The sequence below is a fragment of the Hevea brasiliensis genome, chromosome 2, assembly GCF_030052815.1.
Source record: "Hevea brasiliensis isolate MT/VB/25A 57/8 chromosome 2, ASM3005281v1, whole genome shotgun sequence".
NCBI classification, from domain to species: domain Eukaryota; kingdom Viridiplantae; phylum Streptophyta; class Magnoliopsida; order Malpighiales; family Euphorbiaceae; genus Hevea; species Hevea brasiliensis.
This window is the reverse complement of record NC_079494.1, coordinates 115,618,652-115,689,719: the sequence shown is the minus strand read 5'-3', so window position 1 is coordinate 115,689,719 and position 71,068 is coordinate 115,618,652. Positions and strand designations below refer to the sequence as shown.

Genomic DNA, 71,068 nt, shown 5'->3' with positions numbered 1-71,068 from the left:
TAAAAATTAATATTTCGATAGCTTAGGCGCCAGGGTCCATTGATCCCAAAACAGCCCAACTATTGCGCAGCGGAGGTAACGACGGGCGCTAGCAGCGGAGGTTGTCCTGGTTCTACTTCGGAACTGAAATCGACGAAACCGGAGGTAGCAGAGCTCAAAACTATTATTTGAAGCTCAATCATTGTTCTGTGCAACTGAGAATTTTTCAGTAGGTAATTTTTAATGTTCATTTTGTGTTAATCTTGAAATTTTTTTTTTTTCCATTTCATTTTGATGCAAATCTGCTTGGAACTTTAACGAGTTCTAACAAATTGAACTTTCGGATTGAGCATTTTGGATAATTTCGCTCGATAGTCCGTATTTCAGAGAAAATTAGGGAATGGTTGAATTGGTTCTGTTGGCTTTGTCTTTTATCGTTGTTAGCAACTTGAGAATAGAGGGAGAGGGGGAGGGAGAGAGAGAAAGCAGAGACAGGGAGAGCTACGAAGGGATATTTGTTTATATAAGTCTTTGTTTTTGTTTACTGATAGATTCTGCAATCTGTACAGCTTTTTTTCTTCTGATTTTGTGTGTTTTCTTTAATGGTTTTTTGTGTTGAAGTGGTATGAAGGATTTTAGCTATGATGATTGATTTTCTTTTTTTAATTAATTGGCAAATTATTTTATCAGTCAATGCTTATTCAGGATAGTAGCCCTCCAGGATCTTGCTTCTCTTTCATACTCATTACTCAGGTTCAATGCGTATTTCTACAATATGTGGCTATCGTCAAATTCAGTATTGGTAGTTTTTCTTTGAATTCGTTTAATTGCATATTCACACGTGACCCAGGTCTCAATTGACGGAGGGCTTCCACAGAATCACAATCTCTCTGCTATTTTCAACAAGGGAATCCATTCTCTTTGGGGGTGGAACGACCCAAGATTGTAATTTGCATGACTTAAACTCACAGAAAACGTTAATCACTTGCTAACAATACCGTATCAATATAATGCTTGGGATCTCTTATGGAGAACTCTTCCTCTTGCTCGGAGCCACTGCTGCACTTATTGGTTACCTCTCAATCTCTTCCTCTTGGTTATGAGGTCATAGTAGATGTTAGTTAATTCAGGGTTTTGATATTGGTTTAATGCGTTGTAATTAGGACCCAAGGATCTACCAGTAATAGCAAGAACAGCTGGGAGATTAGCTGGTCGAGCCATTGGCTATGTCCAGTTGGCTCGGGGTCAATTCGAGAACGTCATGCAGCAATCTCAAGCCCGCCAAGTTATTTTTCCAGCCTTCTTTTAAAGTAGATTTTTTTAAATGCAGTGTCTTGAGTAGAAAATGTATAATGGTTTCTTTGTGAATTATATTTTATCCTGATATGTATTGAGATAATATGCATATTTTGCAAGCTGTCTTTCATTTGGTTAATGGCTAATGAGTAGAGAGATGTAGTGGAAGAAAGGCAATGGAATATCTAGCTCCAAAACTAAAATGAGGAAATACAAGCTCTATACAATTATTTGGATAAATAAGATTAGAAGACTTTTATTTTTATTTTTATTTTTTTTGGTCTCCAGAGCAGAAAACAATGATGAGAGCATCTGACTTTCTTTGAAGTTATAAGGGTAGTTAATGGTGTTAACCCAAATTGTTTAGAGTGGAGAAAACGAATCCATATAGCCGACCTCAAATTTTAATTTTTGGGATAAAGGCTTAGTTGAGTTGAGTTGAGTTTATGAATGTGGATTTATGGTGTTATTGGCTTATCGCAAAGAAGTGTTTCTTGAGATACATGGTTTTTGTTTTAGGTCCACAAGGAACTTCAAGACACAATGGCTCAACTTGAAGCCATACGTCATGAAATTCGAAGCATATCTATCTTGAATCCAGGTCCATTAACTCGGAGGCTAGTAGATAACATTGATCCTTCATCTGGCTCTAATGGTATTGTCAACCTTGTTTTATATTTTCCAAGTTATGATTCTTTCTGCAGTATTGGAGGTTCTAACTGTTTTTAGCTTTTCTTTTTTGGTATTTAGCCAGTAGCGTTCCTGAAAATCTAGATGCAGAGAATACACTGAAAGCTACTGTTTCCAAGCCTCATATTGAGCAAACAAATGGAGGGAGTATACCAACAGCTACCATTTCCAAGGTTTTTATTGAGCAAATTTACATCTCTTGCTCCATTTTTTCTGTGGAATAGTGGTATGTGAATTATCACTAATTTTGCGCTTTTTTTCCTTTTTTTAATTTTTGTTTTGCTGCTGGGTTTTTGTTCAAAGGCATCGGGTTTATGTATTATGCACAGCCAAGCAACTGCATATGCAAGATTGGCTGAATCCTCTGCCTCAAAGCTTGGCTTAGTTCAAAGTAATGCAGATGCTGGAGATCTTGTTGATGGTGTGGGTCTTCTGAACGTTCTTCCTGTATCTGCTGAAAGTACTGGGATGTTACCAAATCGCCCAGGTATTAATGTTTACAAAGGAGCCATTACTATCTTATATTTACTTCTATGCCTTGCAGTAATCCAGTGTTTGCATTATTGTTCCTGATACTACTTTAGTAGGACTTTTTGAAGTGAAATAAGGACTGCTCCTCTTGAGTGTGTGTCTGTGTTTTGGCAGTTGTTGTATCCTCATGACCTTCTAACATTTGTTGTTTCTGTCTCATGCTCCCCTTCATTGTGCCTATGCCCACATTCTCTCCTCAGCATGCATACAAGCGAAAAATGGGATTTTTGTTAACTTATCAATTGATGACAAGTGATGAACTGTTCATATAATAAAAGACAATAACATTAGTGTATTCTAATGTTTTATTCTTCTGTTATACAATAATGGGGTGCTCGTGTCCAAATTCCCGGTTTCATGTGGATCATCTGAATTCATCTGCATTAGACAATGTTGTAGGCTTTAACTGGAGTACATATACCATATCTCAAATGACAATGGCACCCCCTCCCATGGAACTGAAGTTAAAACTCTCAACTGATTTATATTTAAGAATTTACTTACCACCTCAACCAAACGCCCCCCTTCCTCTTCCTCTTCCCTTCTCCTTTTGCTTGCGTGTGTGTCTATATGTAAACCAAAGAAGAAAAAGACACTTGTTGCATTTTTGTTTCCTTTCTCCCCAGCAGCTTCAATTCTCTGTAGAATAATAAGAAGCCAAAAGAAAAACTGATGCAGTTTTTCCTTCAAGTTAACTCCCATAAATCCAATTGCTATCTACTATCTATTGGCCAATTTCTCATTTGGTTTACAAGTGTGTGGATGTTTTACGTTGTGGCAGAGGCAAAATTGCCAATCTTGGATGGGGGAAGAAAAAGGAGAAAAAAAAAAAAAACTGTGAATTCTCTTCTTCAAGGTCTTAGAGTAGTCAATGTTTGATGTTTTAAGTACCGTGTTTAAATTTACAAATATTATGGTCAATGCTTTGAGTGATCAATGAAAATGTGAAAACTAAAACTATCTTTGTTTATGTTTGGAATGCTGAAATTGCAATCAGATTAAATCAAAACCTATTGATTTTCTTATTGTGTTCTTCCTAATTAACTATGAACTTATTTAATCATGTAGGTTCCTGATATACAGCAGAATATTGTGGCTTGAAATATAAATGAATAATACATGACATTTTTTTTATTCACAAGTTAAATTATGGATCTAGTTAAATCAAGTCCGTAGCTGTTTTTGATCTTCAAGTGCTGTCTGGCTTATGTTGTTGTCTTCCTTTTGTAGATAGTGGTGTATTATCACTGGCATTTTAATGTTGCATGTGCCTCCAATTCATACTTATATTCACAGCATTTTCATTAAAAGTTTTCGTTGGTTGCATTTAATTGATATGTGTAATAGAATTATTAGTCATGTCTTGTTCATAAAGTATTGTTGCCCTGGTGTCTGTTATTTAATGTTTAAATAAGTAAATTGATGTGTTGACAGATGATGTGAGAGGATCTGACATTGTGCTGGAAGCTGTATTGGAGGCTGAGGTGGCTCACAATGCCAAAGATTTTTTTGCACAACCCCAAAATCAAATAAAATGTGAATGAGTTAGTATTTTGTTCTTCAAAAAGGTATGCATTTGTAATCTTCTCTGTATCGTTCCAAATTTTTTTATTAGATGTCCCAACATCATTCTAAAAATTGAAATTTAGGATGAAACATTTTGATGGTAGCCTTGGGTAACAACGCCTATAGTTCCAGCATGCTCAACTAGATATGGTGATTTTGAATTTATTTAAATAGAAAAAAGGTCAATAACAAGTCATATGATATGCTTTTTTCATTTCTGCAGATTTTGCTGTTAAAGATGTATCTGTAGAAAGTGCTGCTCATGAGAATTTTGGCACTAGAAGTAAAACTAGCTTTCCTCTTTACATTGGTGTGGCTGTAAATAAATTCATTATCTTAATTCAATGATAATTCTAGCTGATCACTAGAATTGTTGGATGAGCTCTAATTGTAGCCTTCTACCAACATGTTAATGTGATTAATAGAATTGCGTCTGTTAACTACATGATCACCATAATTGTGAACTATCCGAGCTTTATTGGCCATTATTGTCAGTTTCTCAACAGGGCCTTATTGATGAATTTATAAAATGTAGTGTGTGTGTGTGTGTTTTCTCTGATTATGTCTATATGATGTAGGGTTTCCTCTTCTTCCATACGATTGAAATTGCAAACTACAGGTTTCTAAAAAACGAGTGAAGAAATCTACAATATTCTGATTGAGTATAATTACTATTTGGTCTTTCTGACACACAGAGAATATCCACTGTGCCGAAGGTATGATACCCAAATCCATAGAAACCCTTTATCAAATTATCCTTTGAAATATGTACGAACTAAATGTAGATAGACCTATAAATTTATTATATACTTTTTTATTACAAGTTTGTTCTATTCGTTCTTTTATATTATTATTATTATTATTAGTAGTGGAGTTAAGATTTGATTTTAGTTTTAGAATTATGATTATTTTATTAATTGATAGAATTAATTGAAAAATTTTAAATAAATTGTGTATAAGGGTTTGTAAATTTAATTATCACCCATAGTCGCTTTTATATATATATATATATATATATATATATATATATATATATATATATATATATATATGTTAAAGATAGATTTATAAATTACAATATAATGTTACAAATTAATTAAAGAAAGAATATGTTCACGGAGAAAATTGAATTGTTTTAATTAATGATATTACTATCTTTTTATAAGGTTTAGAATTATTATGAAATTTGATTTTTATATTATATATATATAATTTCTTAACTTTATAAATAATGATTAAAAGTAAAATTATAAAAATTACATTTTTGAGTTTCAATCCAAATTGAAATTGGTCATCATGGTCAGTTTTAGGATTTTGTTAGGAAGCATAAATTTGAGATATTTGTTTTTTTAGAAAATATGAATTTGTGAACTTAATTAATTCTTTTTTATAAGATTTTATTTTGAATTACAATAGAAGATTAGTTAAGTAGAAATATAAATATAGTAAAAATTTTAAATTTATAAAATTTTAAAATTTAATTTAAATAATAGAATGATATATCATCTTTTTAAATTTAAAAATGTTTGTAGAAGTATAATTTTATAATTTTCTTTTATAAATATTCATCTTAGAGATATATTTTTTAATCAAATTATAATTTTACCTTCTCATATATACTTTTCTATATACTACAAATAAATTATTAAAAATAATAATTAAATATCAAATTACAATTTCATTTGCTATTGTTATTATTTGAATTGATTCTTGCTCTCGTCTTCGTTTTTCATTCATATATATATATATATATATATATTCCAATGCCAATAGCAAATGAAAAATCATTTATAGTGATTTCCTTTTCTATTCTAAATTAAATACTGACCTTTTTTTTTCTTTTCTACTTTAATTTGATGAAGCCCTTTTTAATCTAATTTCCTTTTTAAATTTCAATTATTTATTAAAAGTTTGTGAGAAATTATGGATTCTCATGTTTTAAAAAAAAAGTTAAAATCATTAGAATTCGATTTTCTTAATTAAGGAAAAAGGTTATTTTGAAAAATAAATAAATTCATGTTTAAAGTGATATGATTTTGCAAGAATTTAATTTATTTGATGAAGTTATCTATCAAAGTATATATTAAGTTATATTTAAGTTATATTTATTTAAGTTATATTTAATTTATTTGATGAAGTTTCCTTATTTAAGTTATATTTATTTTTTATAAATAAGAATAAAAATATGAAAATAAATATATTAATTTCATTTATTAATTATTTTAAATAGTAGAATTCTATTCCCGCCATTTTGCAAATATAAGTTTACTTTCCTTTTCCATTTGTCTTAAAATATAAGTCACTCACTTTTTTGCAATAGTAGTTTATTTATTACTCTTTTGTCTTTTTGTATTTTTTCTTTAAGGTTTTACGAAATAATTAAGAAAGTAATTAAATTATTTTAAAATTTTATTTATTTGATAAAAAATAATTTATACATGAAAAATATTTTTAAAAAAATATTTTTTAAAAAATAAAAAAAATATTTTCTATTATTTGATTGTAATATTAAACTAATAATATATATATATATATATTTATATTATGTATGTATAAATTATTTAATATTTTAATAAAATAATCAAAGTTTAGCGTCACAACCCAACCTATGGGCTGGACCGGCACTAGGACTTGGGCCAGCTTAAAGCTCCTGAGGCCCGTAGTAAGCCTAACTATTCCTTAACCCATAACTAAGCACACAATTTAGGCCCAATATGCATAGAAAAATACTTTAAATTAAAATGTTATAATTTTATTTTGGGCCAACTTAGCCCAGAAATTTTCAGAAAGTAAAATTAGGGGAGCCCAGCTCAACCATGTTACCTCATTTACAAACTGTTTAAATACCATACAAATTTTCATTTATTAATCTCAAAAATTTAAATTAACACAATTTTTAACAAGGTCCACACTATTACTAACACATGCGGAGTTCTAGATTTCAAATTTAGAAAAGATAGTAAAACAATTAAATAATCAACGTTAAACCTGCAAGGAAGAAAACAGGTTGCTTTGTAAAATAACTCTTCCTGTAGCCTGGAAAAATAGGTAAACAAGAGTGAACGTTCGATTCAGAGAGTAAAATATCAATTTTAACCATAATCTTTATAACTATCTAAAGCTAGTGCACCCTGTAGAGTGAAATGCAATATCAACAATATTTTCACATCATAACAGCAAAAAGGTAATTTGGAGCACTCACACACCCAGTAATGTCAAATCATAATATATATGGGAGCTGATCCCCTATACAGCTCTCTTTAATCCAACCTGTGCCGGCGAAGAACTCAAGCCGGACTTTCGCTTAATAAACCAAATTGAGGTCCCAGCGAAGAACTCAAGCCGTGTCTACCCCGAAGGACCGGGTCCCAGCGAAGATCTCAAGCCGTGTCTACCCATCCTATCAATAGCCAACGCCACATCACACGCACGCCAACGCACGCACACTGCTCCAAATTACCACAACAACATCCATGGCACTTTAACAGTTGTGAATGCAATATAAAACGTGCCTAGAGTTTAACTACATAGATATATACATATAAGTGATGCATGGGCATGCTTGAACATATAATAATATCGAAATTATAATTAAAATTAATATTTTACTCACAGTACACCAATGACTATTGTGGCTGCTGGATGCAGAAAAATGGCTGATCTCGATCACCTAATAATTAAATTATAAATTTATTAGTACTAAGTTAAGATAAAACTCTAAAAAGGCAACAGACAGCCTAATTCATGCCGAAAATCCGACAGAGTTTTCCCTATACCTGGGACCTACCCAACCTGCAAAAAGGCTCAAATAACATTTCTAAATTCAACTCATATCTCATCATCATTATATGGCCCATCCTGGACCCTCCAAACCAAGCAATGCTCAAAATTTTAAAAATTACGTTTTAGTCCCTATAATTGACATTTTGCAAAAATCTACTCAAACAAGCTCTAAAAATTCTAAAATTTTGCCCCGCGGTCCTTAATAATATTATAAGACTATTGCAAAATGAATTGTAATTTTCTAATCACCTATGAATATTTTATTCAAGAATATTACTCAATTCCATAAGTTTTCAATAACTAACATATTCTTAATTCAACCCAATTCAATATTCACATATTTAAACCTCCATCCTCAAGCTTCAACCAATCATATAAAATTTAAATATTATAACTTTAAATAATCTTATATGCCCATATGCTAAAAATCTAACTAAAAATACATCTATATTTTTCAAAAATATTCTACAATCACTAAAAAATTCAATAAACACTATAAAGTATCTCCAAATAATTTTACTTTCATCATATATTTTTCTTAGAATTTTTCTCCAATTTTTCCTGTTTAAGAAACACTGTATTTATACTCCACAGACAGAGAAATAATGAAAATAATCTTACCCAAAGTTTATTTGTGTCAAAAATTTCAAAAATTTATGAAAAAGCCTTTGGAAGTTGAGTTATCTTCAAAGCCCACCGGAGCCACCGCGTACAGTGGTCGGCCGCAGGTCGCCAGTGACATTTGCCGGATCTAATCATACTATTATGTTCCTCTCCTCTCCCTCAGTCCATAAGTGGTCTTAGATCGTCAATCCAACGGTCGGATCGCCGAAAATCTCGTTAAAAAGTCAAAGAAAGCTGATTTTCTCTCTCCTCACCGGTGCCAGAAACGGCCACCAAATCTGACGAGGCCGGTCTCATCTGAAAGGGCTCGCTCTTAGGTGTCTATAGCCGCTGGAATCACTCCAATCGGACGTCGGGATAGCCGGATACGAGTATTCAAAGTTTGGGACCCCTTTTTTCTCTCTCTCTCTCTCTCTCTCTCTCTCTCTCTCTCCACTGTTGGCCGGATTTTGGGCTGCTGCCGCCGCTTGGGAGGTCGCCAGCCAAGTGGGGAGCCACTTGGGAGGTTGCCGGCCGGTCACCGGAGAAGAAAAGAAGAAGAAGAGAGGGGAGGAGAGGAGAGGAGAGAAATTTGGGTGGGGGGGGGGGTCCTCCTCCCGATTTTGTTTAAATTTTTTTCTTTTTTTTAAAAACTGGCAGTGACAGTGGAAATTCACTGTCACACGCCAAGTCCCATCCCCATTTTTTTTTTGTTGTTACATTTAGAAAATAAAAAATGATTGAATTTTTTTTTATTAGAAAAATATTTTTTCTTAACCCATTTTTTTGAGTATCACAAGCGCTAGTGAAAAATATTTTTCATAAAATAAATGGAGACTTAAACTATGAAAAAGAATGCTCCTTTAATTTGACTAAATTATAGAAGTAAAAATAGTGTGATAAGATATATTTTAAGAAATTATAGAAGTAGTAGTTTTATTTTGTAGAGATAATAATAAACTTAAAAAATTAATTAATACTCTTTAATTTTTTCAAAATGATAAATAATTTTAGGCAAAATAAATTCTTAAAAATGATAGATAAAAATGAATAAAAAGAGTAATTTACTAATATGTCTCTTTTGGATATACATCAACAAATAAAATACATTAGTTTTGAAAATAATTTAATAACATGAATTATTTATTTTTTAATGGAGTAATACGAATATATTAGAATAAATTAAACAAAAATCGTTGTTTTAATTATATTAATTATATTTTTTAAAAACTGTATGAAATAGAAATAAGCTAGTACAATGATGAAATATATTTTAAAAATTAATAGCATAAATTTCTTATAAACTCAATCAAATTCAGTTGTATTTTTGAAGATGCTGAATTGCATTAAAACGTCCCTATGAGCAACTCATTGCAAGCTGAGATGTTAAACACTTGAGGAAAAAGAAAGTACACTGTGAAAAAGGCAACAAGCCCAGTTCAAAACTAGATCAACCCAAACTAAACCCAACCCACAAACAGACTCTTCCCAACCTAGATGCATAAGGTTATAGAGAAGACATTTGAAACCATAAAACATCCTACCGTTCGCCGCCCACGTTGCTAACCATTGGAAGAACTGAGCAAGACTAGAGACAAACCAAGCAACCCTGCAAAGTAAGATGTGTTGGAGGGGGGCGTGAGGCGAAATATCATCAATTAGAATTATATAAAATGCACCAGTTAATGCCCAGGAAAAATGGTGGAGTCACAATGGTCTTACTTAAGTACCACCTCCTTAGACAGCATTTCCTAGACATGCACTTCATACAATCCTAATAGAATCAAACCACTAGTAAGTACCGTCTTCTCATAACACTACCACGGTACTAAGGATTTATGCCATAAATGCATAGATAGACAGGAGTCGCTACCTGGATAATAACCAGGACATATTCAGTGTTTCTTTCGAGGGTCATGGATGGCAACTTACTCCTTACAGAGTTTCCATAACCGTCGTTACCATAGCCCAATGTTTACGTTCGAGATAGTGGGTACGTAAGGGGAAGGTGTTAGGCACCCTTTACGCCTGGTCTAACCTCATTAATTCGAGTGTCAGTCCTCTACTAATGTTTCTAGAAGTCTTGTTTATTATTCTTTTATTAAACTTTATCCTAAAAAATGCAATTCTAATCCTATACACACAAGTAATTCACAAAAGGGTTGTTGTTTACACATAATTTTCATGCACAAGTAATTCCTATCTATTGGGTTGCTAATTATTTAAATGATATTTACCAGATGACTAAAATTAATTTATTATTGAGAATTTAATTTACAAACAAATTCAATTTCAAATAACCCTACATTTCTATTTAACCTAATTAATTAATTTTCACCAAGTTACCCTAAGGATAATTGAACTAAGTTAATTATGTACATGTGAAATTTATTATAATATCAAATAAGACTCAAACAATCATAAACTAATAAAGATTTCTAACATGCAATTTTATTTTACAATTACCAAGTATTAAATTAAATTTATTTTACATGCCAATGTTAGTTTAATTTACAAACAAGATTAATTTTAATTTATAAAGTATTTATTTAAATTAATTACATGCAAAAGTCAGTTAAATTAAAAACAAAGTTAACTTTAATTTACCGAATAAAAATTTTATTATTAGTATAATTTTATGTCAATGGTTATTTGAGGAGTTTATAGCTACTTACCTGTTGGTAAATGCAGTTGTCATTGGGCAAGCTACCTTTAAAAAAGGGTATTTTCTTCTAGTATGACAATGATATCCCTGGCTTACTCCCGTTTAGCTCTATGTAAGCTCGACGTAAATGCTCTCTTTAGTACTTACCTTAGGGCTACTTACAAATTTTATTTGTAATAAAAAATAAAGAAACTAAAGAAAATAAAAAAAATAAAGAAAATATTAATAACAATTTACATTGGATTCTAACTTTAGTCTCCTAAAGGGTTAAGATTCCTAATTAGTTACAACTACCTAATGGTCTAAGTCTTCTAATATGATCCAAACACTTCATAACACTTGTTGAATTAAAAGAACACAGAAAAATAGATCAAATATCAATTAAAACCCAAAAAAATACAAGAATGTGCATAAATATACAATTTCTAAATTCTGGCAGATTGACGGTAGCAAGAAATCTAATTTTTTAAAAATAGTTAGACATGCCTAAAAATCATAAAAAAAAATTACAGAAGATAGCCTACATATCATACAAAATCATAAAATTTATAAATCAAACAACACTCTAGCTGAATGGTCTACATAAATCGTAATTTTTCTAAGTGACAGAATCATACTACTTTTTTGTAAAATTCATAACTCATTAACCACAACAGATATGAATGCAAAACCAATTGGAAAAGATTCATAAGATTCTGAAATTAATTTTAGACACTAGATTTACATAAAAATATTAAGAAACAAGGGAGATATGGGCTCCACAAGTCGGGTATCCTGCAAATCGGATTTTACAGAAATCCTAACTTCAAACAGCCATAACTTACAAAATACAAAAACTTTTTTAGTGATTCTTGAGCCTAAAATTAATAGAATTTCATAAAGAATAGGAATATAATTTTCCTAAAATTTTTACAGATTCAAAAAATAACAAAATAATAAAAACATGAGAGACTGAAAACTGAATATGTGCAGAATTGTTTATCCCCTCAAATTAAATATGATTACATATTCTATATGAACATATAAAATAAATTAAAAACAAGAAATATAGAATTAAACATTACATGGCGTAGATCTTGAAAAGAGGATAAAAGAACTAACCTTTAAGAAATATCGCTAGAAAAAAAAAAGAACTAAAAGAATTTTAGTTATTCCTCTCTTTAATTTTTTTTTCTTTTTTTGTCTTCTCCTCCACCTTTTTTTTTTCTCATCTTTCCTCTTTTCTTTTTATTTTTTCCAGTGGAGTATTTCTAGGATTTTGGGAGAGAGGTGTGATAGGGTTTGGAGTCCTAGCGTGATAAAGTTCAGATAACTTAAACAACTAGGATTGCAGAATTTGGGTGAGACTGAAATATGGATGAGGTGTTTCAACCAATGGAAAGAGAAGGAAATAGGAAGGCACCAATAGGGAGTGAGGAAGAGGTGTGGTAGGGTTTGAAGTCCTAGTGTGATAAAGTTCAGATAACTTAAACAACTGGGATTGAAGAATTTGGGTGAGACTGGGATATGGGTGAGGTGTTCCAACCAATATGAAGAGAGGGATAGAGAAAAAGATATTTTCTTATTTTAATTTTCAAAAAATAAATTAAATAGGTCTTATTTAAAATTTCTAACTAGGCTTTCTTAAGCCCATTGGGCCCAATTAAACTTAATTAGGTATATTTAAAAATTACCCATATTAAATTTAAATAAAACAAAATTTTATTTAAATTTAATTAAATTCGCTTTCCAAAAAAAACATATTATTATTTTTTTTCAAGATCATGCCACGTAATTAATAATTCAGCTTCATGCCTCCAATTATATCTTACAGTCATATAATTTTTCATCATCGGATTTTCCACAGTCTCAATACATATACTCATCATAAAATAAGGGTCTACAGTTTGCCTCCCACTTTGGCAAAAGTTGAAATCAATGCGAAAGCATTGCTCAAGTTTCGTCAAAGTGAAACTCAAATTTCTAATAACTATGAAACATTGGTTATGAGGATCAAGCATATCATGCTCGGTCGACATACTCTATGTTATGAGACTAGTTACGGTCTCATAACAGTAATAACTGTGTCATATGAAAAATGAGTGTATCTTGCTCTGTCGATACACTCAGCGTCATGAGACTAGCAATAGTCTCATAACAGTGATAACTGTGTCATGTGAAAATTGAGTGCATCTTGCTCTGTCGATACACTTTGTGTCATGAGACTAGCTACGGTCTCATGACAATGGCAACTGTGTGATTTGAAATGTTGTGGATTCGTGTTTAGGATCGCAGTCCTAAACTACCTACGTATCCCCCTCGCTATCCTGAGGAAGAATCAGACCTACTCGTAGTTCGACACTTGAAACTGTAGTGATGCATGTTCTTCTATGCCTTACACACCTACAGGTGACATGTTGATGCGTGTTCTTCTACGCCTTACACAACTATGCCATGTGCCCTAAACAACGTCTAAGGACTTACCAAACATCTGTCATGAAATGTTGTGGGTTCGTATTTAGGACCGCGATCCTAAACTACCTACGTATCCCCCTCGCTATCCTGAGGAAGAATCAGACCCCCTCGTAGTTCGACACTGGAAACTGTGGTAATGCATGTTCTTCTACGCTTTACACACCTACAGGTGACATGTTGATGCATGTTCTTCTATGCCTTATACAACTATGCCATATGCCTTAAACAACGTCTAAGGACTTACCAAAAAACATCTATCATGAAATATTGTGGGTTCGTATTTAGGACCGTAGTCCTAAACTACCTACGTATCCCCCTCGCTATCCTGAGGAAGAATCAGACCCCTTCATAGTTCGACACTTGAAACTGTGGTGATGCATGTTCTTCTACGCCTTACACACCTACAGGTGACATGTTGATGCATATTCTTCTATGCCTTACATAACTATGTCATATGCCCTAAACAATGTTTAAGGACTTACCAAAAAACATCTATTTCATGATTTGAAAAAATTAGGATGACTGGGTCTCAAAACTCTTTCTGTGATTTTTGTGCTTCTTGTATGCTACTTCCTATCATGGGTATGCTGATTCGCTAGAGATTCCAAAAACTTAGTCCTCTGAGGGACCTCTTTTTGCAAAAACTTTCTTTTAGCCTGAAAATTTTTGAGGAAAATTATTCACCGAAAGACTTCCTTAAGGTCACAATATAATTGTCCTCTGATTTTTCTTTTTCTTCTCTCCCCCTATGGTTTCTGCCTTGACTCATTTTTCTTTCATGAACTCTATTCTCTGTGCCTTAACTTTTGCCTGAAATGTCCTTTTGGATTTTCATCTCAGTAGGTTTGCTCTAACTTTTGCCTAAGCGGCCCTTTCGGGTTTTCCACCTAGCGAGCTCCTTTTTTTTTTTTTTTTGAAATTAGAAAATTACCAGGGCATTCATATCAAGCACCTATTGTAACACCCCTATTTGCATAGTCTGGTATATTTCACTGTTCCGGTGACCGGAGTCGGTCCGGACAATTAAGGGGATTAGAACCATACTTAAGACAACTAGATAAACCATAAACACAAATAATTAGTAATGTCCAATTAGTTAAGTATAAACAAGAAAAACAGAACATAAGAAGTTAAACGAGTCGAGAGTCACAGCGATGGGTGACCTTCTCGGGAACGACTGCGAAGTCATTTTAAACTCAAATTTCGAACCGTGAAATGTGACGCTGCGGTCCTTAGGACCATTACGAACACAGTGGAAAAGAGAAAATCACGAAAAAGAACTGTTAAGACAGTCAAATAATTAGGTCAGGGAGCCAAAAGAAATATTGAATTATTTACAAACCGAGATGAACCGGCGAGGGGCAATTTGGTCAATTGACCCCTAGAGCTGACTCCTAACCTAACTGTCAAATAAAATCGGAGAAAAGAAAATTTTGGAATCGAGAATTAAATTAAAGAACTAAAAAAAAATAAATAGAAAAAAAAGAAGAAAATGGAAAATGGAAAAGTCAAAAGGTGATGACATCATGCATGACCTCATGCATGATGCCATAAAGAATATAATTAATTAATTAATTAATTTATATTTTTGGTCTTCCATAAGACTTAAAAATTCATAAAAAAAAAAGAGAAAATCATTTCTTCTTCAAAAAAAACGTTTTCATCTCTCTCTCTTTTCTCTCCCAAGGTTCTCCCATTAACAAGCTTTTAAAGCTTGAAAAACTTAGTTCTTCCCACAAATTTCAACCCTAAACCCTAAAAAGTTTCTAAGTTACCTTAGAAAAGAAGATTAAAGAAGAATAGGAGGGAAGAAAAGTGAAGGAAAATCAAGCTTGGCAATTCAAGAAAATTTGACAGGTGAGGTTAGTACTTATTTCCCTTTCTTTTCTTCTTTAAGCTTTGAAATTAAGTTGAGATGATTGTAAATTGCATGAAAAGTTAAAGAAAATGATAAGTTATGAAAGGACAAACAATTTGGCAGCCATGAGGGTTGGGGGAAAATGATATGTTTCACTTCAATAAATCATGCATGCAAGTCAATCTAAGTGGGTAGGTGTTAGTGCTACACTTTAAATTCATGAATGGAGCAAATATGTAACTTAGGGTTTTGGACATTAGGGTTTAGAGACCAAAAATGTGAAAAAGTACTAAATGATGTCTTTGACATAGTTTAAGGGAAGAAATGGTCATTTGTGACCTAATTAAGTGTGTTAGAAGTGTTTAAATCAAAGCCAAATTCGGATTGGGTATGCACTATGACCAAAAGTCAACTTTGAGGGACCAAAAATGGAATTTTACAAGTCCAATTGGTATGAGACCAATTGAGAATGAAAATAGGCACTAAATGACACAATTTTCATTTAGGAAGCATGCCCAAAAAGTGACTAAAACCTAGTGAACAAATTGACTAAAGTTGAAAAATTGCAGGCTGCCCTGCACAAACTGACCAAATGAACAGTTCTGTTCATTTAGTCATAACTCGAGCTAGGCAGGTCAAAATGACCTGAAATTTTACCAGTGGTTAGATGAGATATAGACCTAAAACTTTTATGAAGAACACAAACTCAAATTTTGCCATTAACCCAATCAAATTATTGAGCAAAGTTGAGTCACTGAATCTGCAGAACTGCAGATTTGCCATATGAACAGTAAAGTTTCAATGGCTATAACTCTCTCTAGAAAACTCCGATTTAGGTGATTCTTGAACCGATGGAAACCTAAGGCATAGTAGAACATTTCATATGAAGAAAATTAGACCAAATTATGGACCTAACTTGATCAAATTGCTGAACGAAGTTGGAAACAATAATCTGCCAAAACAAAATTCTACAACATGAATAGTAAACGTAATTTGCATATAACTTGAGCTACAAAACTCCAATTGGAGTGATTCGAAAAGGAGAATAAACTTAAGACAATAACGAACATTTTCTATGAAGGAAGTTTTGCCAAATTCTAACAGTAAAATGACCAATAGAACAGTGCAACCGAGACACCAAAAACTGAAAATTGACAAATTTGCCTAAAAGACTTAAGTGTTGAGAAAATGACCAAAACCAACAAGTTTAGTGACCAAAATGTGGTATGTGGGTGAAGTTGGAATTCCCATACCTATTAAGCCTTAGAAAGTCAATAATTTGACTTGAATAGTGTAGTGAATAGTAACCCAAAACACAAAAATTTCGAGAATGTCGAATTTAGCACGTTAGAGCTAGGTAAAAGTGAAGTTAAATTTATTTTTGGATTTATACTAAGTTATGGTACTGAAACACTGTGAAACTGTGTGTTTTAGCTGAAAAAGACTTGGAAGCTCTGAGATACTGAGTCAAGGCCTAGAGGCGACTCACGTCAGGTTTGTGCACAATAAACCTTATTTGAACCTTTTGTCATTGAAAAATTGATTTAGTGTGATTTATGAAAATTTGAAGTTAATTATGAATTGTGTTGCCATCTTGTGAATGAAATTATGACTTTGGAAATTTATTGGATTTCTCACGAATCATTTGAATAAAATGTTTGAAATTGATTTTTGATTTACACTTAGCATGACAGTGCCTTATTATTCCTCCTCCTCCATTTATGTGGTGAGATCGATTATTTTCCTCCCTCTCTGGTTTACCAGTTGAGGTTGTAGATCGGATGAGTACTCATTAGCTAGCTAGCCACCTCCCTCATTGATTTCGATTAATGGGGTTGTAGATTGCTTTGTCGTGGTGTACAACGCGGCATTGATCGAAAATTTTGTGTCATGGCTTAAGTTGTATATGAATTGACAACACTGTGTTTCTTAAATTATTTGACTAAATTATGTTATTATGAGTTTTGATAATTTGTGAAATGTGATTGAGAAATATTTAAACTGCGTTTTGATAATGAATGATTTATGTATTGTATTTTAAATTTTTATTGTGCACCACTGAGTATTTTTATACTCAGCGATAGCTTGTTTTGCTGTCGCAGATAAGAGCAAAGAGAAAGCAGCAGAGTGAGTTGCGGGATTGATAAGAACTCTTAAACACTTTTGTACGGGTATTGTTTTATACCCTTGTAGTTATTTTGATGTAAATACTGTAATGTCATAAATATCAATGTAAAGTGAGCAGTTGTATAATAAATTATAATAATATTATTTTTGGAACTTCTTTTTGTAAATTAACATTTGTAGTTTGTGAATTTCATACCTTATGCACTGTGAATGAAGTTATGAAATATTTTGAGATGATAAACTTTGATTGGATTGTGGAATTATTTTGAAGTGAATTGAATTGAGTTGAATTGAGATTATTTGGAGGATGGGAGTTGAAAAAATTATTGGAAGTGCTTTTTTTTTTTTTTTTCAGGTATTTGAAGAACTGTTTTCTCCAAATACAAACAGAACTCTGTCAAAATTTTTATAAAATTTGCGAAAAAATTAAAATGAACAAATATTTTTACTAGTATTTAAACTCTGAATAAATGATTTTAATTCCTACCAAAATGCTCACCACTTCCAAAATGCAAGAAAATAGTTTTAAAATCCCTTATAGTGTACTTAATGAATTATCGGTAGACGAAGTTCAGTAGTTCATTAGATATTCTACGGGATCATGTTATGCCTTACAGAGGGGTAAGGTGTGACACCTATCTTGTAATGCTCAGAAGACATAGATTAAATCAAAACAATGTAGTTCAATTACTTAATCATTTGATGTATCCCTCAAGACACAAACATTCGCAATCATAATTAAATAAAATCCATTCCTAGTTAATGCAATAAAAACTTATTTATTTATTTAGGTACACCATTACTCCCTCTTACATTTAGTTTTGCTAAATTTCTAACCTTCCAAAGTTCGAAATAAGCTTTATAACCTGCTGAATGGCCTTTTCAGGTTTTCCATCTAGATCTTCTCTCATCTCCCCTTTTGCCTAGACCACCTTTTGCAAATTTTCAATCTAGCATTTTTTTTTTCTTTGGCCCTTACTTTTGCCTAGACCGCCTTTTGTAGGTTTTCAACCTAGCGAGCCTATCTCACATAAAGTACCATTTGAGCCTATCTAAATTGACTGGTTCTTGAAATTCATTCCCATCTAAGTCTGATATTCTTACCGTAGCAAGATCTTTTTGACTACTTGGGTTAAACTTTCCTCTTAAATCAAAAGGGACGGGCCAAGCTTGTTTCAAAATCATGTCTCCCTCTTTGATCTTTCTTGGCCTCACCTTCCTCTGATAAGCCTGCATATGATACAAGGCTTACATCCTCTTTTCATCAATCAAAGCTAGTTCTTCATATCTCTTCTAGGCCCACTCATTTTCTAGGATCTTAGTTATTAGCATCACTCTTAAGGATCTGACCTCTTACTTAATAGATAACATTGCTTTAGTCCCATACACTAAAGAGAATAGGGTTGCCCTCGTGGATGTCCTTGTAGTACTACGATAACCTTAAAGAATATAAAGGAGTTTTTCAGGCAAATCCTTATTTGTTTCGAATATTTTTTTTTCCAACTAGAACCATTCCATTCATATGGGAACCACACATTCCCGCATGTACTTTTTTCATTATTTGCTCAGCCTATTTTTCTATCACACATAAGAGTTTGTAGATTTGACCCTCAGCTAAAGTAAGTTGAGTGGCTAATCTATAAATTGTTGCTCTATCTCTTTTATTAGCTGATTGCGAGTATTCTCTCACTTCTAGAGACCTCCTTATGTCTTCATATCATTTTCCTTCTCACTCTAGGTCCACATGTGTTACTAATAATCCTTCATAGCATGAAATTTTACTCATTATTATGATAACTAGCAAAGTCAACTTTTGATCACTCTTTTCCTATGGGGACACCAGCGTGGCTTGGGAATCGGCCATCTGATTTTAAGCTCGAGGCATGTGCTTCTTGGTACTTTGTTAATAAGGCTATAAATTTATCTCTTTCTTCTTAGGTTAAATCTTCAGCTAACTTAATATTTTTAGGATTATTTGGTGTACCCAAATTAATAGAGATAAATTTTGATACATTAATAGAAATTGATTCTAAATAATTATGAATGCCATGCATATGCCTATTAGAATAAACATCAAATAAGTAAGCAAAAGGACTAGTCATTTAGTAATTTTTGCCTCGAAATCTTCATCAAGTACATCAAAAATGGAAACATCAATATCACCACTGTGAGCATTACAAAAGACAAACTCAAACTTAGGAGTGTAACTTTAGGTTCTTGGCTTCCTGCAGTCTTTAGATCAATGGTGCTGATTTTTTGCTCTAATTCTTTCACATGTGATAACCCCTAATCACATGTCAAGGTAATTACCCCCTCTTTCAAGAACTTAGGAGGCTTTGACTCTTCTTCCTCTTCTGTTGGCTCATAGCCCAAACCATGACTCGTGATCTGTCCCTTCATCTCAAGAAAAGTCACCAGACCATCTATACTTTCTCTTAGGCCTATGCTAAGAAAAAAAGTTCATCCGTTTCTTCATAGTAGCCACTTTTAGATCCATCTAGCTTTTATAGATCCCAACAACTTGAAAATCAGACACTAGTAGAACTGAACCATCTAGTTGTAATGCAATATCTCCTCATCAGAATCAGTCCAGACATCCAAAGGACCCTCATCATAGCTAGAATTATCACAAATGTCAACAACCATTATAGACTGAGGTTCATTAGGCTTTTGGATGAGTTGGATAGGTATATTGGGCTTTTGGATGGGTTGGATAAAGTCAATAAATTTGTTAGGGTTATTTAGGGTGATGGAGATCATGTAGAGACCTAGTGTAGGTGGAAATTTTAGTTACGCATAGGGCTAGTGTGGGTTTTTTTTTTGTTGATTTTTCGGGTCAATTATCCGTTTGGTATCAATTAGGTTTTAGATATCATGCTTAAGTTGAAAGCATTAGTCGGTGTCATGACTGTGGGCATTGGTAGAACCAGTAACATTGGTTAATATCATAGCTAGGTGGGAGTAGATTTGGTAGTGGTCTGGGTGCTAAGAGCTGTAGGAGGTCTTGAGCTTTGAGACGCTCTAAAACTTCGGATAAGGGTTGGCTGAATTGGAAAAATCTTCTTGGGGTGTGAGACAAAATTTGAACCTCAATAACTTTAATGCCACTTAATTGGCCTACCTCGAGGCTTCTTTCTAAAGTTGACCACAATTTTCTCTTCTAGCTCAAACATCTTGGCGTTCAATATTTCATCAAGCACGGCCATAGTTTCTTCCATCTTAAGTAGTGTAGGTGAAATCCTTACTAGTCTCTTCCCTTCCCTAACCTAAGTGACCTTATTAGAAGTCTATTTGGTGTGTTTTGAGGCTATGTTTGCTAAAAAAAATGATTTAAGGATTAACCTAAGCATGCTATGTACATGAATGCAATGCATGAATGAAATATTTTTTTCTTTTTTTTTTTTTGCCTTTACTTTTACAAAACCAAAACTGAACCATACCAATAGAACTAAAACTGACCCAAAACCAAACCATAGACTGAACTAAGATCAGACCAAAGACTGAATCAAAATCGAAAAAAAAATCTTCAAAACTAAATCTTCGCCCCCTTATACCTTCAACTCTCACGCAATGTAAGAAAAAAAATTCTATCCTAGGCTACAGTACACTGGACACACCAACATGGGGTGGTCTAGGACGATCATTCCCTCACAAAACAAAGGATTTATATCCTTAAAGTGTAACCATAAGTAAGCATCCTCTTGCTTAACACAGGTTTTGAAATGGACTTGGGCCTATACACACATTGGGTTTATGCATAGGCCTAGGTTCATCTTAACTACCATTAGAACTTATGGTTTGAACGGTAAGGTTATAAATCCAGCATAACAAAAATCTACGGGATACTTAGGGCTGAAATCTATGGCTCATGGGCTTCATCGGGTAGAAAAAGGGTCACCCATGCGAGAGCTTGTCCATTAAGCACAACGGTCGAAGCTGTGGCTCTTTTATATACTTGAAGGTACAGGCATGGGGTGCTAGCATTCACCAATTCGTCGTAGCTTAGAGTTATGGTCTCCTTGGCTAGTACTAACGGGGCTAAAAAGGGTAAGGGTGATCCTTGTGATAGTGTAGTGCAATGCAAAAAGTTTAGCAGAGGAATAATATTAGACTAATAGAAACATGTTGGAGTAACTATCCATTTAGTCCCCAGTGGAGTCGCCAAACTGTAAGGAGGGGGGCGTGAGGCGAAATATCATCCATTAGAATTATATAAAATGCACCAGGTAATGCACAGGAAAAATGGTGGAGTCACAATTGTCTTACTTAAGTACCACCTCCTTAGACAATATTTTTCTAGACATGCACTTCATATAATCCTAATAGAATTAAACCACTGGTAAGTACCGTCTTCCCATAACACTATCACGGTACTAAGGATTTATGCCACAAAGGCATAGATAGACAGGAGTCGCCGCCCGGATAACAACCGAGAATATTCAATGTTTCTTCCGAGGGTCATGGATGGCAACTTACTCCTTGCAGAGTTTTCACAACCGTCATTACCATAGCCCAATGTCTAGGTTCGGGATAGTGGGTACATAAGGGGAAGGTGTTAGGCACCCTTTACGCATGGTCTAACCTCGTTGATTCGAGTGCCAGTCCTCTACTAATGTTTCTAGAAGTCTTGTTTATTATTCTTTTATTAAACTTTATCCTAAAAAATGCAATTCTAATCTTACACACGCAAGTAATTCACAAAATGGTTGTTGTTTACACACAATTTTCATGCACAAGTAATTCCTATCTATGGGGTTGCTAATTATTTAAATGATATTTACCAGATGACTAAAATTAATTTATTATTGAGAATTTAATTTATAAACAAATTCAATTTCAAATAACCCTACGTTTTTATTTAACCTAATTAATTAATTTTCACCAAGTTACCCTAAGGATAATTGAACTAAGTTAATTATGTACATGTGTAATTTATTCTAATATCACATAAGGCCCAAACAATCACAATCTAATAAAGATTTCTAACATGCAAAATTATTTTACAATTACCAAGTATTAAGTTAAATTTATTTTATATGTCAATATTAGTTTAATTTACAAACAAGATTAATTTTAATTTATAAAGTATTTATTTAAATTAATTACATGCAAAAGTCAGTTAAATTAAAAACAAAGTTAATTTTAATTTACCAAATAAAAATTCTATTATTACTACAATTTCATGTCAATAGTTATTCGAGAAGTTTAGAGCTACTTACTTATTGGTAAATGCAGTTGCCATTGGGGCAAGTTACCCTTCAAAAAGGGTCTTCTCTTCTAACATGGCAATGATATCCCTGACTTACTCCCGTTTAGCTCCATATAAGCTCTACGCAAATGCCCTCTTTGGTACTTACCTTAGGGCTACTTACCAATTTTATTTGTAATAAAAAAATAAAGAAACTAAAGAAAATAAAAGAAATAAAGAAAATATTAATAACAATTTACATTGGATTCTAACTCTAATCTCCTAAAGGGTTAAGATTCCTAATTACTTACAACTACCTAATGGTCTAAGTCTTCTAACATGATCAAAACACTTCATAACACTTGTTGAATTAAAAGAATACAGAAAAATAGATCAAATATCAATTAAAATCCAAGAAAATATAAGAACATGCATAAACATACAATTTTTAAATTCTGACAGATTGAGAGTAGCGAGAAATCCGATTTTTTAAAAATAGTTAGACATGCCTAAAAATCATAAAAAAAATTACAGAAGACAGCCTACATATCATACAAGATCATAAAATTTATAAATCAAACAAAACCCTAACTGAATGGTCTACATAAATCGTAACTTTTCTAAGTAACAAAATCATACTACTTTTTTATAAAATTCATAACTCATTAACCACAATAGATATGAATACAAAACCAATTGGAAAAGATTCATAAGATTCTGAAATTAATTTTAGACACTATAATTACACAAAAATATTAAGAAACAAGGGAGATATGAGCTCCAAAAGTCGGGTATCATGCAAATCAGATTTTACAGGAATTCTAACTTTAAACAGCCATAACTTACAAAATACAAAAGCTTTTTCAATGATTCTTAAGCCTAAAATTAATAGAATTTCGTGAAGAATAGGAATATAATTTTCCTAAAATTTTTACAGATTCAAAAAATAACAAAAAATAATAAAAATATGAGAGATTGAAAACTGAATATGTGCAGAATTGTTTATTCCCTCAAATTAAACATGATTACATGATCCATATGAACATATAAAATAAATTAAAAACAAGGAATATAGAATTAAACATTACATGGCGTTGATCTTGAAAAGAATATAAAGAACTAACCTTTAAGAAATATCGCTAGAAAAAAAAAAAGAGAACTGAAAGAATGTTGGATATTCCTCTCTTTAATTTTTTTTCTTTTTTTGTGTTCTCCTCCAACTTTTTTTTTCTCCTCTTTCTTTTTATTTTTTTCAGTGGGGTATTTATAGGATTTTGGGAGAGAGGTGTGATAGGGTTTAGAGTCCTAACGTGATAAAGTTCAGATAACTTAAACAACTAGGATTGTAAAATTTGGGTGAGACTGAAATATGGATGAGTTATTTCAATCAATGGGAAGAGAAGGAAAGGGGAATACACCAATAGGAAGTGAGGAAGAGGTGTGGTAGGGTTTGAAGTCCAGTGTGATAAGGTTCAAATAACTTAAACAACTGAGATTGAGGAATTTGGGTGAGACTGGGATATGGGTGAGGTGTTCCAACCAATAGGAAGAAAGGGATAGAGAAAAAAAATATTTTCTTATTTTAATTTTTAAAAAATAAATTAAATAGGTCTTATTTAAAATTTCTAACTAGGCTTTCTTAGGCCAATGGGGTCCAATTAAACTTAATTAGTTACATTTAAAAATTATCCATATTAAATTTAAACAAAACAAAATTTTATTTAAATTTAATTAAATTCGCTTAAAAAAAATATATTATTATTTTTTTTCAAGATCATACCACAGAATTAATAATTTAGCTCCATACCTCTAATTACATCTTACAGTCATATAATTTTTTATCATCAGATTTTTTACAGTCTCAATGCACATACTTATCACAAAATAAGTATCTACAGTCCATAGACACCCAACTTCGCACAACCAAACCAACAACCAGAGTAGATATCCCAAATATTTTCAAAAACATGAAGCTTAACTCCAAGCCATGACAGGGTGCTGTCGCAGAGCTCAAGGCACTTGTAAACCAAACGGGAAGACCTTCCCAACTGTAATGAAGAAGCAAATCTCAGAGATGCTAAACAGCGAGATCTAGAGAAGCTCTCTCAATCGCATGGAGCAAATCCACCTAAATTGAATCATTATCCACCTTTAGGTCCAAGAACCCAACTTCTTACAGACAGAAAAAAATACCTTCATAACTCCCTAGCATCACCGTCTGGTCTCCTCCCATTGCTTTAGCTCAAGCACAAGACAACTCAGCACACGAAGGTCTTCAAACAAAGGTCCTCACATTAAAGCACAGACCAACATGCAAGAAAAACAACACACCAAACGCAGAAGTATATACTACCTGCCCTAGTAGCGGGAGGGCGTTCCCACAAACTAGCCAAAGACCAAAAGTAGAGGCTTCCCCTTGCTCGAAGGTAAGGAAAACTGATGAGAGAAATTACTTGGCGAGTCCGAGAGAACCAAGAGAATCAAAACTTAAATGAGAGAAATTTTCTCTCACTTCAAAAAAGAGAAAGAAAATTCAATTTACTTATGATGATATAACGTAATTTTATATATATATATATATATATATATATATATATATATATATATATATATATATATATATATATATAATTGTTCCTAAACCTGATTTATTTCACCTTATATTGGATTAATTTTCCGTGACTTGCTCTAACTCTGATATTTTGTAGAAATAGGAAAAAAGTCTTCTCAGCTCGAATCCTCGTAACTTGACTGTATAATAATATATTATTTTTTATTAAAAAATAATATATTTTTATATATTTAAATATTATAAATTTTAAAGTTATATTTATAATTTATTTTTAATAAATAAATTTATATTATATAATAATAAATTAAAATAAAAAATAAAAAATTTAAAAAATGAGGTTTGAGCGAAGAAATCTGCCTGCCTCTGCTTCATAGACAGAAAATTCTCGTTCGACTTAAAGACATAGAGCTTACACAGCGAAAATTTTAAAATTTTGATGCATCACATTATGTCAAGTTATCTTATATCAAGAGATATTAAAAATTACTCACACTTTCTTACTCTCAATGACACGACTCATGCAACTTTGGTTCGACATGCCACGTTGCCTTGCACTGCCGGATCCCGACCCAATCTTGTAGCTGAATGGGCAAAGACAAAGAGCTTGTCATTGCCCAAGACAAGCAAATAAAAGCCGGTGCCGTTTAAGAAGGGCTAAACAAGAGCAAAACAAAAAAGAGAGAAAATGGGCAAGACGTAAAATGTTCATAAAAAGGAACCCTTTTATGCAAATGATGACATTTTTAACCAGGATAAAGCCACCCCTTTTGGTCCTCCTCTTGCTTTGTCTCTGCTCTCACTGAGAAAGCAATAAGCAAAGTTAAGCAACGCGAAAAGCTCTATAACTATCTCCTAGCTTTCTTCCTCTCTTCAACAATTTTTGCTTGTAGATGCTCTTTTGGACTTTAAAATCGTTACCTCCATTCACTTTGACTCGCCCGAGTTCATCTAATGGCCAATAACCCCACGGACCCTCCAGCCGATGATTTCCTCCAGGAAATCCTTGGCCTCCCTAACTTCGCTTCGGCTGAGGCTGGCTTGGTGGGAGCCGACGCCGGCTTGGCTGGGGCGGCAGCGGCTCAAGCTCCGATGATGCTGCAACTCAGCTCAGGTGACGGTTCTAGCCACATGACTACCCTCGGTGGTGCTGGCGGAGGAGGAGGTGCTGGGTTTCACGGGTTCCCGTTGGGACTGAGCTTAGACCAGGGAAAGGGAGGGTTTTTGAAGCCTGAGGAGGCGTCAGGGAGCGGGAAGAGGTTTCGAGACGATGTTGGTGATGGCAGAGCTACTACAGTGAAAAATGTAAGTGAATCATATTATTCTTTATTTTTATTTGCTTTGTGTTAGTGATTAATTGATTGAAGAGAAAATGCAGGAGGAGAGTGAAGGGATGAGTATATGATTTGAATGTCGAATTTATTTTCTCACGGATTTTTTCTATTAGTTTACGGGATGCAGAGAGGACAAATTGTTGTTGTAAAATTGATATTCTTTCGTACTATTTCTTTATCTATCATTTATAGTTCTTTTGATGCGAGTTTGGAAGCTGAGGAGACGAGGGGAGAAAAGAGAGAAAGCTTCATTTTCGAAAACTTAAATTATTTGGTTTCGGACTCGCTGTTATGAGATTCCAAGATTTCTATTTGAAAAGCGAAAGCTTTGAGTTTTTGGGACTGATTGGTAGGCTTCAGTTACGCATGCAAATTCTTCATGTATGATTTTCTTCCTTCAACAGAAAGTTGTTGTTGGTGATGTTTTAGTCGTTTGATAAGGGCATGATATAAGAGTAGCAACAATCAGTGGCGGAAATAGGCTTATGAACCCAGCAGCAAATTCACGAAGGTTTTCAAGATTGTTAATATAGTTGGTTAATAAGGGAATTTGGAGTTGATGAACGAAATTTTCAATAGGGACGTTTTCTATTTGGATTAGTGAGGAAATGTGTGAAATAAAAATTAGGATCCCAAATTTGAAGATCTGATGAAAATGAAAATCCCAAGTCTCTTGGAGGGAAGAAAATGGAAGATGCTTTTAGGTTTGATTTTGGTTGATTCAGCATTGGTTAGGGATTATGCAGCCTTTCTACATCTTTGCAAGGGGTTCAAACTTCAGGCACTTGATAAAGTCCATTCTATTGTTTGGGTAATGTTTGCACGTATTTGCTTTTTCTATCTCAAGAACATCCACAATAAATTACTGAACTTTATCAAATTAATAAATTCTAGGACCACCGATGCTATTAGTGGCTAGTTGGTTACACTAAATTTGTCTCATACAAGATGCCTTAGCCTGTTACAGTGCAATCCTAACAGTGAAATCATTCAGTGTTATGTCATGCGCAGCCCCTTTTTGTTCTGCAAATTGCCTATCCATGGCAACAAGCATCATAAGTAATGGCTGCATTCTAATCTATTTTCAATAATTTTTCATTGTAAACTTGGAATTGGAAAATAATTGTGATTAAATAATTTATCAAATGTTTAAACAAAGATAAAAATGCTGTAGTACTGTAAAAGTTATATTGTTGTATTGCCCGTTACCTTTGATTTTATTGCTTAGTGTTATATTTTTCTTATGCAGTTTCCGATCTATAATCATTTTATTTATTTGGTTTCCTAGCTTTTCTCTACTTCATGTGATTGGATTCTGCTGGTTAGTGGTGTTGGTGAAATGATCAATCTTTTACCGTAACTTTGTCCTTGATGTAATTATCATATTTTTGCAGGTTTTTCATGGTCAGCCAATGCCCACAACTGTGGCTGCGGCCCCTCATCCACCCACAATGCGCCCCAGGGTGCGGGCTAGAAGAGGACAGGCCACAGATCCACACAGCATTGCTGAGCGGGTATGTCTAATGTAGTGAGACAAGGACAGTAATTATGAAAAGTATAATATTATCAAGTGTGTAGATGTAATTTCAGCTTTTTAAATTAAAAAAAAAAAAAAGAAAAAAGAAAAAAAAAGGAAAACATGACCGTGATTCCTAAATGACTACGTTTAAACTCAAAAGTGACTGTTGAGAATCACAATTTGAAATCTCTGTTTAAGAGTAAAATAGAGGTTCTCTTACTCATCAAAGCTAGAAAGTGTCTGCTTAGCATGTGATTTGGATGCAATTGTATTTTAAAAGTGGTTTTTTCTTGATTGATTGGCTTGTGCATTAATGATCAGTCAAGCATTTGAACTTAATATAGCCTACTAGTGATTGAAGATTTTTTTAAAACAGTGTTTATGAACTCAGTAGGATAAATACTGTTTTTTCTGTGTATGAAGTCATTTGAACCATTTCCGCTAAAGTGTGAAAATGATTAAAGGAAACAAGATTGATGCTTAGTTGGTGGGAACCATCTTATGAGAAGAGCGGGGGTTGGGGTGGGGGGCGTGTGTTTGTGGGTTGTCCTCCTACTCTGATTTAGTCAATGTGCTCATAACCGGCTCATCCTAAAGTTGTAATGTGGACTGATTGTTTTAAGATCGAATGCTCCTATTTAATTTTTCCCCCTTCTACAAGTATGGTTACATTTGATTTTGGCTGTCAGAGTCTTCGTTCATATAACAAAATATGAGGCTGTAACTGACGGTAGTATAAACACTTGATTGGCTTTGGCACAAGAACCATATGTTTATTTTTCTTTTCCCATCCTTAAAGTCATTTGATCTTTTCTCATGGTAATGGCACAATCACTCTTGATTCCTTTTTATTTGGCACAGTTGCGTAGAGAAAGAATAGCCGAAAGAATCAGGGCATTGCAGGAGTTGGTTCCTAGTGTAAACAAGGTGTGTCCTTTTCTGTTTGATGTCTTGTTTATGAATTTAAATGAGGCATGGTTTCAGCTTCCATATTGTAGGCAAAAGCATTCTGCACTTCATGTTTGCCTCCTATAAGGTATAGATAAACATTGCCTCCTAAATTCTCTGTAATCCTCTATCTGAATAAAACACTCCAACTATTCAGAAAAGCTTATGAAATTGAGGCAATAACAATTTTGAAACCTGTGGGTAATGGCATGTGAGATTGTAGGCTAAAAGTTGGCGAATATATAATTTGCTAGCGGCACAATGGCATGGTTTGCGGTGTTAATTACAGTTTAAATAATTGTAATGGCCAGGAATTGATCCCAAGATATTTAATTATGAGTTTCTATGTGCTGATATGTTGTTGCTGCCTAATGATATAAATGCCTCAACACCTACAAATTTGTTATCCTCCTAGGAAACATCAGTAACCTGCTGAGTTTTGGTCAAAGGCATAGAGTTGGTGGTAGTTCAATCAAACTCACACGCCAATGAACTTCTTATAGTAGCAAGGTTTACTTTAACTGCTGAAAGTTAACTACTTAAGAACTTTGCTCCTCCCTGTCATGCAGAAGAATTTGATAAAACAAATGATTTCACAAATTAACCATTTGGATAACATTCTTACCTAAATTATAAATATCACCTTTGTTCAGTGCTACTTTCTGATATAGTGTAGCTAAAAATAGTTAATTTTTGTAGAAACAGCTAGTGTTCCACATGACTGGGCTGCTTTCATGCTTATGTTTCTATTGTTTACAATTATCTACTTGTATGAAATGCATTTATTATCATTTCGAGACCATGATTCAAATTATATAGAAATTTTATGGGCTTTTATTGGATATTATTGTACCTTTTCCACAGCTGTTAAGGTATGAACTATGAAGGATTCTTACCAAAAACTTCCTTTGTTGTGCATTTTGTTTTGTGCTGGCTTCAACCTTATGCAAGGATAAAGAGGACTTCTATACTTTGATAGAGCAAACTTTGTTCTGTACTTCAGTATTTTTGCAACTTACAGCTTATCTGCAACTTTACATGCCTTAATTTAGAATGAAACATATATAGAGCCTGAAATGGACCGAGTGAAAAAATGTTTAGGATGTGGTTATTAAAAGAAGAGGAGGGGGGAAGAAGCCAAAAACAGATTCCTAGACAGCTGCAAAATTAGAATTTCTTATGTTTGTGGCTTGTATAAACTTTGGATGGAGTCTGTTGTCTTAGTTTTATATTTAGAGATTTAGTAAGTTTTGTGGTTAGAATATGGCTGAAGGATGAGTTTTTTTGGTTGATTAAGAGAAGAAATTTTTTGAAGTTATTTATTAGAAAGTTTCTCTAAACATAATGCCCACTTCTTCCCTTCATCTTTGATGTGCATTTTGTCTGTGCAGACGGATAGAGCTGCCATGCTTGATGAAATTGTGGATTATGTGAAGTTCCTAAGGCTGCAAGTAAAGGTATTATAAAATATAGATTGACTTCCCTATCAATTTCAAAATCCATAATCAGCTCTTTTTTTATTTTATTTATTTTTTATTGAGAAATCCTATTATTTAATAGTTGTAAAGAGTCAAACAAGACATAGCTCATTTCATGGATGTTTAAGCTTTGAGCTTACATGTGTTGGGTTCTGTTTATATTTCTTCAGGATTATTGTTTGATATTTTTTAGATGTTCCTTTTAACAAATCTAAATCTAATTTATGTTCAAGCATTGTTGATTATGGTCAAGGTTCTAATAATTGCCCAACTGATGGTGGTGGTGGCCTTTATGCCAAAGTGTTGGTTGTGGCACTTGATTAGAATTACTGATGGTGGCCTTTCACACCAATTAATAATTATAATTTCCATACACGAGTTATTCTTAGAGCCACTTTTGTCTCTATATGGTGGTGCTTGTATGTTTCCCAGTAGATCTCTTGAGCTGGATCTAGTTCAAGAGATGTTGGTACCCAGGTGAATACTATTGTGCTAAGGAAATGATGGGAGCTGGGTCTATTTTCCCACTTCATGGGACAGGTTTATGTGCTTATAAATTTCGTTAGTTAGGTTGTGTCCACGATACATGACAAATTATAAGTTGAAAATCACCTAGCAAATGTCAATTATATTTATGTTGACCTATGGATGGCTGAATGTTCAATGGCTTATTCAATAGGGCATGCCTCATTCATTTTGGAATGGAGTGTCCACAAAAATAGCTCTTGTGATGTTTGAAATATTTTATTATTCCTTTTTCCCCATTTGTTTGACTAATATTTCTTTATCATTAACAGGTTTTAAGCATGAGTAGATTGGGCGGGGCTGGTGCAGTTGCACCACTTGTAACAGACATCCCACTATCTTCAGTTGAGGTAATTCGGAAAAGATATCGTTTATGGAGGATAACATATCTTATTGGTTTTCACATTTAGGCAGCTGAGATTGCTTTTCGTGATATAGGATGACACTGGTGAAGGTGGAAGAAACCAACCCGCCTGGGAGAAGTGGTCAAATGATGGAACAGAGCGACAGGTAGCTAAGCTTATGGAAGAAAATGTTGGTGCAGCCATGCAGTTTCTTCAATCAAAAGCTCTATGCATCATGCCCATCTCACTAGCGACGGCAATTTACCATACGCAACCACCGGATACCGCTACTATTGTAAAACCAGAAACAAATCCACCATCATAGAACTTAGAAAGGGGTAAGCATCCCATGGTCCCATCTAAAAGTCGCTTGTTTGTCCCATTCCAACTCCCACAAATAGATGTTGGCTAATTTTTCAAATTGCAATCAAAATCAGATATCACAGTTGTTGCTTTTGCGTTTCCTTTCCAGCTTTTTTCAAAGCAGGGTTGGATGTCAATGCCCAAAAAAATACAGGCAGGCCCTTGATGTCCTGCCAAGTTCAAGTGAAAGAGAAGAATTTTCAAAGCTCAGTTGATGCGCTCTTCTTTTTGGTATCAGTGGTGGGGATAGTGGGAAATGATGGGAGCACTTTTTTAGAGTGGGGGCACCAATTTTTGGTAGTGGCTGTGGGACCTTGTAAAAGGGGTATATATATATATATATATATAATGTTATTGTAGTAGTTTATTTCAGAAGAAATGGAATGCCAAAGTAGAATGGACAATGGTTGGTTGCTTCAATGCCATGGCTGTCGTAGTACAACGGGAAGTGGGGTTAATTTTATTTAGTCTCTCAATTCAATTTACATCAATAATATTACTTGATTTTTATTTTATTTTCAAAAAATTTTTCTAATTTTTAGATAAAAAAAATTATCATTTTACAGTTCTTTTTAAGAATGAAAATAATCATTTTACGTATTTCAGATTCTTATTTTTTTTTTAATAAAATTAATAATTATTTATTAATAAATTATTTTACTTTTAATAAAATTTATATTTATTAATTTATATGTTCTATTTATTAATATTTATTATTATTATTTTAATTTTTCTTAAATTTATTTTTTACAATATTTAAATTTAGAAAATATGTGTATCTTAATAAATTTTATTTATTTAATTTGTAAATAGAATAATAATGTATTTGATTTTTCTTTTCATTACTTATTATATCATTATGCAATGTTTATGATTACTTGATATTAACAACAGTGTATGGGACATACAGTTAGGCGGAAGATAATGTAGGAGGGATGACTAAAAATATTGTTTTGGGAAAAAAATTAGGGATTTGACAATTTTTTTTTTCAGAAATGAAAAAATATTTATTAATCACAAATAGAATATAAAAGATAAATACAAAATAATATATTCTAATTTTGCATAATAGATAAGTTGCACGATCGATTATTCGACTCAATTGCTTTTTATGAGGCACATCAGATAACCTCCATTTATATTTAAATATCTGCATATTGTATAATAAATATTTTTAAAAAAACAAATTAATAATAGCTCAATTGAACAGAAAAAAACACTATAAAAACTCAAGATTTACCAACAAGAATACATCAAAAGATTTATTCATTAAAAATTTATCAACAATAATGGATTTGAGAAGATTTACTCAAAATGGGTTCCAAATGAACATAAATTTGGAAGTTATTGGAGAAAAAACTTGTAGAATAGAAAGGGAACAAGCTGCCACAGCAAAAAAAAAAAACTTACTGATAGTCATCCAAAGAGAAGATCAAAGAGAGGAAAAGAGAAAAGAAATGAGAAAGGATGAAAAAAAAAATGAGTAAAAAGAATTTTAAAAATAATAAAAAGTTAATATATGATGCACATGGTTAACATTTGACAAATCAAATATTGACTTTAGAAATAAATTTCCAATGAAAAATTAACATTTGATCTAAAATTTAAATTTATTTCTAAATTTTATAAAATAATAATAATCATAATAATAAATAGAAAATATAAATTAATAAATCATTTTTATTAATAAAATGTTAAAAATGAATAATTATTAATTAATTTGGCAATGAAAATGAAAATTGAGAATGTGAAAAAAGGAGGGAAAAAAAGGGTTCTTTTATTGAACGCAAGGTAAACTGATAAATTCTCTCCATTGCATCTGAAAACTTTCTATTTATAAATTAGAGAATTTAAAAAAAATAAAAATAAAAATTAAGTGATAATATTGATTTAAATTAAAATTAAAAAACAGAAATAAATTGAGTAGCTACAGACGAAATTAATCTATAAAAGAAATGATAGTGCTACTTTATTCAGGGGGTGGTGGTAGTGTTTCCAAAAGCTATTCGACTTTCTTTTTGTTTTGAATCATTAATGGAGGTTAAATCATTGAAGGGAGAGAAAAATGGATGGTGATGGTTGGACCGTGTTTGGTTTCACTCATTTATTTACTTTTCTTTTTCTAATTTGAACTCTGAATTGATTTTTGGTGGTAGAAGCTCCAGCGGAGGAGGAGGGAGCTAATTTAATGAGATGGGATTTTTTAAATGTGCTAGACCCTACACACTCTGTCTTTGACTGGACTAAGCACATTATTATTTATCCAACTGTTAATTAAAATTAAAATTGATCAGACCTCTCTCTCTCTCTCTCTCTCTCTCTCTCTCTCTCTCTCTCTATATATATATATATGTATATATCCAAGTGTTTATTGATACACCAAGGCCCTGGAGAATGGGGGAGTTCTTTTTCTGGTGGAGAAATGGAAGTGAAGAGAAAATTTGCCAGATGCTGGAGAAAATAGACAACTGAAATGCTAGTCTTTTTCTGGATTTGGCACTGGAAAAGTGGGAGTGATGCTTGTGAAGTGACATATTGTCTGGTACCATTCCTCGTTTAGAACGGTTGAGTGGAGTGCCATTGAACATATCAACTCGTTGGGTGTAATTCTTCATAATCCATATCACCGTTGACTAACATCCAACCCGAACCCAATCCATAAATTGGCTGGCCAGTTCTGACCAATAAGCAACTCTCAACTTCTACAAATGTGTCTAGTTTCAAAACTCTCATTTCAATCAGTCACTAACATCAACAAGCTTATGAACCTCCATTGTCGTCCAGAGGCCAATTAAAAAGTAATAAATCCATAGTGACTGTAATGCAAGTCGAGTTATCACCACTGTCGGCAAACTAAAGCTCATGTATAACCTTTTGTCTGAAACACAATCATGTAGATCATTGAACAAAACTCTTATTCCAGCTGCAATGATATCATGGACGAGTTACCCATATCGATAAGGCAGCTAATCCTCTCATTTGTCAATCCTATTGGTTGCAATCCAAATAGGATAGGCCACTGCAATAGCTCGGAAATTCAATAAAACAAAGAAACAAAGGATACTTTCTACATGACCCACACGCAAAGGAAATATGAAGTGTGAAAGATACCTAGTATTGAAAAAATATGTTACAGTGAAGAACAGGAGAACGAGCCTCAGAATGGCAGCATCTCATGAAAAAATGCAATCATTCTTGATTATTTCTGCATTGAATGAAGATAATTGATTATCTTTGTGATGCTTCTGAATCATGGCATACCCTAGTGTAATGTGCTCTTCAATAGAGCAATGCATTCAGCGTTTAAATTCAAGGGAATCAAGGAATTGGTAAGCCTTTTCATAACTAGAATATGAAGTAAGCACGGAATTTGAATATCTGCCAGAAACCAAGCTGGCAAGCAAATACAAAAAAGGGTTGAGATAAAGAAAAACAAGGACGATACAGGGAAGCTTGAAAACATCCAAGCTTTGCATTATTGGAGACAACATTTACCATAACTTTAGCAGGCATCAAGATCCCGGCATGGAGGAGGTTTTGGCTCGCCGTGCAGAGTAGTGTTGCCTCCTTCTGGGCCACACTTAATCCGCTTTGGATTTTGTGTGCCAGGCTGAAACATACATACGTATAAGAGTTTAACTTCATAGTGATAACATCCTTAATCAAAGAACTTACTCCAGCGACTTGCCTAGTTGACTTACCGGTAGCTTCTCTCCCCTTCTTAGCATCTCAACTATCTCAACAACTCGTTTTGGAGTGACATCTTCCTGCAATTAGGATAAGAAAGAAACATGAAATTTCTAAAGCTTCCTGTTATTTGGGAGAAAAAAAAAATACCAACTTATCAAGACAAAGGAATTATCATGGACCCACATAATAATTGTAAGTATATCCTTCAGAACCATTGGAGTAATCAGCAACAGTAATCATGGGAGCATTTACACAACATCCCTGCAGAAAAACCAAGTAATATTAAAACATGCACAAGTCAATTACAACAGTGAGCAAAGCGCGCGCGCGCGCAACACACACACATATATATTTGGTTAATAAAAGGTTCAATTGAGGGTAACCCTCCCCAACCACTAAACCCCATAGCTTGTCAAGGAAAGATTTGATCATAGTGCATTTTTAGTAGAACTGAATGGAGTTTAATGAAATAAAATACCAGATATATGAGGACAAACAGGAACATATTGACTGAGAATACTGGATAAACTATACTGAGTACTGACATACTTATAATTTCCATGAATACACAAACAAACAGTTCAAAAATAAAATTTGAAGAATTTGAATATCCTTATTAAAGATTGTCAATTGAAATACATTTTCCAAATATTTCATAGGAACAAACAGCATGAATTTATTTCTGTTTTAATTATCTATATCCTAATCTACAATTAACCAAGCAACACCAGCCCTATACTTGATTGGAAAATTATATATTCAGAACATCAGACAGAGTGAAAGACTCACCATACATTCCATTTCCCCAACAGAGAAAAGACCATCCTTTGTTACTTCTGCACATTAAGAATTCATAGGTTTATTCTTCAAAGATGAAAATCTAAGGGGGTGGTACAAGTGTAATGTGAAAGAAGTCAACATTTTTTTTTTATAGCTCACCATTGCGCTTCACTCCTAAGTGCTTCAGTAATGCATCTTCAATTTCTCGTGACCCACGTATCATACAAGGTGTTGTGCCACAAACAAGTAGGTGGTACTTGCCCACCTGAAAATCCAATGAAAAAGGTTGATTTGGGAAAGCTGCAGCTTGTACAACCACAAATTGGTATATGTAAAAGAAATCAAATTCAGATTGTTGTAAAAGATGTATTTTCAAAAGATGTATTGTCTTACCGGTGACCGGTTGAACATTGAATAAAATGTTGCAACTTCATAGACACGGATAGGAGCAACTTCAATAACCTTAGCTACCTGGAGCATTCATAAAACATTCAGCTAAAGTTATTTACAAAGCATTCAACTAGAAAGCATTATGATATGTAAATACTAGCATTCGCTATACAAACCAACTAGTATCATTTTATATTTTATAGCAGAGAATAGCTCAACTTATTAGTACAAGTTCATACACACGTAAATTGACCTCAGAAATTTCGTGTGAGTTTACTTACTGCATCCATTGCTGAAACAGGAAGCCAACCCCCATACTGCTGCTGTGCAAGATCTAGCAGTGGAATAACTGCTGATTGCTTGTAGTTGGATGGATAGTGAGATAGTATTTCTTTAACCTGACAACAAAGTTTTATTAAAAAAAAAAAAAAAAATCTAACCATCATTAAAGAATGTGCCAATCAAAATAACAATTCTTTGGCTGAAGATATTATAGGTAGCAGATCCATTATAAAAGCAAGATCCTGAGGAAAACATGAAATTTGTTCAATTGCTGTGAAGAATGCAAGAAGTTGTCTTGACAGCATTCCATGATAAGTTCTCAACTTTTGTTTATTCTATTCTCTCTTATAACAACTATGAGACTATTACATTATCCTAATCCCATAAGAGAGAAGAAGCTATGGAAAACAATTGCCCACTACAGTAAAAGAAACTGTTAGATAGTGATAAATTAATTTATACTCCTTGAAGTAAATGAGTGAAGCGAATAACATAAGTCTTTTTGATGAGATAGCCAAAAGTAACATTGTTATTCACTTATAAATACACTATTGTATCCTAGATTACTCATATGCCCTTGCAAGAAAGATTCCTCTGAATGCAAAAAAATTCACTAACAGAAACACATCACAAACAGCTGGGGATCTCTAGAAAGGCATGCTCTAGTACCTAAAACAGGTATGACCACAGGTTAAAAAAAAGGCTAAGGAAGTTGCACTTTTTTCTAGCTACGCTTGCAACGTTGAACATTGCCTAAACACCTCAGGAAAAATCAGATTAATGAATTGGACCAAGTTACCAAGAGGATGGAAAAATCAGGAATTATTTCTACCATAAGTATCTAAAGCACAAAGCAAGAACATGAACCAGCATAAAGTCCGAAACACCTCCACGTCTTGAAAGTGCAGCAAATTCGCATGCATGATCACATTAGTTAGAGAGTAAAACAGATCAACAAGACTCGAAATTTCAAATGGAAAATAAAAGGTAATGTTCACACACCAAAAAAAGGGAAGAAAATCTTATAGCTAAAGAAAGTTTCATTCAATCATATGTTCTGTGCCAAGAGGCCCAAGGCCATGCCTACATTAACATTTTTTTATCAAAAGAACCTAGAGTTGCAGTGAAAGTATGCTTATTAAAATTTAGGATCCAGCTAAACCTACAAAGTCTCATCTAGATATGCCGATTTACTGCACCATATTAAATTCTGAGCCTAACATTTTTAGTAATAGCTACTCGCATAGGTCAGATTTATAATAATAATAATAATAATAATAATAATAATAATAATTCTATAATATCACAGCAGAGAATAAGATTTATCCAGCATAGTTATTAAAGGCTCAAGGCGCACTAAGGCGCCAAGGAATCTTAGAGCCTAGGTGCAAGGCGCAAAACACAGGCGCGCACCTGAGCGAGGTGAGGCGCAAAAGTAAAAAATTTAAAAAATCTATAAAAGTCAAAAAAATGTGATTCTTTTCTTTTTTTTCTTTGGCATATATCTTGAATTGGGTTTGCTGGTTTGAGTTTAAGTAGTAGTCCTCTTTGCCAATAAAAGCGTTCGCTAAAGATGGAAATAAAGAAGGCATGTCTTTCTAGAATCTTGTGCCTGGAACAAAGGCACACGCCTAGGCGCATAAGGCGCTAGGGTTTGAGCCTGAGGCGCGCCTTTAATGACTATGCTATCCAGGCAAACGTGATAACCTAATGACTATCAATATGAAAATTGAGTGGGCTACTTTACAAGGTTGTTAATCCTAGAAGATGCTCTGCCTTTAAGAGGCCAGTTTAGGTCACTATAAGCTTTAGCTTGAAATTTAAAGTCTCAGAATAAGCCAAATCAAGCTTTAAAAACCCTACATTTGGGTTATTTTCATCTCTTGTTTAAAATATGGTCTCTAAATCTTCAACCAGTATGCACATGCATGTCCTGTTCAGAAGATCAGAACATTAACCAACCAAAATGGTTAAGAATTCCCCCACTCCCCATTCTTTTGAACCTACAAGTTCATTCAAGTCTAACACCACTAGCATTATTATCTCCACAAATAACTTATTCACATAACTTTCAACATTTTCTTCAACAGTTAATAAGTTATGCCAATTATCGAATTGAATATAAATGATAAACTACGAAAGAATCGAGCTTTGATAAAAATAAACAAATAAATCAATACGTAATTAAGAGAGAACTGCCCTTTCAATCAAACAATTAAAACACACTATTCTCATATTCAAATTTGTTAGTATTTTTCACTTTACCTTCTCCTTGTTTACATCAGTGAACTCCCATGGAAGATTCGGATTATTATCCGGAGTGTCAATGTGCTGCATGATCATCAATTTCACGACATAATTAAAAAAAAAATAATAACTTTCATATAAAAATAGAGAATTTTTCAGGGCAAACACTCTGACTCACGTAGTTTAGGGCGGTGGAGAACGATCGAGATGTCTACAGGAACGAAAGAAACAAAGCAATTAGATCAAAAAGAATGATTGGATGAAGGGGAAAAGAAAAAGAATCGAAGGGAAAAACCTGGGGAACTTGACGGAGAACTTGACGGATCTCGCGGAGACGCACGGCAGCGAGACGAGCTAGCATTTTCGAGGACGCTGAGCTCAGTTAAGGAGATAGAAATCTCCGATTCTGATACCAGAAAACCGAAAAACGAATGAAGTCAGGTAGGCAGGCAGCCAGCTTCCCAGTTCCCAAATCATACGGCATGCGTAACTGTGTAACGTAGGAAGATCGACTGGGCCCTTTGCGCAGTCCCCCATTTTTGGGCCGAGGCCCATCGCCCACACCCCCCAAAAACAAAAAAAAAATTCAAACCCTTACATCTTCAGAATTAGGATTAGGATAAGGAGAAGATGAAATTCGCAAAACCCAAAACCCTTCTAGCTGCTAGCTAAAACGAAGAATGATGGCGTTGGAGCAAGCTCTGTTATCATCCTCCGGTTGCAGTAACACCTTCCTCCGTGTTCCAGGGAACCCTCTCGCAAACTCCCAAAACCCTGCTTTATCCCCAACCCACTTGTCCTTCTATCCCCGGACAGATATTGAACGATTTCGCTTTAATCGCAGCTTGAAATGTTCGGTTCATTTCAGAGACAACAACTTCAATCAGGTGGTAGAGTATGCTAAACCGGCGGAGGTTCCATGGAATAAGGAGCTCTGTAACACAGTGCATTTCATTGGCATTGTTGGGACCCCTGTTGAAATCAAGCACCTCCCTTCTGGCAAGGTCCTTGCGTGGACAAGACTCGCCGTCAAGAAAACCGCCACGGAGACAACATGGTGAATATGTGTTTCTAGAGTTTTGTTTTGAAATTAGCATGCTTGGATGTTTAGATAATTATTATTGCATTTCTGTATTAGGTACATCAATTGTTAAGCGTTACTGTTACTCTAAGGCTAGGGAAGGTATGAAGAGTTTTCGGGTTTTGAGATATGGAGAGATTTAGACTTTAGATAAGCATTTGTTTAAGCTTCCCAAGTATGAAATTTGGAAAGCTAGCAATGAAAAAGAGAGGGAGGGGGAACTGAGATATTGAAGTAATGTCTTGGTGTTATAAAGGGAATTCCATTTAGTGGTATGACCATTATATATTAGCCTGTTTGGGTTGGAGGGTTATAGCTACAGAAATGAGAAATTTCCTTCTCATTGAATATCACTTTATGTACTGGAATTTACCTTATATATTATTCTGTATGTGCTTTCTCACTCTATTATATGTGTGTATCTTTGTGTATTAGATTTGCTTTTTCCACCTCCTTTCCTATGATATTCATGAGTGGTTGCTTCATGACTTTCTAATTACTTGATAGAATATAAAAAATGGTGCTAAATCAAATCTTTACATTTCCATTTGGAAAATGCATATTGATATTTCACAGGATCAGTTTGACGTTCTGGGATGAGCTGGCACAAGTTACTTCTCAGCATGTTGAAAAAGGCCACCAAATATATGTTTCTGGTCGATTGGTTTCAGATGTAGTTGAAAATGATGATGGGAAGCAGCAGACCTACTACAAAGTGCGTTATTCATGACCTTACATGCATTTATTTATTTCTGCATTAGTTTATTATTATTTCAACTTCCTGCAGGTAGTGGTCCAGCAATTAAATTTTATTGAAAGGAGCTCTGGGTCACCAGCATTATATGATCGTGATTCTGATAGCATGGTAGCAAGTAAGTCATATCTTTTATGAAACATGGTCTCAAATAGATAAATGTAAATTGTCACATGCATTTTATTTGACATTTAATTACTGGCAGGTCGAAAGTTTGGCAATAATGCTACAAACAGCACAGTTTCCACAGAAGAACTATGGCAAGCCTTTTTCGCTAATCCTTTGGAGTGGTGGGATAATAGAAAGAACAAGGTAGTTCTCTCTTTGACTTTGTTTAACATTGGAAAATGCACACATTCATGTATTTATTATTGTAACATTATTTACATCTGATGCATCCTTTTGTGCATGCATATATTGGCATAATGTATTCATGCATTAAGATACTAGTTCACCTTTATTATTCACATTCTCAAATATATAAATGTTATTAAGGACATGTATGAGAGAGGGTCACAAGTGTAAGAACAGTGAGAGGGGATACGAACAAGTTTTCCGTAACAGTAGCTGTGTATTAGGGATCATCTTTGAATCGATATTTATTTACCTTAGTTATCGATGAGCTAACTAATCATATTTAAAATGATATCTCATGGTGTATGTTATTTGTAGATGATATTATCTTAATGGATGAAACTAGTGAAAGAGCTAACAAAAAAATGGAGTTGTGGAGAAAAAAATTTTCAGAGTAAGGATTTTAGGCTAAGTAGATGTAAGACAGAAGATATGCATTGTGATTTGTGAATTTAGCTCTCATAGAAGCAATAGAGGTGATGATCAATTGGATGGAGTTTTGGTGCCAAATGTAACCAATTCATGTATTTATATTCTATTACCCAGAAAAATAGAGTAATAGATAAAGATGTTACTCATATGATCAAAAAATGAGATGGAAGAGTGTGACAAGTGTGCTATGCGATCATAGGATTTCTGACAAAGTGAAAGGTAAACTTTGTAGAATTGTGGTTAGGCTAGCTGTGTTGTATGGGAGTTAATGTTAGGCATCTAAGGTACAAAATATTTATAAGATGAGTTTGACAAAAATACATATCAAAATGGATGGCTGATAACACAATATTAGGTAAAGATTAGGAATGACTACGTTTAGTAGAGAGTGCATGTGGCACACATTGGGAATAAAGTAAGGGAGAGTCAATTAAGATGGTTTGATCATATCCAATGTAGAGCACCACGTATCAAATTCCTTAGTTGACCTTAACTAGTTTGAAATTAAGTCTTAGGCTCCATTTATTTTGTGAAAAATATTTTTTTGAAAAACATTTTTCACATTTTTCTACTTTTGGGGCACTTGAGAAAATGGGTCAACAGCAAATATTTTCGTAGTTAGAGTAAAAACTAAATTAATTTCAAAGAAAATGACTTTCTCTTTTTAAAAAAGGAAGGTATTTTCTAAATTTTGATAATCTTGTTAAAATATTAAAATACTTATATATGCATAATATAAACACATACCATCAGTTTAACACTGCAACCAAACAATGGAAAATGTTTTCATCTTGAAAAATAATTTATATAAAAAACATTTTCCATTTATAAGTTATTTTCTGTGAAATAAATAGAGGCTTAATTGGTGTTATTTTAGTTCATAGCATTTCATGCAAACTAGCTAGTTGGATTAGAGTCTTTTGCTTTAAAACTTTGTTTGCATATATTATATTGAGTTCAAAGTTCAAACTGATTGTTCAGGTGTTATTTGTTACATGCTTCAACGATCAGATGCTAATCCAAACTACTTCTATTTTTTTATAGAGGAACCCAAAATATCCTGATTTCAAGCATAAAGATACAGGAGAGGCTTTATGGGTTGAAGGTAGATATAATCCAGCCTGGGTGAAGTCCCAGTTAGCAATATTGGATGAAAGAATGGGAGCCCTTCACGATCAGGATTCCAAGATGGATGTACATGCAATTGCTGGTGATGATTTCATGCCTTTTTAATAATCCGTGGTGCTGTTTTTCCAATATTAATGCTATGTCGTACAGTGTCTCTTCTTACTATTCACCTTTTTTCTGAGGTTATGTTTTGGAAGGCATCAATGGGCTTTGTTTGTATAGACTTAATGTAGAATCTATTGTATGCAAGTTGTAATTCTTTATACTTTTCCTTTTTTGTACATGTTCAAAATATTCTTTTCATTATAATTTTTTTTTTTCGCTTGTTTTCCATTACATTCGTAACATAAATCAATATTGCTGCCAAAGCATAGCCCTTAATATGGAGAACTTAAGGGTTTGGGCTTCATTGGTTGGTTGAATCTAATTTTTTTCCAAAACAGTGGTATTCTTTTTGTTAATTGGCTGAGAGTCGGACCTTTGCTTAATCCATTAGGAGAGTCAACAGTAAACCAGCTTTCCTTAAGAGCCAATGTGTATTGTTGTCATACAAACTCAATGTAAAATTTCAAAATTTAGAAACTTGTTGATTCATAATTGGATTTGGTTTTGTGTTAACCATGTCTAGGCGCCTGGTTTGATGTAAATGAGCAGCTGTGATATTTGTATACCCTGTTTATTTTATGAATATGAAGATCCCATGGAATTCAAAGCGAAACTAACTCACACAAATAGTAGAAGGGAAGCATATCTTTCCCGAGTCATCAGTAGCAGCATGTCTCACTTGTCAACTAGCGAAGCTTATGATAGATGGGGCTAACGTGATCCTTATTCCACTGCTAAGCTCATTCATATTTTATAGCTTAGAGTTTTTGTTTGTTCTTCAATTGTAGTACTTTCATAAGATCATACTTTAAACTATGTCATCTCAGTTCCGATACCTTCCAACTATATTCAAATATTTAGGTGTGGATTAAAGTATTTGCTCACTGTTTTTAAAATTTGAAGTTATATTTTCTATTCTTAAGCTTGTTGATGTGTATGCTGTCTGGATCAAGCGTTTAAGGGGGTTGGTCAAATGAATCCGCTTTTGATAATGGATTTTTATTAGGACTGCTTTTATACTAGTGTATCTGTTCATGTTCTCTTCAGGTACATGATTCTTTAAATAACAAATAATATTCAACTTAACTCAACTAAATTTTTATTTCAAAAATTTATTAGAGTCGGCTATATGGATTCTCTTTCATTATGACTCATTTGGAGATATTACCAATTTATGACTTATTTGGAGATGCTTTTTCTGGTGTTTGCATGCCTACATTGATTGTGATACACTCCTGATAGTATGAGGCTTTTGTGATTATAGAAATTTTAGATTTGGCTGCAGTTCCACCCTCTCTACCAAACCAATTAACATTTTATATTAGGACTGCGTCAGAACAAATTTGTTCTCCTATGTCTGGTCTCTACTGGTCATTAATGACTCCTTGGACACAAGTATGAAACGTGTTTCTGACCAGCTCATCTAATTAAATTTTGTCACCTATTCTTCTTTGACAGAAGTTTCATCCAGCAAGTGCCTGCCTCTATTATTTCTTAAAAAAAAGAATCAGGATTTTTTTTTCCTCCTAGAACCTTGGTATAAAAGACAACGTGCCCGCTTTTCCTCCGTTTTCTTTTCGTGGTGGCGGTGGTGGTGGTTGTTGGGGTGGGGGTGGGCTGGGTGGGTTGTGGAATGGGGGCTGGTGCATGTGAGGGAGTTGCTAACCTAAGAATTTGATTTTAGATTACTCTCACAAATATTTGGACTTGGAATAATAAACTTTTGGCTTAATGATATGGTTTGATGAACATGTTTTCCTGCAATTTTACATGGATAATTCAAGTTGATAAAATTAGTTTTAGTCATGGAGACAAGCAATTAATGTGCAATTATTCTAGAATCCAGTTTAGTCTTTGATGAATGAAAATATTTGAAAGGGGAGTACTTCTCAAAACGATGACTCATGATCGAGTTTGATAATTATCCAATACAGAACTACAATAATCTATTTAATTAGAATTTAAAGTGAATTTATTCAGAACGAAGTACTCTTGTAAGAATAGAATCCTGCTGGAGATTTTCTGTGCTCTTGTAGCCTTGGATGTGGTAATGGTATGATTATTAACAAAATTTCAGATACCCAAAAAAGAATAACATCACCATGGTTTTGAGTAATGGGAACATGTATTTTTGTTCTATTATCATGTTTCATCATTGAAATTCATATAACTCTCCAAAAAAGAAATTTAATGAGTATAATTCTGTCCTTATAATCCTAAATTAAACATATCGAAGTCTCTCTCTCTCTCTCTCTCTCTCTCTCTCTCTCTCTCTCTCTCTCTATATATATATATATATATATACACACACCATTTGTACAGTTAAATCTCGAAAATTTTTCTCCATTATTTTTCCCAGTGTAGGACTTTTTTAAGGTACCATAAGATCAAAAACCTAGGAGGACGAAAGCCAAATTTCCAGAAAGATCAGATAAATCTGTTTCAGCTCCTTTCCTTGTTCCCAAGAGACCTGACTTCCTGGAGAAACACAAGGCGAATGCCTGTTCATCTGAATCACCATGTTTTTTCTAGGTGCATCTTGGTGGATATAATTATGTTCTCTGGTTTTCTATAAACAGCTCAATCCTTTAGTTTCTGATCCTTTCATAATTCTCAGCCTCTTGCATGAACAAATAAACATTCTGCAATAAGAATAAAAACCCTTGTAAGTCTGGAGAATACATTAAAAAAAAAAGGGCAATAAGACAAGAAAAAGCCATGCGAGAGAGAACTTACTCCCATGGAACATCTCCAACAAGCATCCAGTCACCTTCTTTGTCTTCATAAGTAGGAGAATAGTTAGATCCATTGTACCCTTCTCTCTCCGAGTACTCACCTGGAAGATTGTTACAATCTCATTAGAATCAGACCATCAACACAGAAAAGAAAACCCTAATTATATCTGATATGGGAAACCTGTGAATTCTTACCAATAGTTAGCTTGAACATGTTCTCCAAGGCCTTGAGGAGCTCCGGGTAGCTCTTGTACACCTTAAGATCAATCTTTCTCAGATAAGGAGCTCCATCCACTCTTACCTTTACGTACATACAGGCACCCTCACCCTCAGCATCATTTTGCTTCGTTTGAAAGCAATTTTTCCTGTAAGATCTGATCGGTGGCCATCCCACTACTTGTGCCCTGCCATCATTAGCCAACACGGACCAATGTTAATACTCATTCATCCACGAACTCATTTTCTTGTTTTAAATGGATAGAAAGATCCAACTGCATGTTTCTTTTAAAGGTAAAATAACTTACTTGGCAGGCGGTTCATCAATACCCCTGTCACCGTTTTCAGCAATCGATGCACTAGAATTGCTTCTGGTCCTAGACTCCTCTGCTATTTCTGGTGAGGCTCTCTTGTTGCTCCTTATACTAGGAGCACTGGCTTGTTTCTTAGGTTCATCGCTTCCTGGCAACCCTAACCTTAGCTCTGTTGCCTTCAGATTGAGATCGCCTTCGTATGCCATTGATTCAAACCTATTCTTTTGCCCTTGTGCCTTTCAGATGAATTTAAAGGTACCCTTTACTGAAAACTGTGCTTTAGAACTAGAGAATATGATATTCCAGGAAAATTTTTTGTATTTTCCAATTAGATTTCGGAATGAAACTGTGCGTTGATGAGAAACGCGCAATGGAGAATTGTTTTTATAGTGGTGCGTGGTTCATAAGGGACGACATCAAGGCGAGTTATTCTCTTCGTGCATGTATTTGAATGATGAAAAGGCATGAACCCGCTTGTTTTTTTCTCCACGCGCTCTCCCATTGACCAATCAGTGGGCGACATTATGGGTCTCCCAGATGGGAACCTTTTAAACGCGCTTGAGATTGCGCGTGAACGAAAATGATTTATGTTTATTGCAGGAACAGATCTGGTTGCCTGTCACTGAGGAACACCATGGAGTTGAGTGCTGAAAGTGAGGGAGACAAAGGAGAGACAAACGCAGCCGACGGTATTGAAGACTGTGGACCAGGGATCAACGGCTTTAATGTGATCTTATAAGAAGTGAATGGAAGAGAGTTGGATCACGAGTCAAGAAAGTTTGATCGAGACATCCCACGTGGATGTCGTTTATTGGCAAGGCATGACATGTCGGTTTTACATAAGTGGGACCCTTACTTGAGTTTGATTTGGTTTGTGGGTGATGCATGACATGGGGGATGCCATGTGGCAATGTCAGTTCATGATCATCATCAATTCTTTTGGGGGTAAAAGCTTACTTGGCCATGAATCCTGTCCCTTGTACTTTGAGTATGCATAAAAATCAATTTATAAGGATAATTTTTATTTATAATTAATTAGTTTTATTGAAGGAAAAAAAAAGTTGCATTTTAACATTTTTATATATAAGAAAACTCTATTTTTTTCATTATTAAGGGCAGCCAACCTCACATTTAATCCTTTCATACTCATATTGAAGACTCCATAACCAAAATGAACTCAAGCACAAAATCTTGTGTTGGTCGATAACGAGTCTTGTGGTGTACAATTCACCAAGATTTATTTTCTTGTGGTGACCATCAGCTAATAGATATCTTGCGAAAATTGCAACAAAAATTCGATTGTTACATGCTTATAGTGTCGTCCACATAAATTTGGATTTTGTATTAATTATAGTAACATAGATTTGCCATGGCAGCTGGTGGGTTTCAATGTGTAATATATTGATCATCCAGGTAGCTTCGGCCTGTGGGCTATATCTCCAGTTCTTATAGAATGTGCAGATTGTGACTTCGTTCTTGTAGAGTTTAATTGCTCATGTATGGAGTCGTTATAATATTAATATGCATTTTTGTTTTTCCTTTTTTGATTAATTCACTTCACATTTTAGTGGCCAACATTTTATTGCTCAAGATTTTTTTTTTCTTAAATTAAGCTTCACATTTCAGTGGCCAATCAGATCAACTCATTCTCTCATAGTATTAAATATATTTTCTATATAAAAAATATGTAAAAAATTATTACGCTTTTCATACCCATACACATATAAAAATACATATTTTCATTACATTTATAAATATCAGAATCAAAGTTTAGAATACTTCTGTGAATAGAGTCAAATAGACGTGAGTATGTCATTATACTAAGAGATGGTAAATTTCAAACGTGAGATCTCTTAACTTAAACTGTTTGAATTTTTTGTACGACTCAAATCAATCCATTAATCGGAGCAAAATATAACTTTAACACCGTTAGATTTTGATGTCATTCTTACAATTTCATCTTTATGAGATTAATAAGCTTCAATATTAATTATTGGGAAGAAAATACTTGACTGTTATTAATAAGATAATTACTATGAAGAAAAGGAAAAGGGAAAAAGAAGCCAAAGAGGGCACTGCTCAATTCAATAAATGGGTATATAGTTTGGAAGGCAGGCTGTGCTGTGGTGGTTGGTTTGCCAGTGGAGAATGTAGCTTGAACTCAATATTAATTAGTAAACTTGGTGGTTTTAGAAAGCCAGAACATATATTATTAGCTCTATACATTATCTCCAAAAACCAACTCAGAGATAGCCTGCACGTACAATCACATCATAAAGAGAGATGGGCGATGAAGGACAAATTAAGGGCTCACAAGTGTGGAACAAAAGTGCATGCTGGCAAACTTTTGCTAAATTCAACTTCACTTTTACTTTGTGAGGGCCAACTCCATTCCATACACACTCAAATGGCCATCCTCCTAGTGTATGGCAAAATCCCACTTACATGCCTTGTTGCCTTACTCGATTATAATGTGGTACCCTCCTCCCTCTTTTGTCCCCAAGGTCTTGTTGGCAATCTCAAGAAATACAAAATACTAAAATTTTAAAAGTATAAAAAGTTTGATTTCTCAAGGAACAGAAATAAAAATTTTATTAACAAATTTAGTGGAAAAAAAAAAAAAAGAATCTATCACTTAGACTTCTTTAACATTAACTTAATGGGAAGAGATATATGGATACCAAATGTTTGATATTTTTATTAAAATTATTGTTAAAAGATATATTTTAAATATATATATTTAAAATTTAATATTAAAATTTAATTTAAAATTAAATTTAATATATTAAATTATAAAATAATTAAATAATTTTTTAAATTACCTTTTTTAATATTTAAAATAATTAATAAATTAAAAAAATCTTTGATCGTTTGAGCTTTCAATGATAAAAGTATTCACAAAAATTATTATGCTCAAATTTTTTAAAATCTTATTAAATTTCATCTTAAAATTTTCAATTTAATTATTATTACCTGAATAATAATTAAATTAATTTAATTATATATTTTTTGTATAACAATTTATGCAAAATGTATTTTTAATAATAATTTATATTTTAAAATTTTAAAAATTATATAAAATTAAATTTTATTTATTTAAAATATAATATAAAAAATTAATAAATATTATTAAAAAAATATAATTTATATTTAATTATTTATTTATACAAACAATTTCAAATAATAAGTACTCAAAATTTTTAAATTTTAAATTTATTTTAAATCTAATTATACTTCATTTAAATTCATTCCAATAAAATTATACTAAAAAATACTTAAACCATCCTACGTGGAGCCTAAAATGACGATCACCTAAGGAAATACAAAACAAAAGCATCAATGAAGTGCACGTGTGAGGGGTTAAGCATTTGATGGCGACCCTCAGGCCACACGTGGTGCTACTACTTTAGGTTTTGGACTTCATTTTAAATTTTAATATTTTAATTAACGTATTTTAATTTTGATAAAATATTTTTATTAATAACATAAAATATAAAATATTTATTTATATCTAAAAACTTAAAATTAATTATAAATTTTTCTATTAACAATAATAATTATTTTATTATTTTATTTATATTTTTAAAATTATTTAATTATCTTAAAAAATAATTATTTTCTTATTTCAATAATAAAATAAATGATATAATATAAAAGATTAATAATTATATATTTATTTCAATAATATAATATATTAATTTAATAATTATATATTTAATATAATGTAATAAATTTATAATTTTATATTTATTTAAATAATAAAATAAATTATATGATATATACCCTTATTAGTCATTTCACATATCAACAGCAACAGCTAAATATAATTTTACCAAACACTTAACATAAAATAGGCCCAAAACGCCACAACACCCTTGTCCACTTCCGGACGATGGCTGCACATGTAAATGTATTGTCCGTGCGCCACTTCATCTTCTTTCCGTGCATTGTCTCGATTTGTCTATTACGATGAAAAAATATAAAATTTACTTATTAAATATATTAATTTTATATATTTATATTTTAAATTTATAATAAATTAAAATTTAAATAAAAATTTCCCATTTTACTATACAATTAATCCTTCCTCTTTTGTATAATTTTATTATTTATTTATTATCAAAATAATTTTTATATTTATTTTTCTAATTATTATGAAGCTGTATATATGTGGCATCTTTCTCTAATTGTGCTCAAGCCTCATTCACCAAGTATGAATTAATTGTCCATGGCATATCCTTTCATTTAGAGTTTAGATTGCTTATATTTTATAGAAATAAAAGGCTAATCTACTGCTTGAAGGCCTGACCCTTAATGCATAGAATATGTTGCAGCAACATTTATTAGGGGGTGTAAATGAATTGAGACAAGTCAGAATTTTGAAAAATTTAGGTTTAGACTCATTAAATTTTTCATTAATTTTGAGCTTAATTTGTTTAAATTTTAGAGCACTGCTAAATAGCTCAATTTGAGCTAGCTCAAATTATACTAATGTATATGGTTTTACTATTATACCCTTAAAAGAAATAGATGAAACAGTTTAAAAATAACTTCAAAGCTTATAGTTAGTGAGGTAGCTCATTTCATGACTCATGCAAAGGAAAGCGTGCATGCAACAAGCTATTATTGCTTGTAGCCATTCACACCATTCAAAAATTGATGATTTGAGAAGTGTGTTTATTGCATTAATGCATGCACATATGAGCTACTACATGCAGCAGTGATGAGCTAGCATAATGAATTAGATTGCAGAGAAGAATTAAATATAAATGTAAAAATAAATATTATTAGACATGATATATAATTTTAACAAATAAAATTTATATTTTTGAAAAAAATAATATATATACACATTAGAGCTTTATAATATATATGTTTCATGCAATAAAACGTTAAATGAGGGTACATAGCCCGACTGGCATTGAAGTACGCATTCTAGCGTGGTTCAGGGTTTGAGCCCTTCTTATGTTAAATGTCATTTTTTTCTATTTATAAGCGCACCTAACACAATATATTCTTTATATATGTATATATATATTTTCATTGATTTAAAAAATGGATGAGGGCTAATAATCTGATTGGCACATGCTCCCAAGCGTAAGATAGAGGTTTTAGGGTTCGATCCCTCTATTTGTCCCTTTTTTTTTTTCTTTTGTGATTCTTTATAATTATTTTCATTAAAAAATGTAATATTAAATTGTGATGATTGTAAGTATTTTTAAATCCTAATTAACATTTTTCCTTAAAATTATAATATAACAAATTTTTAAATTTAAAATTATAAAATATATATAAATCATTTATTTATATACACCTAATTTTACAATATTAACACCACTTCACTAATATTAGAATAATCACCTATACAACGACCAATAGTTAAATCAACATCACTGCTATAATCATCACGTGTACAATATTACCACGATTATCATCATTAAATCATTATTTTTAATTTAAATATAGAGAGAGCTAGTTAAAGATATTTAGAGAATAATAAAAATAAAAAGAGCTATAGACAGAGATATTAAGATTATGGTATATATAAAGATAAATAGAGGGAGAGAGAGATAAAGATGTGGAGAGAGATATATAGAAATGTATAAATCAATATGTGTTGATTTTGAAATAACTCTTGTGTGTGTGTGTGTGTGTGTATACAAAAATTTATCGGATGAGAGCTAATAGTCCAATTGGCACATGCTCCCAAGCATAAGGTAGAGGATTTATGCATTTCTATATATCTCTCTCCACATCTTTATTTCTCTCTCCCTCTATTTATCTTTATATATATATAATAATCTTAATATCTCTATCTATAATTCATTTTATTTCCATCATTCTCTAAATATCTTTGACTATCTCCCTCTATATTTAAATTAAAAACAATGATTTAATGATAATAATGGTGATAATATTGTATACGTGATGATTATAGCGATGGTGCTGATTTAACTATTGATCGTTGTATAGGTAATTATTCTAATAGTAGTGAAGTGGTGTTAATACTATAAAACTAGATGTATATAAGTAAATGATTTATATATATCTTATAATTTTAAATCTAAACATTTGTTATATTATAATTTTAAGGAAAAGTGTTAATTAGGGTTTAAAAATACTTCTAATTATTACAGTTTAATATTATATTTTTTAATGAAAAGAATTATAAAAAATCATAAAGAAAAAAAAAAGGGCAAATGAAAGATTCGAACCTGAAATGTATTGTATTAGGTGTACTTATAAATGAAAAAAAATAACATCTAACATAGAGAGGGCTCAAACCTTGAACCACGCTGAGATGCATGCTTCTATGCCAGTCAAGCTACTTGCCCTCATCCAACATTTTATTGCATGAAATATATATATTATACAAGCTCTAATGTGTGTGTTTGTGTGTGTGTATATATATATATATAAAATATTTTTTTCAAAAATATAAATTTTATTTGTTAAAAGTGTATATCATGTCAAGTAATATTTATTTTTACATTTATATCTATCTATTTCCATATAATTTGTAAGTAAATGATTTAAATAACGATAATAGTGGTGATTATAAACCGTGGTGATTTGAGTGTTTATGGAGTATATATAATTTAAAAAATATATATATATAGTGAAATTTATATCATATTTTAATATTTTATATACTGAAAAAATATAAATATAACTAGTTTGACCGTCACCCTACCTACACTAACCCAACACCGCCATCATTATTACTCTAACACCACTATCAAATTTCAAACCAATTTTAATATGATACTTACTTTAATATAAATATTTATTGTTATAATATTTAATTTCATTTTTGAAATGTTATTTCCTTCATTTTAATTAATATATATCAAATTTATATCATATTTCAAGTTAAAAAAAAATGAATATAAATTATAGTATAACTTATCATTAAAAATTAATATATCTTATCATATAACAAATATATTTATATGTAATAACTTATAGCATACAATATCTCTAAATTTGTATGTTTTCCATAGCATTAATTTTTAGAGTTTCAACAGCTGCTAACATCTCAATTTGACATTGAAAAATGTTGTTTGGTGAGTAGATATTGAATGAAGAAATTTTATAGTCAAGTTACTTATAAATGAGCTAAATGGCTCACAAGTCACCATAAATGTCTCATTTATTAAAAGGATAAAATGGTAATAAATTTCAATTTAATTATCAATATGCCATTTTGAGCCAGCTCAATTTGAGCTGTGTAGCATTTTTGTAAATTTTATTAGGCTTGAGTTTGGTTTAGAATTGACTTCCATTTAACTTGCTCACAGAAATTGATCGCATTTAACTTGTTTATCAAGTTCATAAACTCGACTTATATTTAATTCTTTTATTAAACTCGCAAGCTCAAACTCGACTTATAAGTTCAATAAGCTAAATTATTGAACAAAATTATTAATTATGATATACCTAATAAATCATAATAATTAAATTAATCATCATAATAATCATTAATTAAATTATAATTAAATTATAATGGCTACAAATTATATTTTATATAGTTATATAATTTAATTATTATCTTATAATTATTTAATCACATTCAATATATATATATATATATATATTTGTTGTATTCCACAAAAGCGTGTAAATTGTAAAAAAATAAAGTAAACACATAAAATAATAATATTTATGTGGTTCACAATCTCAATAAAAGGCTACATTCACGGGTATGTTATTTTTCATTATAATCAAATATAATAATTATTATTATAAGCTCAAACTATATGACCCATCAACTCAATTACATTTAAAATAACCCACACTACATCATTGCTTATAGTAAATACAATAGTTAGTCACCTCAATATCTTATAGACATAACCCAATATATTTACTACTTTGACTGCTATACCACGAAAGGGTGTCCTCAACTATATGGGCAAAAACCCTCTCACCAATGAACATAAATCCCTTTCACTTGAATTTGATGTCCTTTCTTTACCTTAGACTGAATCCTCTCTCTACTGTAATGGGCAAGTGCCTTTCATCAATGGGGCAGAGCCAAATCTTCAGTAATTGATAAAGTCCTTCACTACAGTGGGTGACAACTCCTCTCCATAGGCAAAGCTGCTCTCTTCAATGGGCAAAGCCACTCTGTATGGGCGAAGCCAAATAACCTTTCTACCATTCTCTAATTTGTAGTGTTAATTCTTTCAATCCTAATGTAATTAGGAGTCTCACTCAATTTAGAAATAAGACTAAAATAAGAGTTCTACTCTATATAAGAAATATTTCTCTCACTCAAATTAGGAAAACGACTTCCAAATCAACTAGGATTTTGAGTCATAAATCTAACAATATTTACCTTGATACAAAATCCATCAACTATTACATACCTCAAATTCCTTAGTGCCATCAAATCATTAAATCTACATGCTTGAGCTTGAACTATTCAAATCTCCGTTATTCAATCTTCATTTTGATTATAACTTGCTTCTTTTTTAAAAAAATCTTCATATCATCAACCATCTTGATTTCGCATCAAGAGCTCCACTTTGATTTCAACTCCCCACTACCTTGAGCTTGTATCTTCCATATTGCATGTGGGACTTTTACTTGTCACAGCAGCTCTACGCTCAACCAAACTCATCAAGATCATCCCCGTACTTTGATACCAATTCTTGTGTATCGTGAAAGAGTGTAAATTATAAAGAAATAAAATAAATATAAAAAATAACAATATTTACGTGGTTCACGCTCTCAATATAGGGCTACATCTACGGACATACTATTTCACTATATTCAAATAAAATAATCGTCATTACAAGTTCAAACCATACTACACATTAATCCAATTACACCCAAGATAATCCACACTACATAACTGCTAATAGTAAATACATTAGTTAGTCCTCTCAGTCTCCTCTAAACATAACCCAATATATTTACTACTTTGATTGGTACACCACAAAGGGTATTTTCAACTATATAGGTAAGAGCCCTCTCACCAATGGACAATAATCATTTCTTCTTAAATTCTTTGTTTTTTTCTCTACCTTAGACCGAAGTCTCTCTCCACTACAATAGGCAAATGCCCCTCATCAATGGGCAGAGCTAAATCTTCAGTAATTGGCAAAGTCCTTCACTACAATGGGTGACAAAACTTCTCCATGGGCGAAGCCACTCTCTTCAATGGACAAAGCCAGGCGAAGTCATATAACCTTTCCATCATTCTACTATTTATAATTTTAATTCCCTCAATCCTAATATAATTAGGAGTCCCACTCAATTTAGGAATAATACTAAAATAAGAGTTCTACTCTATATAGAAAATATTTCTCCCACTCAAATTAGGAAAGGATCTTCTAAATCAACTAGGATTTTAGATTATAAATCTAACAATATTATTTTAACATTTATTTATAAAAGCAATATGATATATATGTGCATTGCTAATAATGATACAAGAAGATGATTTAACCCTAAATTATATAAATATATCTAAATAAATGAAGGGTTAAATTTAATTAACTTGTATTATAATAATATTATATTATAGAAAAAAATTATATATAAAAAAATAAAATATAAATATATACAATAAGTACAATTAACGTAAAACACATATTTAAAAAAAAATACTTTTATAAAAACAATTTTAAACCACATTCTCAAACATGCTATAAATAGAACTTAAAATTTTGGGATTTATCAATTAAATACATAACTTTTCAAACACCAGTTGTTGGGCAATTTCTCACAGAAAATTTGGAAAACAATATATATATTAAAATAATAATGTTTCATCAGTGTCCATACAAGCTTATTTATAGGACTGGCATATTGATGTTCTATTAACATGAAAACAAAATGACAAAACCTTCAACGTGAAAAAAAAAAAAAAAAAGTTTTTGCAAATTTACAATTGGTATATAGACTCAAATGGGTTACTGCCAAAAATCAAAATAAACAACTTCCACAGAACTTAACGCAATGATATTTGTATTAATCAAATTTTGAATAAAAACCCAAATCCAATTCCCTTCTTCCTATTTTAATTAAAATTTTCAAGGCACAAGGCCAGTGGCAGTGAATTTTATTTGTCTGACGATCTTAGAACACTGAGGAAGAATAACTTTCTTCAAAAACCCAATAGGATTGGCAGTGCGAGTATTGCTACTAATGCCATTTTGGTGGGTGAGTGCAATTTTATCAGATTTCTTCAAAAAAGGGTCTTTGCTTATCTCATTGCACTCTGAATCTGGTGATGATATTGGTATCACCCGGCAATCCTCATGCTCTCCCTGAACCTCTATTTGATATTTTCCACTGTGGTCTGTTTCTGCTTCTGCACTAAACGCTATCGCATTGGTTTCTTTGTTCTTACACTCTAATCGCACCTTCGCACCTGAAATATTTATATATTATTTTTAGAAATATTCTATAATTTAAATATTTATAAATGAATTTAATAGGATTAGAATAGAGATGTACCTTTAATGTAGTATGTAGCCTTGGTTATGAATTGAACACGACATGTGTCACAATAAACCTGACCCTCCACATTGAAATGATCTTGAACAAGGCCATGGGTCAAGTGACGGTGAGACAACAAGCAAATAACAAATGCTAGCAAGATAATACTATTTGTAGAGTACATGGCCATGTATCTTTCCTTTTTCTTCTTTGTTTCTTGAGGCATTCAAATGGAGATCAGAAAAGGACTTTGCTTTTATAAGTGAAAAATTAGGAGTTATTTTTGGAGAAGTTATAAGTTTGTGAGGTTATTATTTCTCCATTTTATACATGTGGTTTTAAAAAATGTTTTGACCCATTTTTCCCTCAAGTGTTGAAAGCAATTCTTTAAAGATAGATCATAATCCTATACTCCTATTCTATTAAATAAAGAAGCAATAGGTGATCAATTGATGTTGTGAAATGTATATTACTCACTTGATAAATTTAGATTCTAATTCTTACTCCATCAATTTCCCTATTCAAAAAAAATCTCTAATATATCTTGGAGATCATTATTTATTTATCTATTATTACATGTTATATTTACTTTTGTTTGGGTTTTCAATTAGTAGGTTTCACTCATGAAGTTGTATATATGTGGCTTCTTTCTTTAACTGTGGTCACATATCATTCACAAAATCCTTTCAAGCATGAATTGTCCAATGCATACCCTTAGAAGCACACGTGAGGTTGAGTTGAGCTGATTCCAGAATACATAGACCCCATGGAAGTAGTAATAATAGCAAGAGGGCCGGTCCCAGATAGGGTGAAAGAGGCGTAAACCTAACATTGACAAGTTCCCGTATAGATGCAAAGATTAAGACCAAGGGTGGCCCATTTTGGCATGAAAAAGTGGGACAGGATATCAGACAAAACCAAGGCCAGATAAGCCCTGGTTGGTATCTGGGTAGCTGCATGATACATCTCCTTTAATCATTATACCCATTATCAATACAATGAAGCAGTCAACTTCACTTCATAGCCCAACTCCCCACACCGACGATTAGGAAATTTCTTGGCCACCCGCACGGCCACAAATTTTCTAGCTTTCGTTTCTCTTCCTTTTGCCACACGATTGCATTTCATCTCATACCACCACTGTTCTAGAGCTTAGCTACACCTCATCAACTTATTATAGAAGGATTACTGTTTCAGATAATATCCATATGATCGAAATGCATTGAGATTTATTAACTTTTCTGATTCAAGAAAAGTATATAACACTTTTCTTTTCATTTAATCCAGAATTAATCTCTCATATTATTATTTCATGTTGCTATGCATGCAAGATTTACAAATAATGAAGCTTGAAGCTTATAACTTATCATAGACATGAAATTAGTAGCTAGCTATCCTCAGCTTATTTGCTTTGAACCTGCTTTTCATTATATGTTTGCATGCATAAGCGGTAAAACTTTCATTACATATGAAAATTACCTACGTGTTCTTTTCCTTCTTCTCTACAGGCGTGCAGAGAGGAATATTTTGCATGTGGACTGATTAGCATTTTCCCAATAAATAAATTATATATGTATATGATTATTGATAGAAATATATAATTGACAGTGAGAATTGCAGACAAATAATTGAAAATATTGGCATGAAATAAAAACATATGCTAGCTCTACAAGCTTCATGAAAATGCATTTTTTTTTATTTTCTTTTAATTTCCTTTTTTTATTGTGACAATATATTTATGCATGCTCTTTAAAACAGTATATTAATATACGTACGTTCTGCAAACAGAACTCCCCCAAATGAGTCTTCTCTGCACTAACTTAATTCAATCATGCAAATGAAAAGGAGCAAGCTAGTAGTGCATGTTTTGGAAATCGAAGAAAAAGAAATTAATATTATACTCCAACTTTAGGTTTTGGAGAGTGAAGTGTGCATGCAAAAGGGTGCATCTTTTTACAACCAGCTAGCTCCTTTGGAGATCTAAGTCATAGCTACCTCATCATAATATGCGTAAAATTTAGAAAGGAACAAAAAGGAGAAAAAAGATTACAATATCTATCTATATATATAATATCCTAATTAAAAGTGATTAAGTTATAATCACAGAAACCCATGCAACTTTTAACTGTAAGAGATCTAGGAAGGGCTAGCAGATACATATCGATCTCATACAGACTTCACAAATGCTTTCCACCTTGCTAAAGATAGTCGTTTTTTGTAATGGGAGGATTCACACCCAGGATCCCAACTGGGATTTTAGGTCCCAACAGGCATCAAATTTTGCACATCAAGAATATCTATGTATATTTTTTTTTTCTTTTTGGCAGGAGACTAAAAGAGTCGAGACTTCAATTTGACTCTACCACATGAGTAATATGCTTTGGAACAAATTAATAATAACTTCTTAATTTCACCATATATTTTTTTTCTTTCTTTCATATTGCGGGTTCCCTTCTCTCCCAACCCTACAACTTTAAGACCATTTGACCCACAATTTTTTCAGTTTCCTATATAACCACCTCCCAATGAATAACCTAACAGTATATATATCTCTGATCAAATAATCACTGAATCATTATCTATCCCAAAAGAAGAAATATTTTTTTGAAAAAAAAAAGGGGTAAAATGTAAAATAATAAGTGATCATGATTATGGGTATACCCAATATGATTTTTTGTAGGGCAAACAAGTGTCAGGATATTACAGAAATAATCTTAGTAGGAAGAAAAGTAGATCTTCGTTTGGAGAAGATTTCCCAATTCCCTTTATTTGGGGAGATAGTTATTGGTTGATGAATGATGATAATTAATAAGAAATTAAATAAAAGAGGAAGGGGTGGTAAGTGGGATGCCCTGCAGCGGCGCACATGGGAAAGGGTTTGACACTTGGACAACACAGCCCCATGAAGCATGAGCCAACAAGTTCACATGGCCTCTTGTATTGAATCTACTCACATGCTTTCTTTACCCTTTGGGTCCCACCCTTCTCAACCAACCATTCAAGAGAAGTGAAGGGAATAGATTTTCTTTTTAAATTAAAAAATACTTTAATATTATTTAAAATTTTTAATATGTGAAAAATATAGATAATAAATCATTGCTATACTAGAATTACCCCACTTTTGTTTATAACATATTTAGACTCTGTTTGGCTCATTCATTAAAATCGAAATTACTACTAAAATTAGAATCAACTCAACTCAAACTTATCTTCAATTGGCACCACTCCTACCTTTTTTTCTTTTAATTTATGGGAATCTTACGATCACATAAAACATTACTTTGGGACTGATGCTACTCCATTCAACCTAACTCCTTCCTTCTCCACCTTTGCCTTCTTCAACTTGCAATGCATGTGTTACTCGTTGCTCTAACTTAAACTTAAAAACCCTTTGACTACTTCTTTCTTTCCAAAAATTCTCCTCCTTCCTCTCCTTCTCTCATCTATCTATATAAATAATCATCATCAAACAACATGCACCAAGGAATACTCTCTTATATATGTGTTTTCATTTCATCTAAAACTAATGTAAAAAATGAAACCAAATTGATTGAGAGAGATAGAAGTATCATCCTTTTTTTTTAAAAAATAGGTAAAAAAATCTTCCTCTCTTCATCAGGGGCATTTTCTTTGAGTTTAGAATCTTATTAAATAATTTAGTTATATCATTAAAAATAAAATAATGAAATTTTATTTATATTTAATTTATTATGAAATTATAATTAAATTTCTTTTAAAATGTTTAATTCGCAAATATAAATATAACTATTTAAATGAAAATCAACTTAAAATTACTTTGAAAACTACGTAACAAATATCACAAATTAATTGTACAAATAGTTATGAGAAATTAATTTAATTTTTGTTTTGCGCCTATTTTTCAAGTAAAAGAAATATTTACAATTTTAATTATGATCAAGTAAATGTATATATATATATATATATATATATATATATATATATATATATATATATATATATATATGCACACACATTTTGCACCTATTTAGACATATCCCCATTTTTAGGGCTAATTATTAGGTACAATATGAGTACTAAAAAATAGTACTCCCTCTCTCACAGAAAATGGGTTCTTCCTATTATATAGGAAGTGAGTTCCACATAATTGTGAGAGAAGGTGTATATGCACCGGGTACACCTAATAGTTCCTCCATTTTTAGTTCTTGATATCCCTATTGACTTTTCTATGCAAAGACTTGACACCTATTCAGGCATATCCCCATTTTTAGTTCCTGATTTCTCTATTGTCTTTTCTATTTTAGAAGTTTTCTTGATTTCTGCTTTGATTTTGCTACTTGCTTGATCATAATCTCTTACATTATTATACATCTATAATGTGTCATAATCACTCCTTTCTAACAGAAGAAAAAAAAATGAATAAAGCAAACACATAGACTTTCTATCAAAAACTTGATAGAGTACTTGATTAGAATTTCTTTTGACTTATATTATTTCAAAGAAAAAAAAAGAAGCTAATCTAGTTTTACATTTAAGCTATCATGGTATTTTTATTGAAGATTTCTTACTATAGTAGCTAGCTAGTTACCCTGTTTTTTTCATGAAAATTACAAGAATTGAGACTCAGAAGGGATCTGCTTGTATTTCCTTAGATAGAAGTACATATGGCCTGTTTCTTAAAGTAAAGAAAGACCTCAAGACAATGTCCAATTTTTCAATCTAGGTCGTCATCTACTCATCTTTGTTGTCCACGCTATATATAGCTCTGCAGATACCTAATAATAATAACACAACACTGCTTGACAATAATTGTTTCTCTTTCTTTTCTGCTTTTGGATCACCATTCTATAAACACACTACTATGGCAGATACACATCCATCGTAACTGTTTTCTTTTCCAATCTTTACTGTATAATTTATTCTTCAGTGTGTATCTATCAAAATATGTGTAAAAAAGCTGAAATAAAGATTGCAGAAATGTCCAAATTTTGCTGTTCATATATAATTGTGCAAGTTTCAAAAATATTCGTCCCTTTCACCAACTAAATTTTGGCTTAGTTATTGTATTTGGAGGCAATAAAGAATCATATATAGCTTTGACGATGTTAATTAGATCCCTTTTTATATATGAGGCTTGTACATAAAGAAAATAAGGGGTTCTAACTGAATCTGAAAGCATTGAAAATGCAAGAAAATGTAGATGGGATTTGTTGGAAATGTTCAAATTAGTGAGATGTTGTGTGCCACAGAACATGATGAATCGGAAATCTGAAAGGAATGCAAGCGCCCATTATTAAGTTATAGCACAGTACCACCTTCAATTATAAATTTGCACAATAACTTTGATAACCACATCCAGGGCCTTATATATCTTAGGAATATATATTTCCTAATAGACGTCCCAATCAGGGACCATTCCCACCAATGAAACTCAAAATGGAAAATCGATTTAAGAGACCGCACTTTTTATTTTATTTTTTAATTATTATTATTATTATTGTTTAGTTGGCAACTAGGCATGCATGTTCATACATAAACAATTTAAAGAAAATTATAGAGCTCTCCTGCAAATTATTTTGGGTTTCATCCAAGAATAATGGCTGAAATCACATGGGGCAAGAAGAGGAAGAATAAAGAAGAAAAGTAAAGAGAAATGAAAAAGAAGAATATTGCCAAAGAAGATAAGGTTGAAAAATCCATCTTTTGTAAGAACAATATATATTCTAAAATTTCAACATAAACCACATAAAGTGGATTGATTTGACAATATATCATAATGGAATCTATTTAACTTCAAATCACCACTTCAGGAAAATAATTTTATTACTTTGAAATTATAGGAAATTTTGGTAAAAATGCATACAATTTTATTAATTATATAGTTAGTATGTCTACCTAAATCCTCTTTGAGAGGAAAAATTATAAAATATAACAACGATTTTCTTATAATTATTATTTTTTATATAAATAATGGTCATAAAGAATAATTTTAAAAAAAATTCTATAAATTTTAATGTTTTTGGGTAGTTCCCTGTTGACGAGTGAAAGGAAATGCTTGTTTTAAAAAAGGTAAAATGGGAAGCAGAGGAATAAGTATAACGGTGGGCCATGCGGCAGTGAAAATGGGAATTGAAGCCAACAGGCCACAACCAATCATGGGGAGCCTAAGCATCATCATGTCGTCACCCAGACCAGCAAAGTTTTAAAATTCCAGCTCGGACAAAAATCCACGTGGCAACAACCCATTAACCTAAAATATAAGGAAGAAATACCCCTACATCCGTATATTAATACCCATAAAGCCCGACGACACAAACTCTTAACAAAACCTTCCCTTTGATTCGGTATTATTATTATCATTTCTTACAAACAAAACTTTACATTTCCCATTTTCTCAACCATTTCAAGAACCATAAAAACAGACGCCATGGAAGCAGTAGACAAGACAAAAATGGGGTTCGAGGAGACTGAGCTGAGGTTAGGGTTACCAGGAAATAATGGTGGAGCGAGCGAAGCAGAGGTGGCAAGAAAGAGAGGCTTCTCTGAGACAATGGATTTGAAGCTTAATCTTTCTTCCAAGGACCCTGGGATCGATCCAAACGACAACACCAACAATTTACATAGACTCCAGAATCTTCTTGCTGCTGATCCAGCAAAGCCCCCAGCTAAGTAAACTCCATGCTTTCCTTCTTTCTTTCTTTTTCTGATCTAACTTTTTAGTCTTTAGTTTCCTTTCCTTCTATCTTTCTTTCTATAACACATGTCCTTCTGGTTCTGGTTTTGATGCTAAGCTTTTATAGCACATGCACATAACTTAGAATCAAGAATTCATGATTACCAAATCTTTTCTAAGTAGCTAGTAGATGCACTTCAAGTATATTATCAAGAATTCCACATATATTATTAATTTTTCAGGAATTAAATAAATTCGGAAGAGACATAGAGGGAGAAAAAGATTTAGTATAATATAATTATTGATAATTTCTTTAATTAGCAATCTTCAATAATATGTATAATTTAGAAGCCATGCAATTTTTCCTCAGCTTCATTTAGTAATTTGTGGTAATGATTGGAGAAAAACCGATATATAACACATAAAGAGAATAATGTGTAGATCTTGTACATACAAATTAATTAAGTAGCCATTTTAATGCTGCAAATTAACTAGAATAAAATTTTCTGAAATAATTGGTGTTGTGTTTGGCTTCCGAGAAGAAAGAAAGAAAATTTTGAGCGATAAGGTAAGAATTGAGATCTCAGTAAACAAAATATACAATAGCTAATAATGGATGATACACAACTTATAACAAAACTTTCAGTTAAATGAGAGATTTTTTTAATTATACTGAGTCTATCACGACGTATTTTAATTAAATCATTTTATGATAATATAATATGAATAAATATGTAATTTAATTTTTAATTATTTTTTATGTTTATATAATTACATATAAATATAAATGATTTAAAGTGATTTATTTGACTTGGTTTACTAATAACATATTAGACTAAATCTATCTAAAATTCTCTCTAAATCAATTGGGTGAGCTCAATTGCAAGTAATTGCATGTGGTGATTCCACACAAGATCCTTCACATAACAAGCCAAAAAATAAAAATAAAATAAAAATCATTAGCTAGCCATTATTGGCTCTATTTACAGTTTAATGTACATAAATCCTTTGATTCAGTGTATATATATATATATATATATATAAACTATCAACATTGCTATGATTTTGATCGTAGTCCATTCCCGTCACTAAAGCTAGTGTGCTTGTGTTTCAACTATTTCGAAAGAAAAAAAATATATATATATATATATATATATAAATTTTATCTATTTTACATATATTTATTTGTGGGAAAGCCATATATCATTCAATTGACTTGCTTTTGTCACAATTCCCATAACTTCTGTAATCGTCTCTATAACCTCTTGTGAAACAATGAAATGCCCTTTTGGAATAGTGGAAGAATTAAATGAAACCCAATTGGATGAAATAAACTTTTAGGGCACAAGTAGTGGGTTGGCCTCCAGTGCGATCCTTCCGAAAGAACATGTTATCTGTGCAAAAGAGCAGCACCGAGGACTGTGAGCAGAAGCTAGGCAGCAATGGCAATGCAACCTTCATCAAGGTTAGCATGGATGGGGCACCTTACCTCCGAAAAGTAGACTTAAAGATGTACAAGAGCTACCAGGAGCTCTCTGTTGCCCTAGGAAAGATGTTCAGTTCTTTCAGCACAATAGGTATATAAATATATATGAACCAATGTAATATATAATAATTTCTTAGTTAGACTCAAACGGCTGCTTCTTCATATACATGTTAATTAAAATTTATTTGATATATGATTGAAGGAAATTGTGGATCCCAAGGAATGAGAGAATTCCCGAATGAGAGCAAGCTCATTGATCTTCTTAATGGCACTGACTATGTCCCAACTTATGAAGATAAGGACGGTGACTGGATGCTAGTGGGTGATGTCCCATGGGAGTAAGTTCTTAATTAATTATTCTTAACAAAAATATATAATCATTTTTAATTAATTAACAATAATTAATTTGCTTTGTTTAATTTCAACCTCAGGATGTTTGTTCAATCATGCAAACGGCTGCGTATAATGAAAGGAACGGAGGCAACTGGACTTGGTTAGTACTTAATTAACCTACTTGCCTTTTCAATAATATGATCACCTAATTAAGCAAATGTTTAATTAATCTTTCGTAGATAACACTCTTAATTAAGTTAGTAATTGACTTTCCAATCCCCTCTAGTTAATTAAGGCAAAAGCTAATGAAAAAAAAATTGAATTAATAAATGGGTTGTGTTCCTTTTTTTTTCCTTTAAGTTGGAATCTCAGCACCAAGAGCCATGGAGAAACGCAAGAACAGAAGCTAAAGTGGTGATGGAGCAACCAGAGCCTGCTCTATGGATCTAAATGTAAAGCGGGAATAGCAAGGCAAGTGAAATTGAACAGAAGCTCGCTTGCAGATGGATATACTGAGCAGGTTGTTAATTAGGGCTGTTTCTGTATTAATTATAATGGTTTGTTATATATATAATTAATGTATAATATTAATATGTATTGTGAGACAGTACTAGTACTTGAGTATTATTTGCTGTGGACATGGAACAATAATGGCTTTTTTTAAGTTCTAAGACTTGGTTATGTCTGGCTTGTTCAGTGTTAATGGTTTGCCTAATAATTAATGGATGTAATAATTAATTAATGTGCTTATTACTTAGTCATTGTGTGCTCCAATTTCTTCAATTATTTATTCATTTTGGATTATATATATGTATATATATTGCTGTGATTCTTATATATTATGGGGTAGACGTAGTAGTGGAAATGTCCCATGGGGCCTTGTTGGAGGAGGGAACAAGATCATGTGGATGTTCATGGAGCATTTATTCATTTGCCCATTTGCATAGGTGATAGGTCTCTTGATCCAGTATTCCCTGAGATTTACTGCAGAAACATTCAAAACAAAAAGAAAATTTAGTGAAAAGTGATCAAAACAGCAAAGATATGTGTATATATTTATCACTAGATTTCTAAAATAGGCTTAATTATTAAAAATATTTAAACCTTTTGATGTGATTACAATTTAATTTAATAGTTTTAATTTTAATAATTTAAATCGAATTAAGATATATTTTTTATTATAATTTTATCTAATCAATAAAAATAGTCAAATTTAACACAAAAAATAATATTTTATTTCATTTACAAATAAAAATATTTTTTTTAATTTATTTCACTTCACTTCTCTCTTCCTCTTTTTTCTCCGCTCTCTCTCAAACGAATAAGAACCCCACTTACTTTGCCATAGGCGGAGCTATGTACATCTAAATGAGCCAATCAATCCCACTCAATTGAAAAAATAAATTCTCTCTATGTATTATATTAAATTACCAATATAATGATCCATTAAAATAAATTTTTTACATTTTTAATAAACTTAAATTTATTAAATTATTTTAATATTTAAAAATAAATAGTAAAATCTAATCTCATATTATTTTAATATTTTATTTTATATTTAATAGGTTAATAATTATTATACTTATCATTTTGACAATTAACATGTAATATAAGAAAATTTTAGCATATCTATCAATTACTTAATTATAAAATTAGCATTGATACAGCTAGTATTAAAAGTGCATTTTCTGCGATAAATATTATGAAAACTCGATTGTGAGATCAAATGACAAATATGATTCTTGATTGCCTTTATTGAGAAAGATGATTTGATAGCATTAATAATGCAGTAATATGCAACACTGTCACGACCCAAAATTTTATGTCATAACCGATATATAATTTAAGTATTATTAAATCGTGCAACCCTTATCATAGTATCTTGGATAAATATATTATTACTTACTAATCCCAAAAAATAGATAAAATCCAAAATTAACAAAATACTGAATAAACATCAATGTCTCATAAGTAAGCTGCGGAATCTCTACAGATTTCAATTAAAAACTTAAACTGTTCAATAAACTAAATTAATTATTAGCCCGAGGAAACATGAATTCGGGCATACGAGAACAAATCAAAGATTGTCCCTATCCAGAAAATGAGCTGAATATTTGGATCAACTGCAGAATTCTACTGATCTGAAATAGATAACAGACAGAGAAAACGTGGTTTGAGCTAATGTTCAGTAAATGATAATTATAAAACACAACGGAATAGGAACAGACAGACGCTTGATTAATTTGACAATAAATTTTCTATTCAATAAAATCACGCTTATGCTATCAAAATTATTAGTAAAATAATTTCATAAAATATATATATAAAGGAAATTCATTCAATAAAAATTTTATGGTAATGATACTCCACATCACCAAAGGCCAAATGGTAAGAGCTACCATAAATTAGATACCTTCCTCCTCCTTCACAGATATCAATGCATATGATACTAATGCAAACCATAAATTGCAATGATGCATGACTTAATAATGCAACCTAATACCGTGATAGTCCACACGGTGAGGCCAGATAACAGATACAGATACTAGGCACAGGTACCAATTCAAAACAGAAAATCAATTTGTACATATCAATCAAAATTAATAAAAAAATTTCAGATAGCAAATAATAACTGATAGTGTAATTCCAATAATTTATTTCAATAATTTCATAGAGTCAATAAGATCAAATCAATTAAGTATAACACATCGGTAAATTTTATAGTCAGATATCAATCAATATAAAGATATTGAAAGCCTGTTCCTGAAATCTTAATGGCTTTAATGCAGAGATAATTGATAAAATCAATTATTTAATCAAAATCGAAATAAAATTCAATAATAAAATAAAACTCTAGAAAATCACATATAAAATAATTATTAAAGTATTGATTTAAAATTTCATTTAATAACAAATTTAATGCTACGAAATTTTAAAAGGGACTAAAATGGTGTCATGTACTATAATTACCACTCACCTGGAACCTCCAAAATAATAGCTAGATTCAATAAAAGAGAGACAATTTCAGCTGACAGATTAAATATTTGAATCTCCTACATATCCAAATATAGTAAAAATTTAATCAACTAAACTAATATGATAGACCCATTGAATATATTATATAAAAAAATTTTTAATATAACAACAAAATATATATATATATATATATATATATATATGTCCCACAATAATTATGATCAATCCAATTAAATATCAATGGTCAAAGAAAAAAAAATGAATTTCTAGAGTAGTTGTAACAATTCAAGGAAAGAAAATAAAAATCAAATTCACCCATTATTGAACAAAGAAAGGGAATTTTTACCTTGAAAATAGAATCTAAAGTGGTGAATAGAGAAGTAAGAATTTATGGATTCTCTGCGCACATCAGATTATAAATCGTATATATATATAAATGAAAGATGATGAAAATACCTTTTGAGAGTATTTGGTAGAAAAAGGAGGTGATAAACAGGCTTTGAAAGCAAAGTTTAGCAAAAAGAGATAATTATGGTATATATATTTCAAGAGTTATATTAGGTATAAAATGGGATAAGAGTTATTATTGAACTAGATTGCTCAGATTATATATATATATATATATATATATATATATATATATATATATATATATATATATATATATATATATATATAAGTAGACCTTCCAATAAAATATTTCTTTTCTTTATAAATATATTACAATATTGTTAGCTAATTAAAATAAATAAATAAAATATTAGGTTTCCACATACTTCCTCCCTTAAAAGAAATTCAGTCCCCGAATTTAAACAGACAAAATTCTAACTTGAAGAATCAAATAAGTGAGGATATTTAGCTCGCATTTCAAATTCTGCCTCACATGTGGCCTCACTACTTGAGTGATTATGCCACAAGACTTTGGCCAAAGCCACTTTCTTATACCAGAGTTTCCTAATTTGTTGATCTAAAATCTTTACTGGTTGTTTCTCATATGACATATTATCCCTAAATTGTATGGTCTGAGGCTGCAAAAGATGAGATGGATCTGGTACATGCTTCCTAAGCATAGAAATATGGAAAATTGGATGTACATGTGCAAAACCAGGTGGAAGGGCTAAACGGTAAGCAACTGTTCCAATTCTCTCCAAAATTTCAAATGGACCAACAAAATGAGGGCTAAGCTTCCCTTTCTTCCTAAACCTCATGATTCCTTTCATAGGAGAAACTCTCAGAAATACATGATCACCAACCATAAACTCTACATTTTTACGCTTAGGGTCAACATAACTTCTTTGTCGACTCTGAGTGGTCAAAAGTCTATTACGAATCAACCGAACCTTTTCTAAAGTTAACTGTATCAACTTTGGTCTAGTAAGCCTTCTTTCTCCAACTTCATCCCAACAAATTGGTGACCTACACCTTCGACCATATAATACTTCGTATGGAGTCATCTTTATACTTGCCTGATAATTGTTATTATAAGCAAACTCCACTAAAGGCAAATGATGATCCCAACAGCCACCAAAATCCATAACACATACACGAAGCATGTCCTCCAACATCTGTGTGGTCCTTTTTGACTGTCCATCTGTCTAAGGGTGAAAAGCAATACTAAAGTCTACTCGTGTTCCCAAAGCTTCTCGGAATTGCTTCCAAAATCGAGAAGTAAACTGAGTATCACGATCAGAGACAATGGAAACTAGAACGCCATGAAGACTAACGATTTTGTCTATATACAACTATGAAAATTTAGCAAAGTCATATGTACTCTTCACAGGAAGGAAATGAGCAAATTTTGTCAATTTCTCCACTATCACCCAGATTGCATTGTAACCACTTGTGTACTAGGTAAACCCACAAAAAAGTCTATGGTAATGTGGTCCCACTTCCACTCGGGAATAGGTAACGGGTGAAGTAAGCCAGATGGTCTTTGATGTTCTGCCTTAACCTGTTGACAAGTTAAACATTTAGCAACAAAGTCTGCAACATCCCTCTTCATGCCACCCCACCAATAATGCTCCCTTAAATCACGGTACATCTTAATTGAACCTGGGTGTACTGTGTAAGGAGAATGGTGTAGCTCCTCCATTATTTCTCTTCTCAACTCATCAACACTAGGGACACAAAGTCTAGCGCCATAACGAAGAACTCCATCATCATCTAACATGAACCCTTGAGTTTGGCCTTGATGGATACTATCTATAATCTTACACAACTAAGAATCCCTCTTCTGAGCAGCCTTAATTCGATCAATCAAGATATGCCTAACTCGAAAATGTGCTAAGAATGATCCAGATATGATTTCAAATTCTACTCCTTGATTTAGCAACTCATGTAATTCACCAATCAGAGGCCTCCTCTTAATAGATATGTGGGCTAAACTATAAGAAGACTTCTTGCTTAGGGCATTAGCCACCACATTAGCTTTTCTAGGGTGATACTGTATGCTGCAATCATAATCCTTCAGCAATTCTACCCATCTCCTTTGCCTAAGATTAAGATCACGTTGGTCAAAGATGTATTTGAGACTTTTGTGATAAGTGAAGATCTCACAAGTCTCACCATACAGATACTGCCTCCAGATTTTCAAAACAAAAATTACTGCAGCCATTTCCAAATCATGAGTTGGATAATTCTGCTCGTGTCTTTTCAACTGATGAGAAGCATATACAATAACCCGTCCATGCCGCATCAAAACACATCCTAAACCAATCCTAGAAGCATCACAATACACTACATAACCCCCTGATCCAGACAGAAGAGCTAACACTGGTGCTGTAGTCAAACGAGTCTTAAGCTCTTGAAAACTTTTTTCACAAGCCTCAGACCATTGAAATT

General features: G+C 32.3%; 7 protein-coding genes across 11 annotated transcripts; 4 read left to right on the top strand and 3 right to left on the bottom strand.

Moving 5' to 3' along the window:
- Nucleotides 1-36: 36 nt before the first annotated feature.
- Nucleotides 37-4,592, top strand: LOC131175802 (uncharacterized). Of its 4 annotated transcripts, none has more exons than XM_058140345.1 (9): nucleotides 48-212; nucleotides 685-732; nucleotides 830-1,050; nucleotides 1,143-1,264; nucleotides 1,795-1,930; nucleotides 2,026-2,138; nucleotides 2,269-2,452; nucleotides 3,931-4,064; nucleotides 4,286-4,592. In XM_058140345.1, the coding sequence occupies exons 3-8, from the start codon at nucleotides 990-992 to the stop codon at nucleotides 4,038-4,040; spliced, it is 726 nt and encodes a 241-aa protein (XP_057996328.1). In that variant the 5' UTR covers nucleotides 48-212; nucleotides 685-732; nucleotides 830-989; the 3' UTR covers nucleotides 4,041-4,064; nucleotides 4,286-4,592. The 4 variants fall into 4 exon arrangements, with proteins under 4 accessions (XP_057996327.1, XP_057996328.1, XP_057996333.1 ...); XM_058140350.1 differs by having other exon boundaries at nucleotides 50-212; nucleotides 670-732; XM_058140344.1 differs by lacking the exon at nucleotides 685-732 and having other exon boundaries at nucleotides 37-212.
- A 21,426-nt stretch (nucleotides 4,593-26,018) lies between these two features.
- LOC110659663 (transcription factor UNE12) lies at nucleotides 26,019-32,335 on the top strand. Its single transcript, XM_021817661.2, has 7 exons — nucleotides 26,019-26,614; nucleotides 28,038-28,157; nucleotides 29,024-29,089; nucleotides 30,502-30,567; nucleotides 31,386-31,463; nucleotides 31,552-31,795; nucleotides 31,930-32,335. Exons 1-6 carry the CDS (start codon nucleotides 26,264-26,266, stop codon nucleotides 31,780-31,782), a joined length of 912 nt encoding a protein of 303 aa, XP_021673353.2. The 5' UTR covers nucleotides 26,019-26,263; the 3' UTR covers nucleotides 31,783-31,795; nucleotides 31,930-32,335.
- Nucleotides 32,336-35,138: 2,803 nt separating this feature from the next.
- On the bottom strand, nucleotides 35,139-39,697 carry LOC110659662 (NADH dehydrogenase [ubiquinone] flavoprotein 2, mitochondrial). Its single transcript, XM_021817660.2, has 10 exons — nucleotides 39,505-39,697; nucleotides 39,388-39,420; nucleotides 39,228-39,293; nucleotides 36,962-37,078; nucleotides 36,684-36,761; nucleotides 36,450-36,555; nucleotides 36,300-36,346; nucleotides 35,694-35,771; nucleotides 35,522-35,587; nucleotides 35,139-35,430 (listed from the first exon to the last, which is right to left on the bottom strand). The coding sequence occupies exons 1-10, from the start codon at nucleotides 39,568-39,570 to the stop codon at nucleotides 35,323-35,325; spliced, it is 765 nt and encodes a 254-aa protein (XP_021673352.1). The 5' UTR covers nucleotides 39,571-39,697; the 3' UTR covers nucleotides 35,139-35,322.
- A 101-nt stretch (nucleotides 39,698-39,798) lies between these two features.
- LOC110659661 (protein OSB2, chloroplastic) lies at nucleotides 39,799-43,241 on the top strand. Its single transcript, XM_021817658.2, has 5 exons — nucleotides 39,799-40,266; nucleotides 40,867-41,005; nucleotides 41,078-41,162; nucleotides 41,250-41,356; nucleotides 42,875-43,241. Exons 1-5 carry the CDS (start codon nucleotides 39,890-39,892, stop codon nucleotides 43,061-43,063), a joined length of 897 nt encoding a protein of 298 aa, XP_021673350.2. The 5' UTR covers nucleotides 39,799-39,889; the 3' UTR covers nucleotides 43,064-43,241.
- A 1,928-nt stretch (nucleotides 43,242-45,169) lies between these two features.
- Nucleotides 45,170-46,701, bottom strand: LOC110659660 (auxin-induced protein 22D). The gene is made up of 4 exons (XM_021817657.2): nucleotides 46,323-46,701; nucleotides 45,994-46,202; nucleotides 45,800-45,899; nucleotides 45,170-45,705 (listed from the first exon to the last, which is right to left on the bottom strand). The coding sequence occupies exons 1-4, from the start codon at nucleotides 46,532-46,534 to the stop codon at nucleotides 45,633-45,635; spliced, it is 594 nt and encodes a 197-aa protein (XP_021673349.1). The 5' UTR covers nucleotides 46,535-46,701; the 3' UTR covers nucleotides 45,170-45,632.
- A 9,540-nt stretch (nucleotides 46,702-56,241) lies between these two features.
- On the bottom strand, nucleotides 56,242-56,981 carry LOC110659659 (olee1-like protein). The gene is made up of 2 exons (XM_021817656.2): nucleotides 56,799-56,981; nucleotides 56,242-56,712 (listed from the first exon to the last, which is right to left on the bottom strand). Exons 1-2 carry the CDS (start codon nucleotides 56,968-56,970, stop codon nucleotides 56,372-56,374), a joined length of 513 nt encoding a protein of 170 aa, XP_021673348.2. The 5' UTR covers nucleotides 56,971-56,981; the 3' UTR covers nucleotides 56,242-56,371.
- Nucleotides 56,982-63,054: 6,073 nt separating this feature from the next.
- On the top strand, nucleotides 63,055-65,932 carry LOC110659657 (auxin-induced protein AUX28). Of its 2 annotated transcripts, none has more exons than XM_021817655.2 (5): nucleotides 63,055-63,428; nucleotides 64,774-65,009; nucleotides 65,121-65,256; nucleotides 65,350-65,411; nucleotides 65,624-65,932. In XM_021817655.2, exons 1-5 carry the CDS (start codon nucleotides 63,187-63,189, stop codon nucleotides 65,659-65,661), a joined length of 714 nt encoding a protein of 237 aa, XP_021673347.2. In that variant the 5' UTR covers nucleotides 63,055-63,186; the 3' UTR covers nucleotides 65,662-65,932. The 2 variants fall into 2 exon arrangements, with proteins under 2 accessions (XP_021673347.2, XP_021673346.2); XM_021817654.2 differs by having other exon boundaries at nucleotides 63,057-63,428; nucleotides 65,612-65,932.
- The last annotated feature ends 5,136 nt before the right edge of the window (nucleotides 65,933-71,068 follow it).

Bases quoted from the DNA above. Each gene is read 5' to 3' on its own strand.
- LOC131175802 (XM_058140344.1), top strand. From the start codon at position 990: ATGCTTGGGATCTCTTATGGAGAACTCTTCCTCTTGCTCGGAGCCACT. The intron at 1,265-1,794 runs GTTATTTTTCCA...TTTTTGTTTTAG, and splicing joins AGCAATCTCAAGCCCGCCAA to GTCCACAAGGAACTTCAAGA. The intron at 2,139-2,268 runs GTTTTTATTGAG...TTTTGTTCAAAG, and splicing joins CAACAGCTACCATTTCCAAG to GCATCGGGTTTATGTATTAT.
- LOC110659663 (XM_021817661.2), top strand. From the start codon at position 26,264: ATGGCCAATAACCCCACGGACCCTCCAGCCGATGATTTCCTCCAGGAA. The intron at 29,090-30,501 runs GTGTGTCCTTTT...TTGTCTGTGCAG, and splicing joins TGGTTCCTAGTGTAAACAAG to ACGGATAGAGCTGCCATGCT. The intron at 31,464-31,551 runs GTAATTCGGAAA...TTCGTGATATAG, and splicing joins TCCCACTATCTTCAGTTGAG to GATGACACTGGTGAAGGTGG.
- LOC110659662 (XM_021817660.2), bottom strand. From the start codon at position 39,570: ATGCTAGCTCGTCTCGCTGCCGTGCGTCTCCGCGAGATCCGTCAAGTT. The intron at 37,079-39,227 runs GTAAAGTGAAAA...CTTTGTTGTCAG, and splicing joins CTGATGTAAACAAGGAGAAG to GTTAAAGAAATACTATCTCA. The intron at 36,762-36,961 runs GTAAGTAAACTC...TGAATGCTCCAG, and splicing joins CTGTTTCAGCAATGGATGCA to GTAGCTAAGGTTATTGAAGT.
- LOC110659660 (XM_021817657.2), bottom strand. From the start codon at position 46,534: ATGGCATACGAAGGCGATCTCAATCTGAAGGCAACAGAGCTAAGGTTA. The intron at 46,203-46,322 runs GTAAGTTATTTT...TAATGATGGCAG, and splicing joins ATTGATGAACCGCCTGCCAA to GGCACAAGTAGTGGGATGGC. The intron at 45,706-45,799 runs GTAAGTTCTCTC...TTCTTATTGCAG, and splicing joins GTTGGAGATGTTCCATGGGA to AATGTTTATTTGTTCATGCA.
- LOC110659659 (XM_021817656.2), bottom strand. From the start codon at position 56,970: ATGGCCATGTACTCTACAAATAGTATTATCTTGCTAGCATTTGTTATT. The intron at 56,713-56,798 runs GTACATCTCTAT...TAAATATTTCAG, and splicing joins GGCTACATACTACATTAAAG to GTGCGAAGGTGCGATTAGAG.
- LOC110659661 (XM_021817658.2), top strand. From the start codon at position 39,890: ATGATGGCGTTGGAGCAAGCTCTGTTATCATCCTCCGGTTGCAGTAAC. The intron at 41,006-41,077 runs GTGCGTTATTCA...AACTTCCTGCAG, and splicing joins AGCAGCAGACCTACTACAAA to GTAGTGGTCCAGCAATTAAA. The intron at 41,357-42,874 runs GTAGTTCTCTCT...ATTTTTTTATAG, and splicing joins GGGATAATAGAAAGAACAAG to AGGAACCCAAAATATCCTGA.
- LOC110659657 (XM_021817654.2), top strand. From the start codon at position 63,187: ATGGAAGCAGTAGACAAGACAAAAATGGGGTTCGAGGAGACTGAGCTG. The intron at 63,429-64,773 runs GTAAACTCCATG...ATAAACTTTTAG, and splicing joins CCAGCAAAGCCCCCAGCTAA to GGCACAAGTAGTGGGTTGGC. The intron at 65,257-65,349 runs GTAAGTTCTTAA...TTTCAACCTCAG, and splicing joins GTGGGTGATGTCCCATGGGA to GATGTTTGTTCAATCATGCA.